We start from the raw sequence: 72089 nt of genomic DNA on the forward strand, positions 1-72089 counted from the left end.
AGATTCCTATAATTTTTATTTTGTAGAAGCTAAACATAGAAGCTCAGAGTAACTGTCATATATAGTCAGTAGGTTTAACAATCGCCTTAATTATACAGCAAATGATAGCTATCTTATGGTTTTAGTCACATGCAAGACAGTAGTAATCAGGTCAGACTCTATTAGACAAAGTTGAAATCACTGAAAACTAGGGCTACTGAGCATAAAGAAAAACATTTCAAATCTTTTATTTCCTAAATATTAAGGAAAAGCTATATCATGGCAGAAACAGGTTCATTAATGAAGTTAATGAGCGCATTAACTCACCCAAAGTGATCATCTTTCTTACAGATTGAGTGGATGATTCTCCATCTCCTCTAGGATGAAATTCAACTCCTCAGCCTGGTTTGTTAGAAGACTACCTTTCTAACCTGATTCTCAGCACAGGTCTTCCATCCAGTGGTTCTGAAGAAACTCTTTCCTACTTCCTTGATGTGGGAAACCCTTACAAGACTCCTGAGAGCTCTGCTAGGGCTATTACTATGGTCTTTGCCCAAAACATGTTCCTACCCTTCTCCTTGGTTCTTATCTCAAACATTATTTAGTTCTGGAGGCTGAGGGTCCAAAATCAAGTGCTAGTCAATTTGCCTTCTGATGAGAGCTATCATCCTGGCTTCTTTCTAAAGTTGGCCTGGGGCCAGAGGATACTTTGAGAGGCTTGGTCTTGAGGTCATGGGTCAAGGTGAGGGTCTGGAGGATGGGAGGTGAAAATGGTTGGAGTGAAGTATGGAGAGCGTTCTCTGAGGTTGGAAGAGCTCTTCCATACGAGGCCTCCAGAGGTGAAACAGGGTCTCTGATGGGTGCATAGGAGCCTTGCATGCCTCAGAGGTGGGACTGGGAAGCTCAGCTTAGGGTTTAAGACCTGAGAGCTTAGGCCTGTGAGTTTTAGGGAAACACGTGGCTTAGACAAGCAGCCTATTGGGGTGACTAGGGTGGGATGAATGAAGGCCTTAGTGCCTTCTCTGATTAATCTGCAGTGTCTGAGGGTCCTGACCTTGGAACTTGTGCACGGACTTTAAGAAGCAACAGCACATATGTAAGAGGGAGTTCATCCTGAGTCTACTAGGTGGGGCCTTAGAGGACACAAAACTCAGTCTAGAGAGAAACAAAGGAATGTGCCCTAGTGTTGTAAGCTTCCTTTCTATTAAAAGGTTTAGCATACTGGGCTATGATGAATGCCTTTATTCCCTCATAGACTTTGAATTGCTTTGGGCAGGAACTGGGTTTTGTGCATTTTCTTTCCTCCAGCCCCAGTGCCTGTGCAACTCTGGGCAGTGATAAACATTTGTCGAATGATATTGAATCTGTAAGCCTCATTTTAGACTAGAAGCTTTTGTGTGGTAGATTTTTCTTTTACCACAAACCGAAAAATTGCATCTTAGTATAATTACCAGGTAATTACTCAAATCAATAATTTCATATAAGAAGAACAAATTCTTAGAAGACTCAGATAAGGCCACGAGATTGGCAGGAAATGAAAGCTTTGAGTGTAATCCCTCATATTTTGGGTGCGTGAAAATGGTAAGATATCAGAATTTCCTTTATTTGCTTTTAATTTCTGGTACAACAAGTGTCAGCTTATTCATGCCTCTTGGGATAATTTCCCCTCCCGTCCTTTATCTTATCGTGTGAGGCAAATTTGGGTAGAATACATATATTTTGCATTAACCAGGAGACTTTGCCCAGCATTTGATCAGATGTTGAAGGGAGGATCCGCTGGTCCAATGACAAGGGTGTTGCTGGCACCCAGGAGCGCCCGTGTTGGGGCAGGGATCCCTGCAGGCGGTTTTGGCTTCCGCAGTAGGAACGCGCCAAGCATTGTCTGCGAGGAAGACCCTACTGAGCTTTGCGCGAAAGGCGTGGCAGCCGGGGGCGGGGGAGGGGCGTGGGAGAGCTGGCAGAGAGGGGGTGGCCTGGACAGCTTTCCCGCGAGCGAGCACCCGGCGCGGCTTCCGAGAAGCCTAAGGGCAGTCTTGGGCAGCTCCCCAGAGCTTCTCGCGGTGATAAAACTTGAGAAAAAACGAGGAGGGGCGTCTCCGCGTCTCCCGAGTCCAATCCTGTCTCAGGAGTGAAAACGCCCTCCGGCACGCAAACCTGAAAAAGTCCCGGGCGACGTAACGAGCAGCTGAAAGAAGTGCACCTCCGCTCCGCCGCACCTCGGCGGGCTCTGGTCTCTTACGTCCCGCCCGGTGCCTGCGTCCTCCTCTCCGGCCCCGCACCCCGATGGCTGCCGCCGGGCCCCAGAGCTCCCTGCGCGGAGCTCTCTGCAGGCAGCTACTGCTGACCCTTGTGGTGAGTGGAGCCCGGGCGGGGTGGGGCGCGACCACCTACCCGGAGCCGGGAGGCGGCAGGGGGTCGAATGGGCCCTGGTCCTGCAGGGGGAGCGGTGGGGGGAAGCCGACCGAAAGGTGACATCCGCGGCTCAGCTCCATCTTGGGGGTGGGGGCGGGCGGGGCACAGACGAGCCAGATTCGGGGTCTGAGGGATGAGGATGGGAAACGAGTCCTCAGTCAGTTCCGGACTGAGGGTTTTGTTTCGGACTTGTTCGATTGTTTGAATTACGGGATGGGCTTCCGCTTCGCTGAGCTCTCTCGTGCGCCGTGGCGAGTGGGCCGGCTTGGGGTTCGCGCTCCTTTCCTGGCTCCTAGGGCTGGTGATGATGGTTGGGGTGGGTTTGGGTCGAGAGCGAAGAAGAGTGTTGGGTTAGGTTTGGAGGAGCCCTGAGTGAGTTACAGGGGCTGACCCCCTACCCCAGGGTCCCCTGGGATGGGGACGCTGGTGAGAGGAGGGGTTGGAGCGGTTCCCCTGGGTGCCGGCGTTGAGTTACCTCTGAAAAATGGCTTCCAGGTTTTGCCTCCGTTGAAGCAACTCACCTGAGCGGTCCACCAGCGCTGGCCACCCGGAGTATACCTGGGGCGCGAGGCGTGCGCGGCTCCATTAGGGATGGGGATTGGGTCGGCGGTGTGATGGGGGAGTTGGGTGGGGCTGAGGGGATAGAATCAGGCTGAGAGGAGTGTTGGGAGAGGCGTGGGATTGGGTGGTTCTTTGTCCGGCTCCAGGAAGGACTGCGCAAGCCCAGAGCCCAGCCTGGGGGTCTTCTATGCCCAGGAAACCTTAGACCCAAGATGAGATCCACCCCGAGAGGAAGGTACGGACAAGTCTCGGAGAACTCGCGATACACAAAACGAAAAATCGGGAATTCTGTGCGATTACGCGGAGCTGCGGGCGAGACCACGGCTGCGCTCAAGACGTGCTCTGGAAAGAAGCTGCGAACTCCCGACTGCCCCGCGCTTGGTCCGGTGGCGAGAGGACCAGCCTGGCTCGGGAGCACGTCGACTCTGGCTACTTGGATTCTTGCTGCTCTCAGCCCCCAAGCAGGGCGTGTGGGTGCCAGCTTTGACTCTTTGAATCATCGAGTTATGAATAATGGTTTAGTAGTTATGACCTAAGATATATTTATGGACAAGAAATTGTACAGATGAGGGCGTCGACCTGTCAGGCAGCTGTTCCAACAAAATGAGCTGATGAAATGACTCTTTACAAGTGGGAACTGCTCTCAAAGTGCGCTCTTTTGTGATATCTTTGAAAGTGTTTCCAGCTAATATGTTTAAAAGCATGAATTTAGTGTTTTGTGTTTTCCCTGCGAAAGGAATCCCGGAATGGGGAGAAGAAAACAGCGGAGGTGCTGTGTTCTCAAGATTTCTCGTGTATTCGCTGGAGGGGAGGGCGTGGAATGCGAGTATCTGTCCGGGTGGCGGGGTGTGGTGGTGGGAGTACTGGGGCGCGGCAAGGCAGGAAAGTGCCTGTACATCTAAACAGGGATAGCATCAGCTTTAGTGTATGACTTCCTTTAGGATTATTTTTTAAAAGAATTTCCTAAAGTTTAGATTAAATGGTCTGTCTGGAGACTTGTATACTAGAGAGTGTATATAGAATAATTTCTTTCACCTGCAATCCCCAGTTTACAGACAACTTCAATTTCTGTCCAGACGGATAAATTAAGACTTCTGTTGACCATCCTATATCTGTATTTCCTTTTGACTCCTAGGACTCTTTGGTATAATATTAAAGGCATAACATTTTAGAAAGGCAGTTTTCATTTTATGGACCCCTTAATGGATTTCTCAAAGACAATTCCTTGTTTGAAGTGAGCTCTTCAACAGAAAACTGAGACTTTTAAGGTGTTAGCTTTCCCACTGAGCTGCCCCATAGGTTGTGGAATCTTCCCTTCTGCACTTTTCTCCTGAATCTGCATCCCTTTCCCACCTTTCTATCCTCAGTATACTCCAAACTGCTACAATTAACTACAATTCCTAATCATCCTTCCATACACATATACAAAGAAAAGGAAGAAAGGAGAGGGGGAAACTAGAAAAGAAACGTGTCAGATCATCCCATTATTGTTGAAAGCACTGAGTATCTCTTAAAATGTTTCTCCTTTTAAAGTAGCAAAATTGTTAGGAATGGTGAAAACTAATTCACATTAGCTCAGTTGCTCAGATGTCTTCTGCCCTGTTATAAATAATGAGATCCTTTTATATGTGTGTTGAATATTGTTTGCCATATCAAATCCACTTTGGGAATTATATTTACTATTATATATTATAAATGGTATGTACTTGGACATGGTTAATCTATCACTTGCTAAAAGGGCTCTTCAAAAGGAATTAAAATAGTATTTTTCTTTATAACATAACATGCTTTTCCCCTTGGAGTATGTGAAATTCTGCCTGCAACCTATGTTGACAAACGGGCATTCTATCTTTTCAGACTTTATAGCATTTGAGAATAATGTGACTCCTTTAACAGACTTTTTTGTTATTATTGTTCTTGATAACATTTGACATATTCAATATTTAAAATAAAAGTGAGTATAATACTTTCTATTACCTTTTGCATTAGTGGGGAAAAAAGCTTAGGACAAATAAAATAAGTAAATGCGAACTAGTTTATTTCAAAACCACCATCTTAAGGAAGTCAGAGCTGTAGTATATATTTATATCAGTTCATTATCACCAACCTTCTTTAATGGAGATTATTGGTGCTCATATTGAGATACAGCTAAATGGTGCAGCACTCTCTGAGTCACTAAATACATGTAAGCTGTGCACATTTTTGGGCCCTGTTGTAATCCTTGTGGCAGTTGCCATCCCATATATGGCATCTCTGGTGACCTGCAGCTAATCATACTTTCCATTTAACTAGAATCCCATCATACAGAGTTTGGTTAGAAAGAAATTTAGTAGAATCATCAAAGCACTGAGAATACAGAAAGGTAAATCCTACAATTCAGGGTGGTAAGAACTTGAAAGTAAGATTTCCGTCTCTAAGATGGCAAGTGTCCACAGGAGAAACGACGAATTGAAAATTCTGTAACCGATATGCTCAGTCAAGATCTCCTTTATGTTTCAGATACTCTATAAATTTCTGTTCTTTGGCTTCTTTTTCCTCTATTGAAAAAGGTGTTATTTTAGAAAGCCTACCTTGCCTATTCACTCTAAAATTGAACAACAGCACAAAAATGAAACACTGACACGTATGCCTGTGTTTTCACTCTCCCTTTGGCATTAGATAGTTCTATCAGGATTTAATGATTTGTATGATAAGCTTTCTATGATACAATTAATACAATTTGGACAGTACTGTAAAGTGAAACAAAGCAATTCATTTTTCCCAGACTAGAGTAGATAATACTTTATATTATCATTTTTTAAAACTTAATTTGTTACATTTTAATTTAAAGTTGCTCGCAACTCTAAGTTTTATGTCAGATATTTAAAGTTGTCCTGGAGGGTTCTTCATTAAAATAAATTCTTTTATAGCTCAAATAGTCAATCCATAATTCATTAATCTTTAAAATTTTTTTTGTATGTTGTATTTTTTTGTTGTTGGGCACTAATTTGTACAAAAGTTACTTTTAAAATACCTTTAAAAGTCATTAGCTCATCATTGCTAATTAATGGTGGTTTTATTTTATTTTATGTTTTTACTTTATTTTCAGTAATATATGCAGTCCCCACAAACATAGTATCAAATTTCTTTATAATTCAGGAAACATGGCATAACTGAAATCTATATATGAATATCATCCTTTCCAATATCCCTTATATTAATGAATTAATTGTACCTGCTTTCCAGTGATGTACTATACAGCGACAAAGATGAATGGGCTGCTGCTATATATTCAGCATGGATCTATTTCACAAACATAATTTGAGGAAAGAAATCAAGTTGCATATAATTGGCATATGACTACATATATTTAAAGCCTAAAGTTGGCAAAACAAACCAATTTTCTTTAGGGATACATACTCATGGGATAAAATTAAGCAGAAATAGGGAAATAAATGATTTACAAAAACATATCATTCATTATTGATATTTGGAGAGGTTGAAGTCAAGAAGAAAATGCAGTTAGGGAGAGTTATATAGGGACTTTGAAAATAATAGTAATGTTTTATTTCTTAACTTTGAAGGTAAGTGCCCTAGTGTTTCTTTTATTATTTCTTAAAATACACGTGTACTTAGAATATATCTTATGAAGAACAGTTAAAAAAGGAAAAAGAAACAAGCAATATAGAGGATTAGCAAAACCAATGCTATCATTTGAAAGTATAGACCAACCTGCTATGACTGAACAAGTGAAAAATAGAGAAGGCACAGATAAGACAATATTAGGAATAAAAAGAGGCACAGTTGTGGAGAGGACAGATGTTTTAAAAAGTAGATAATAATATTAATATATTATTCTAATTCATTTGAAAAGAGACAAAATAGGCAATTTTCTACAAGATACAAATTACCAACGTTGACTCGAGGAGGTATACAAACTGTAAATAGACTTATAAAGACACTGAATTGGAAGCCAAATGTCTCCACATACACACACTGTCATATCCATCAAGCCCAGACCTGAGATGGGTGAATTTTTCCATAATTATATGGAACAGATAATCTCTACCTTATATACATTGTTTCAAAGAACAGAAAAAAGTGGAACTCTCCCTAACTCATTTTATGAGGATGGTATGAAGTTGAAAAGTAGTAGCCTGATCTTACTTGTGAACATATATTTGAAATACTAAAATAAGTGGCAGCAAACAAAACCAATAATATATTTTTAAATATGTAAGGGCCTATTTATGGAATTTCAGTTCCATTCCATTCATCTATATGTTTGTCCTGACACTAGTACCACTCTGCCTTGATTATTGTTTTTTATAGTAAGTTTTGAAATTGGGAAATCTTTCAACTTTGTTCTTTTTCAAGTTTATTTGGGTCTTTGGGTCCCTTGCATTTCCTCAAGGATTGATTTTTAATTTCTGCAAAAAATGTTATTTGGGATTTCAATAGGGAGTGCATTGAATTTGTTAGATGAATTTTGGTAATACGTCTTTTAATCTGTGAAGGTGGGATATCTATTGTGACTAGAATTGTTTGCTTAATTTTGTTTTCAGATTTTTTTATTGCTAGTATATAGGAACACAATCGGTTTTTGTATGTTGATCTTGTATCCTGCAACCTTGCTGAAACCACTTATTATTTTTTTGATAGTTTTTAGTGGATTCCTTAGGATTTTCTATGTACAAGATCATATCATTTGAAAATAGAGACTATTTTATTTCTTCTTTCCCAATCTGGATGCCTTTAATTTTATTTGTGTGTGTGTGTAATTACCCTGGCTAGAACCTCCAGTACAATGTTGAATAGAGGTGGTGAGAGTAGGCATCATTGTCTTGTTCTTTATGTCAGAGGAAAGCATTCAGTCTTTCTCTGTTAAGTAGGATGTTTTTCATAGATGCCCTTTATCACATTGAGCAAAATCTCTTGAATTCCTAGTTTGTTGAAAGTTTTTAATTGTAAGTCGGTGTTGGATTTTGTCAATTGCTTGCATCTATTGAGATGATCATATGGCTTTGTTCTTTATTCTTTTCTAAAAACTATGTTATTGAGGTGAAATGGACACACAAAAAGCTGTGCATATTCAATGTACACCAATTGATGAGCTTGGAGATAAGTATGTACCCATGAGAACATCATCACCATCTATCCCATAAACATATCCATTACCTCCAAGTTTCCTCTCACCTTCTTTATATATTATTATTATTTTCTTTTGGTAAGAACACTTAGCATAAGATTTACTCTCAGCAAAAATTTTAAGTATACAATACAGTATTGCTAGCTGTAGATCTCTAGGACTTAATATATCTTGCATATCTAAAACTTAGTTCTTTATTCTATACTGTATTAATGTGACCATTTTTTCCTAGGTCTTCAGTTTTGCTTGTGAAGCTTGCAAAAAGGTGATATTTCATATACCTTCCAAACTAGAGGCAGACAAAGTGGTTGGCAGAGGTGAGCAATTTCAAAACAGTGTTTTTTTGTTTTTGTTTTTGTTGTTTTTTGCGGTACACGGGCCCCTCACTGTTGTGTCCTCTCCCGTTGCGGAGCACAGGCTCCGGAGGCGCAGGCTCAGCAGCCATGGCTCACGGGCCCAGCCGCTCCGCGGCATGTGGGATCTTCCTGGACCAGGGCACAAACCCGTGTCCCCTGCATCAGCAGGCGGACTCTCAACCACTGCGCCACGAGGGAAGCCCAAAACAGTGTTTTTAAAACAGAAATTTAATTTACTTATGCTGGAAAGAGCATGTTATCCAATCTTTGCCTTTTGGAATTAGCCGGAACCAATAATTAGATACAAGTCAAGTTTAAAATATATGTTCTGTTCTTTAGAACTCTATAGAATTCTGTCATCGATTCTAATGAACATGTGCTAATCCGTGCTTTTGTAGTCACTTATGTTTTAACAGTAAAAATTACATAAAGAATTACATGTAGAATGTAGCCCTTTCATTACTCTAGGATTCTAAGCACTGGAGAGATATAGGTAAGGACCTGAGAGAATCAGAGCGGTATTTTTATCAATGCCATAGCTGCAGTGAGAAATATAACAAGGTGAACTATGCCATTCAAAACTGCGCTTAATCAGCCATTTGCACACTTGAGAAGTTAGGGAACCTCAACCTTTCCCAACAGCTGGGAAGCTCTGTCCAGGTGGACTTTCCCTGTGGTACAGGGAACTTTGGAGGAAAAGCATCATGTTTTTTTCAGAGATATAGCTTGTCCCAGAGACGCCACATTAATTTTCAACAGTGTCCCATTTCTGGGAAGGAAGAAAGGAGAGGATGTAAAGAGAAGTCGGGGATGTTCCTCCAGGGGAATAGACCAGAGGTTATCACTCTGCTAAAAATGTGAACACGAGAGAAATGTGTCATCACTTCTAAAGATGTTCACTTCATTTTGACTTAACGTTTCCATCTGTGACAGATTTGGATTAAAGTGAAAACACTATACATGGGTAACATGAATCTTTTGAGATGATATTACTTAAGTGAGTATTAGGTTATTACTTAAGTGTGTATTAATGTATCAGTTTGGTCTCTGTCAAAGCAGATAGTGGACGAATGGGATGGATTTGATACTTTTGATATAAGTATCAAAACACTTGTATGATACTTATATTTTATGACTTTTCACTTGGGAAAATTTCCAGGGGGAGAGGATTCCACATAGCATTTCACTGGGGAGCCCGGGAAAGCAAGGAACAGGAACACAAAGGGAACTCTGGGCCCCTGGGGCGTTGGTGAGGGTCGGGGTGGGGGGTGGGGGAGATGTGACAGAAAAGCGCTAGTGGAAAGAATTTAAAGATTTTTCTTACTTGACTGTTTGCCAAACTCATACACTCTGTCACTCTTTGTGTGAAACTTCTGGCTTAACACAGGTGTATCTTAAAAGACTCAGACTATATTGTTAAGGAAAACTTTTCTGTTTGTTTATCCAGCTGTGTGGGCGGGCATGTAGCTCAGCTTTGTCATGATTGCAACACACAGACGTCTTTAATAGGAAGATCATTTTCATAAGCCTCTTAGAAGCATATAAAGGTTTAAAAAACCTTATTTAATACAAATATACAATCCAGAATTGTCATTTTTTTAACAGAGAAAGTATTATCACTTAAAAAAATACATGTAAAGAGTCTTAAGATATTTGATAAATGCAGAGTGATTGGTTCATTTCATTTCACTTCAGGATTTTGAAGAAGATTGTATAAATTATTTTAACACTGTTTTTCTTTTTGCTTGTGTTTCTTACGTTACAACTTGGAAATTCCTACTTGCAGTTAATTTGAAAGAGTGCCTCGGATCTGCAGACCACATCCAATCCAGTGATCCTGATTTCAGAGTTCTAGAAGATGGGTCAGTATACACAGCCCATGCTGTTGTGTTGTCTGATGAGAAAAGATCTTTCACCATATGGCTTTCTGACTCAAAGAAACAGACACAGAAAGAGATTCCTGTGCTCCTGGAACATCAGAAGAAGGTATTCAAAGTACATTGATATTTTCAGGCATGTTTTTCTTCTCATTTAAATACTCTCATTAAAGGTTGCAAAGAAGACAAAAGAAAAAATAGGCTTTATTTTCTTTATCTTTTCTCTTCCTTCTGTTTGCTTTCCCTTCCTTCCTCCTCCCTTCCCTCCTTCTCCTTCCCTTTTCAACACTGATTAGACATTGGATCTTACTTTGTTAAATCTAAATGACACCTCCTCTGTGAAGGTTTCTTCCACCTCTAAAGTCTACTTGCTTTTGTGTGCCAGTGTCAGTTTGGTTATCCCTCTGTTGTAGCATTGGGCATTTTTTATTAGCACAAACAATTTACCTGTCGTTGTTGAAGGGCACGAATCAATCCCTTTTGTGTTTATAGCCTCATTTACACCAGACCCATAGTCAATAGGTACATGTTAAATTAATATTAAGTGCAGTAGTTCCCAGTGAATAAGAGGTTGATTTCAAGTGCCACAGTGATTCTGATGTTAAAATAGGATGGAAATCCTGGAGTATGTATGCGTCTGAATGGTATTAGCCACCACTCAGTGATTGTTGACTGTAGTTCTAAATTCCGTGTCATGAGGAATGCCGTTGTGAAAGTACTCACTGGATTACAACTAATCGATGTGAAGTGTATTAATGAAAAAGTCATCTAAATGCTTAAATGACTGCTTAGATGGAAATCACTAAAAACTCCAATAGTACTTTCTACAGTGATGGAAATGTTCTGTAATCTGCACTGTGTGATATGGTCACCCAATATTAATGGCTACTGCTACTTAGCATGTGGCTAGTACAACTGAAGGGTGGAATTTATATTTTATTTAATTCTAATTAGTTTAAATAGTCACACGGGCTTGTGGCTACCATATTGGACAGTGCAGGTAGAGTGTTCAGGCAATGAAGAACATGCATTATCTCACTATAGTTCACCTGAGAGCATGAGGTTTTAGCAGAAAGAACAAGTAAATGCTGTCTATAGATTGTCTGAAAGAGGATGTGTTCTCCATCTCATTTTGGGATGGAACAGGAAGAACTGAGAGTACAGTGATAATTTTCCTAACCTGAAAGTATGGTCAGTGTTGTAAAGGTATGTGAAATTAAATTCTTTGGTTCATGAAACCTTTAAAGTCTGGATACATTCTTTCTTATCCTTCTAACACAAAGAAGACCTTATTATCTGGTCTTTAGTTTCAGCATGGAAATTCCTGACACTGAGCCTCCAGAGAGGTGTTAGATTTATGGTCCATCCACTGTTTTACAATGAAGTAGGCTGTGATGCTTTTGTTTATTGTTAATTTTCTTTCTCTAAATTCAGGTACTGAGGAAGAGACACACTAAAGAGACTGTTCTCAGGCGTTCCAAGAGGAGATGGGCCCCTATCCCCTGCTCAATGCAAGAGAATTCCTTGGGCCCTTTCCCTTTGTTCCTTCAACAGGTAGGTTTTCCATTCCTTCTGATTGGGATTGCTAAATTAGTTCCAAGAGTCTGTTTTGTCCAGGTTTTAATAACTCTTTAAACATTTAAAAATCAACAGATTTGATTGAAGATATTCATGGAGAGTCATAAAAGTACATAAAATGGGAAAATCACTAAAAAGCTAATAATGAGAAAAACTAGAAAATCACTAAAAAACTAATAATAATAATATGAGAAAGACTCTACAGCCACTAAATGATCTTTATTAGTTTATTCATTCACTTAGCAGCCGGCTATAGAGCACCTACCCTGTCCTGTGGAAGGCACTGCTCTAAGTACTGAAGCTAGAAATACATTTAGTCATGGCCTTTGCTGTCATGTATTTTATGAGTCTAGTGAGGAAGACAGAAGTAGGCAAATGATTGCAATACTGCATGACGAGTGCTGAGATGGGGCTGGGTCGGGGTGATTTGAGAATTCATGGGCTGAAATGCTGTAAAAAACAGAAAAAAGACTTAGAGGGGGAGGCATCTGAGCTAAAGCCTGAAGGATGGGAGAGTGTCATGCAGGTAAGTCACTGTGGAAGAAGAGAGGGGGACAGAGGTGCAAGCAAGCATGGCTCCTCGCGGGAGCTCACAGAGCTTAGTCTTCCTGTGTGTGATGGGCGTGGAGCAGGGAGATGGGGCAGAAGAGGCAGGTAGGGTCCACCCAGAACTGGCCAGGTGTGCTCTGCTAGATAGTTTAACTTTTTCCTAAAAACAAGACGTTTTTAAGCAGGGTCAGGTTTACTTTGCATAAAGATCCAAATGGAATATACACAATGGAAATAACGACTGAGTTGAGGCTATGGCATTATGCTTGCCTTTTTCCCTTACATTTCTATTACTGTGGTTGATGTTTAATACCAGTGGTGCCACCTGTGTCCTACTTGTTTATGTTTTTAACTATGCTTCCAGTGTCTTTCACACTTGTAGAAAATTCTATCCAGTTCTGGACCCTGGTTTCTTCTCTTAGATTATTGTACTTTAAGCACTGGTGAAAGCGTATTAAGAAATGACTTCTGTTTACCAAACTTATACTGGTCAGAGGTAATTTTGGTCTTTGCGCTGTTAAACCAGTCACCACTTCTAGTCCTCATTTCCTTGTCGTGTGTCCATTTGATTTAGCCGACCTGTCCCTCCTTCACGTCGCTTCTAGGACAACATTCACCTAGTTTTCCACTTTTCTCACTGGCCACTCCTTCTTAGTATGTTTCGCTGGTTCTTCTTCATTCCCACATCCTCCTAACCCTCTCCACCCTGACCCCTCAGTCTCTAAATTTGGAGAGCTCCAGGGCTCAGACTATGAACCTTGTGTAATGTTTATTTATATTCACTCTCTCGGTGATCTCATCCAGCCTCATAGCTTTAAGTATTTTTTTTTTTTTTTTGCGGTACGCGGGCCTCTCACTGTTGTGGCGTCTCCCGTTGCGGAGCACAGGCTCCGGACGTGCAGGCTCAGCGGCCATGGCTCACGGGCCCAGCTGCTCCGCGGCATGTGGGATCTTCCCGGACCGGGGCACGAACCCGTGTCCCCTGCATCGGCAGGCAGACTCTCAACCACTGTGCCATCAGGGAAGCCCCTAAGTACTTTTTATACATTGGAAACTTAAGACTTCATATCTCCAGCCCAAGTTGCCTAATTAATATTCCCACTTGGAATTTCAGTAGACATTTCAAACTTAACGTATAAAAATCAAATGTTTGCGTTTTCTTATAAAAAATATCCTCCCCTCTCAGTTAATGGCAGCTGCATCCTTTCAGTTCTTGAGGCAGTGGAGTCCATTCGGTAAGGTTTTAGTTGCAGAGAGCACAATTCTCTTTAAGGAATTAACAGAGGGATTTACGATAGTGTATTAAACAGTTTACAGAATTGTTGGGAAGGCTCAAGAAACAAACTTTAGGTTGAATTTTCAGGAACGAATCTCCTATCTACCCCACAGAATCTATAGCCAAGGGACATACTGCTTTCTTCATGATGGGGAAGCCAGTCATTTTAGAACCAGAGTGCCACTGCCATGGTCAGGAAGCTGCACTGGGCAAGGAACCACCACAGGCAGGAAGCTGCTCCTCCAACTGCAGCTCCAAAACAATCTTAACTGCTCCCATCAGTGTTCACAAAAAGATTGATCTATATCCTGTCTCTCAGCATCCACGAAGTCTGTGAAAAACCATTAGAACTTCTGCTGCTGCAGGAAAAAAGAAAAAAAAATTGCACCACAAAGAGTCAGCAAAAACAGTAGAAGCAGCAAAAAGGAGGCATCTGTCTCCCTTATGGCTTCCAAATTTCATGCAAGCACACCTGACTGTCTGTATTTTAATTCAGAACTCTTGTTTCAAGAGACCCTGGAAAAGGGAGAGTTTTTGGTTTGTTTTTATCTGAATCTTTCTAATATCTACACTATGAGAGGACACAGTAGAAGGAGGTGAAATCGATGTTGAGCCCCAATTTACCATATCCATCCATTCTTTATAGTTAAAATTTTAATTCCTGTATTATAATAGGATAAGGATATAGCCACATTTTACCAAGATCTCAAATCATAGTGGCTAAAGCATGACAGAGATTTAGTCCTTTCATGTCAACGTGTGATCTGGTAAAGAGATTCTAATTTGAGAAATCACCAGGGGCCCAGGATTCTTTCCGTTTTAAGCTTGGCCATCCTTCCAGGTTGAAGATGGCTCATCACTGTGTCCCATTGAGGGAACACAACTCCTCCACTTTCTAGAGTACAGTCTGGATCCTGCATGTATTATTATTATTATTATTATTTTGCGGTACACGGGCCTCTCACTGTTGTGGCCTCTCCCGTTGCGGAGCACAGGCTCCGGACGCGCAGGCTCAGCGGCCATGGCTCACGGGCCTAACCGCTCCGCGGCATGTGGGATCTTCCCACACCAGGGCACGAACCCGTGTCCCCTGCATCGGCAGGCGGACTCTCAACCACTGCGCCACCAGGGAAGCCCCTGCATGTATTATTTTTGCACACACCCTATTGACCTGACTTTTTTGTGTGGTCATACCTAATTGCAAGGGAGACTGAGAAAAGTCTTTTCTTCCAGGCAACCTTGTGCTCAACTGTAAATTCTAATACTAAGGAAGATAGGCAGAATAGACATCAGGGGATACTTGCACCCACTGACATAGTGTCATCCCTGACTTCTGCCTTCACACCATGCAGCCAACCAACTGGCACATTCCGTTGGCTGTATCTTCAAATTATATCCAGAATCTAACCACTTCTCACAACCCCTATTGCTACCACGCTGGTCTAACAAACAGTTCTCTCTCCCCTGAATTCTTGCAGTAACTTTCTAAATGGCCTTCCTGCTTCTTCCTTTACCTGCCCACCCAAGTCTAATCTTAACAGAACACCAAGAATTCTCCTTCTAAAATATAAATCAGATACTACTCTTGTCTAAATTCTCCATTGGCTCCCCATCTGACTCCAAGCAGAAGTCAGCATCCTTGGAATCTCTTACATGCCGTGGCCCTATTACTGCATTCGTCCTCCTCTCCGACTTCCTTTTCCCATAGTTCTGTCTATTCCAACTACAGTGGCCAACGACCCTGGTCTGGTTGTTTTGCACTTCCTGTTTCCTCTGCCAGGAAGAGTCTTCCCTATTTATTCTCATTCTTTTAATTTTTGTTAATTCCCCTCCCTAAGGAACATTACAACTGGCATTCCTTTCAACAGTATATGAGAATCCCTGTTTACCTCACCCCTGTCCACAGTGGGTATTATTGCTTTTTTCTACCTTTGCCAAATCACTAGATGGGAAACTGTGCCTTAATATGAGGTTGTCTTTGGCTACTATTTATGTTGAAAATTGTTTTCATTAAATTTGAGCAGTTTAAAAAAATCTTTTGCCAAATTACCATTGTTCATTACCATTTTGCATGTTGATGAAGTGACAAAGGTGATTATTATATTATTAAAGTCATCTCTTTAAAATAAAAAAATATATAAACATATAAGTTGTATTTAAAAATAGCATCTTCATGAAAAATTTTTTACATATGCTTTTTCCTCTTAGGTTCAATCTGACGCGGCACGGAACTATACCGTCTTCTACTCAATAAGTGGGCGTGGAGTTGACCAAGAACCTCTAAACCTGTTTTTCATAGAAAGAGACACTGGAAATCTGTATTGTACCCGGCCTGTGGATCGTGAAGAATATGATGTTTTTGATGTAGGACTTTTATTGATACACATAACTTTAAACGATTAAACTATAATCATAGTTTAAACTAAACTTCTGATAGCGCATCTACTCTTTCCTGTCTTCTGAACTTCTTCTTAGAGGGGATCTGAAAGACAAAGGAAATAGATTGTGTAATATTTTGGAATACTTGGTCTGCTCTTTATCTCAACTTGTATTAGGTAAGCCTCAAATGAAGCCAAGAAATTTAATTGTATTTGGATGTAAATTCCAGCAAATTTGCAGGAGTTGGTTTTGCTTATGAGATTCTCTTTCTCTCTCTGGTCGTGGTACTTTCTCCTCTCTCCAAGACAGGGCCACAGTTGATTGGAAGGGTCCTCTTCCAGTGTCCCTCTTCTGCTCTGTGTTTTTTGTTTTTCCTTTTTTGGTCTTTGTTCCACCTGTCTAATTATCTGATGATATCCGAGAAGTATATAAGGAAGCAAAACTGGGAGACCAAGTCCAAACAAGGCATAATAAGCCAGCATTCTGATGCGGATGAACTTACATCAATGGGGAATCATTCAGACAATTTTCAGTGTAATATGGTCAATGCTATGGGGTCATGTGGTACAGGGGGACCGATTCCCCATAGGAAAGAGGGATTCTCTTCCTAAATGAAGAGGGAAGAGATGCTGGGTAAGTAAACTTGACTGATGTTCACCACATGACATTTCTTTGCTCTTGGCTGGAAAAATTTCAACTCAGTGTTGTAATCACATGCTGAATAGAAATACGTTCTATTTGTCCACCGATAGGGGTCTAGTTAAATAAATTACAGTATGTCTATGTGGTAGATTATTAGACTGCCAATAAATCCCATTTTCAAAGCATGTTTAAGGGCTTTGGGAAATGGTTACAGCATAAAGTCGTTTGTTTGCTTTTTGGAAAAAAAGGATATAAGCTTACAGTAGTATGATCTCAATTTTGGTGTACAACTATATACACAGAAGGGACTGAAGGAATACATCAAATGTGAACAGTACTTATCTCTGGGTAGTAGGTCATGGATTTTTCTTTTCTTCTTTTGTACTTTACAGAATTTTTAAATTTATCATGATAAGGATGTTTCTTTTATAATTGAAATAGTGCACCTTTAACTATGGAAAAATTGTTTATATTAAAAAATCATTTAAAAATGAAAAAAAGAAATAAGTTCTATTTGACATTACATTGCTTTTGATTAATTAGTAACGTGGAAACTGTTAAATGTATTTTGTTAGAAAACCTCTTACAAATATGTGATCTATGAGGTTAAACAATAAAGGGGCTCAGTAGTGACAAAGTTGGGACTCATTGGCTCATTTAGATGATATAGTCAGGATTTTCCCCATTGCAGGGAGGTTAACTGTTCTTCCTAATACAATTTTATGATTATGGGGAGAATAAGGACTGTAATCCACGTCTCCATATTCACATTTAATTCCTTAGTCTCATGACCTGAGTAGTCTCTGATTCTCTGTACTCTGACCTAGGTTTTATTTGAAGTGTAGGCACTTCTACCAAACATTGGATACTTTTAACTGTAGTTAAAGTCTTTCTATGTTTGATGTTTTGATAACTAAAGAAGCATTGAATAGGAATTTTTGAAGTGATTTATTATTGAAAAGATTTGCAGAGAAGGTAGTAGATAAAGCATAGTATTCTTTCATGCTGGAATCTTTTATAATGGACTGTTGACTAGCTTTTCACTGTTTTACAGCTGATTGCCCATGCGTCAACTGCAGATGGGTATACAGCAGACTTACCTCTTCCACTGCCCATCAGAGTGGAGGATGAAAATGACAACTACCCTATTTTCACAGAAGCAATTTATAATTTTGAAGTTCCAGAAAGCAGTAGAATTGGTAAGACAACTTTTAGGAGTAAAATGTGCTATGTGAAATGTTTATATACTTTGTTTGAGAGGTTGAGTTTTTACTCAAAGCCAGATCATCCTGAGATGACACTGGACCAATAGCTACTTACCAGAATACATTTAATCCTATCAAATCTAATCAATGTGTAATTTACAAGGTATTATAGGAGTTTGTAGTGTTGTTGGTATGATACCAATGAATTATAAAGGCAGATAACAGTTATTCAAGCTTTGTACCATATTTGGCTTATATACTTTATTTCATCTTATTATTATGTGGGTTTATCATTATTCCTAGCTCCAACGGAGGACATGCAGGGTAGAATGTACGATAAAACTAAAATCAATGTACATAGTTTTATTAGGTTTTATTTAGGAAGGTATTGAATGATATCCACTGAGGATACAATTTTTTAAGCTCTTATCTATATTGTCTCTTCTCTTTAAACTACTACTTTACTACTTCCAATTTAGAGTGAATACAGGAATAACTTTAGAGAAACTTGCATTGTGTGTTCTCCATCCTAAACACTTGCTCTCACATGTGGAAAACCAAAGTGTTTCACTTCAATAGGCCCTTAAATGTGGCATTCTTTTTTTTTTTTTTTTTTTGTGGTACACGGGCCTCTCACTGTTGTGGCCTCTCCCGTTGCGGAGCACAGGCTCCGGACGCACAGGCTCAGCGGACATGGTTCACGGGCTCAGCCGCTCCGCGGCATGTGGGATCTTCCCAGACCGGGGCACGAACCCATGTCCCCTGCATTGGCAGGTCAACCACTGCGCCACCAGGGAAGCCCAAATGTGGCATTCTTAATGTCTTCTGAGACTTGCAATATGGAGAAAAACCACTCACAATAAAGTTGAAAGGAAGTGAACTCAACCATAGAGGATTAGCTAACCTGCTTATTAAAGTTTCTAGGAGTTACTTAGATCTTCAGTGGATTGTTGTAACTGCTTGTTCCTTTTATATTTTAGTTTGATAATTTGATGTCATAGATGTTAACCTCTTTATTACTCATGTGGTGCAATTAAAAAAATTATTGTTGCTTTGGAGTTTAGGAAACCTAGTTTTTGATTCAGGGTCTGTTATTATTTCACTGTGGGAACTAATGGAAGTTCCTTTGAGTTCTCTGATCTATAAAATGAGTTAATTATGTTTGATGACTTATAATGTTTTTAACCTCACAAGTCTATGACTGTTACATTTTTCTATTTTCAAAGAGGGATGATTGGTTTCGGACTCTTTGTTGAACATTCTGTTCTCTTTGGTAGTAACAGAGAAGGATCTAGGGCAAACACTTTGATGCCCAGATTAACCCAGAATACTTTAAGCATATCACACCAGTAGGTTCAGCCCTGTTAAGGCTGTGGTACTCTGAAGGTGTTCTCTGAGTTTGCCTTAACTCACACACAGAGGGTTTGGGCAAAGGGTGCTCAATGAATAGTGAAATATAGCACTCATGGAAAAGAATTTTCAAGTCAAGATTTTAGGAAGGTTTTATGTAATAAGTAAAGGAGTTCTGTATCCAGAGAATTAAAATAGTGTTTATGTCTTCCTGACTGTCAATGAAATTGCAGGAAGAAAATGTATGTCTTATAAAGATTATAAACAACTTTCTATGAAAAGATAATTTATTTTCTTATAATAATAAGATTATTACTTCATGTCTTCATATTGATCCACTGCAGAAATCTTTTTGTTACTTTTAAGTATGTATTTGGACATTCTCTACAAATTTATATCTATATCTATGTATACATATATATGTATACACATATGTATATACTTAAGCACACATATACACACATATATAAAGTTTAAGGATATAATGACAAAATTATTTAAAACTAATACTTCCTTGCATTAATAGTTTTACTTGGCTTTTATTTCCCTCAAATATAAAATTTCAATGAATATATATATACATATATATATATATGTATATGATTGTATGTGTCTATGTATTGTTCCTCAGGCCAACCTCACATACAGGGCTATAGGCAAAGTGGTTCTATGTATTATAATTTCATGGGCATTGGAACACTATCCTTAGACTATAAAAATACCACCTGTATGTACTCTTTGATACCTGAAGTCCTTTATCAGAGCAATATTCTTACTTTCCATACTGATGAAAAATACTAATAGCTCTAACTGCAGAAACAGTTAACTTAAATTCTCCCTGAATGGTAAATAGTATGAAATAAGATTAAGTGGGGCTGGGGGCAGTGAGGTTTGGATACAAATCTGGTGAAAGAGAAGGAAGCAAATCAAGAACTAGCAAAAAATAGAATAGAAAAGAGACTGAGATGTGAAAGGTCAACTTCATCATCTATCCAGTTATAACCCAAGTCAGCCTTGATTTAGTTATTAATCAAAGCTTTGATTTAAAAAAAATCTGATTGCTTAGGAGACATGGTTTCTCTCTCCAGCTAGGTTAGTTATTGCAGTATGTGGGAATATGTGTTGAAATTATTCTTGGATGCCATTTAAATAAGTTTTTAATAAATTTACTATCAAATAGTTTAAGCTGTGAGCAAAGTAAGAGTATGCCTTGATTCTCAGCATCAAAGTGTTTCATATTATAAATTTGAAGTCATCTTCATCAGTACTGTGTAAAGATGGAATATCTCTGGTAAGAAATACATCGTAAATGAGGTTTCCACCATCACTGTTAGAATTTGAGAAGTGTAGATATGCCTAAACATATTTTGCAATTCTGGAAAGTAAAGAGTCTTTTTTTAAACATGTAGGTACTACAGTGGGAGTGATTTGTGCCACAGACAGAGATGAACCAGACACGATGCATACGCGCCTGATGTATAGCATTTTGGAGCAGACGCCAGGAAAACCTGGGATCTTCTCTGTGCATCCCAGCACAGGTGTAATCACAGTCTCTCATTATTTGGACAGAGAGGTAGCTTTCACAATCTGTAGATTATCATTTTACTTGGGGTTGAACCCACCACCCCCAATTTACTATAATTTGCTATCCTGTGGATTACGAGTTTCTCATTTTATTTTATTTAGGCGTAAGACAATAAGAATTCCTGGCTATGTTACCTGTTTTTATATTATTTCTATTTCCTTATGTAAGAGAAACCATGAGGAATAGAAATAAAGATCAACTGGTGTTCAGAAGGGGTGAGAAAAAAAGATATTGTTATGAATGTTGATATTATTGAATAATACTTTATTCCTTGTGTATGGCTAGTTGGTTCCAGCTCAGTGTTCCAGCTCAATTCTCATGTAGGACAATTAGTGTTGCTTGTTCCATGGGTATAGATTATACCCTGATCCCTATCCAGTTATTATAGATATGTACTTTTAATCAGGAAAGGATTAGTTGAGATAAAGTTGATTATTAAAAATCTGTAACACTATTTGGATGATAGTAATAGCACATTTTTACGTGTATAGCACTTGATGTTCAAATTCTTTATGCATAATTTGATCTCATCTTTATAATTTCCTTGTTTGATTAGATAGAGGTTATATCCAATCTATAGGGGAGAAAGGTGACAGAAGGATTGATTGACTTGCCCAGGTCAGATTACTGCACTGAATCTTCTGATCTTGCTCTTGTCCATTTCATCAGCCCGTATTTAACTCAGAGTCTTGCATTATTGACTGAGGCAGATCAATCAATTTCATATGTACAAAGTAGCTTTATTAGAACACTTCAGTGGTTCCCACTAAAACTAGAGTAACATAAATGGAAGGATCGATACGACTGGGAGACATATTATAAAGAAGAAATCAGCAGGATTTGATGTCAGAGCAAAAGGGAGAGGTGGTGAGAACCTATAAAAAAGAATAAAAAAGAGCACAAAGGTTTTATTTATTATTATTTTTATTTTTGTGGGGTCAGGACATGCTATGTGATAAAATACATAATGGCCATAATAAATGGGAAAGTTTGAAGGGAACAATATGAATGTGTTTTGAATCTGTGGAATATTTAGAGATGATACGGTAATCAAGTGAAAACAAGGATTTTTCCTAATTTTTCAATATTGACAAATGAGGCTTAGAGAAATTAAATAAGTTAAGGTTACACAGCTTGTAAGATACAGATTTGGGGTCAAATCCAGATATGCTTGCTTGATCAAAAAAAATATAATGGGATTTTGTGGGGAACAACCATGAGGTGTGTTGTAGGGGACAATACAGGAAGTAAAGAAATGAACAAGGGAGCTAGAGAAACTGCATTTAGAGGAAGAAAAAGCAGGGTCTCAGAGAGTGCTGGAGCCTGTGGAAGGAGCATTTCGGGGTGGGAATGTTGGTTTCCGCCGTGAAAGAAGGATGAGTAAAATAAAGACCAAGGAAGGGAGAGAGGGAAATAGAAAATGAAGAAGAACAAAAGGAGTAGAGTGGCTAAAGAAGAGTAAAATAGAAGGAAAGGCAACAGAGGTGACTGTGTCACAGACCAGGGACTCCATTTCATCATCAACACACCATTTGCAAACTCCATTCGCAGAAGTCAACAGTGACCACCTAACTGCCTAATCCAAAGGTTAATCATTAAAACTCTCTCTAGTGCTGGCAATTATTAAAACTCTCTCTTCTCTTGGATTTCTGGTTCTCCTCCTGCTTCTCTGATCTTTTGTTTTGAGTGTCTGTCCTTTGCTTTGTCTTCTTACTTCCCTCCTGCTTGAAATGCTGTTGTTCCTTATATCCTCAGCTCTTCTCATCCTTTAACCTCTCCCAGGAAATCAGATTCTTGCCATAATCTCAACCACTATCTACATACTGCTGACTCCCAGATTGGTGTTTCTGGCCTTGAACTCCCCTGAATTATAGGGCCATCTATCCAGCTGTCTTCTGGACCTTTCTCCTTAGATTTCCCATAGGAACGTAAAATTCAGTATCCACCAGACAAAACTCATTTTTTTCGCCTCTCCTTGCCAACCTTGCCAGTGTTCACTTCCTCAGAGAACCGCTGTCTTCCTGTATTGGTTGGTGATACTTCTGTGTGCCTGTTATCCAGGTAGTACACCTGAGCAGCATCTTCCACCCCCTCTTTCTCTCGTTCCTCACCCTTTCCTTTTGTCCTCATTGCAAATGCCCCAGCTTTGTACTATTTCAGGAGCCTTTAACTGGTTTCTTTGAACCTCAGCTCAGCTTACTCCAAATTGTGCTCGACCTTCTTTTAAATATATTCTTTCTCAAACTCAACTCTTTCTATTTTGTGCTCCCACTATGACTCGCATAAAACCTTCCCCATTACCTGCTGCTTAAGCATAAGTCTACATTCTTACTCTGGATCTTGTAATTGAATTTCTGCTTACCTTTTCAGCTTTATTCCCGTCTACCATGTCGTTGGGTATATACAAATAGGGAAATCAAATAAAAGCATGGATACACACCAATAGAAGTGTGAACAACTGAGGTTTCCTTTATAAATCTAAACAAGGTTTTTAAAGCTAATTAAATATTTGCTTTGTTTTCAGGTTGTAGACAAGTACTCAATGATAATGAAAGTGCAAGACATGAATGGTCAATTTTTTGGATTGATGAATACAACAACTTGCATCATAACAGTAAAAGATTCAAATGACAATTTACCCACTTTCAGACAAAATGCTGTAAGTAGATAATATCAAAATTGATCTCTATTGTTATCTTTATTTAATCTGAATTAATAAAATATTTATCATACTTTGAAGTATGCATGTTTATTTTATCAATAAAATGAAATATCTGATGTATAAATATCTTTTATTTATTCATAATAGTATTTATATTCTCTCCCTTTTGTTAAAGACCATAGCATTAGTCTTTTATTTGTAACAAAGTTCTTCATTCATTTAAAAGATAACCCTTAGTAAAACAATGCTTTTGTGATTCATGTTTTAAAATAATCTAGGCAAAAGCTGTAAGAACAAGTACTTTTGGAGTGGAAGAAACATTTTACTTTCTTTGTAAAAGTTTCCTTTATAAAGTAAGTTTTTAATGCGCTTTCTCTGTTTCAGTATGAAGCATCAGTAGAGGAAAATACGTTCAATGTGGAAATCTTACGAATACCTATAGAAGATAAGGATTTAATTAACACTGCCAATTGGAGAGCCAATTTTACTATTTTAAAGGGCAATGAAAATGGACATTTCAAAATCAGTACAGACAAAGAAACTAATGAAGGTGTTCTCTGTGTTGTAAAGGTAAAGTAATAATGAGTAATAGACAATTTGGCAAGTTAAGTTTTAATCAACTAATGGTTTAATCAACTAAGTAGTTTCAGATCATAGACTTTACAAGTTGGAAGAGAACTTAATCTATTTAGTTCACTTGTTCTGCTTTAATGCTGCCTTTCTTCTATAATTTGTTACCAGCTATTAGGCATCTAGCTTATGCTTGAACAGTCTCGATCGTAAGAATCTCTGTATATCCATTGGCAGCTTATTCCATGTCTGGAGAACTCTAATTCTCAGAAGGCCTTACTTTTACTGTGCCTAAATTATTCTCCTTGTAACCCGTGTCTTTGGACCAGGTTTTATCTCTAATGTTATACAAAACAGGTATAATCCTTTGAAAAGGCTGTGATGTCTATTTGAGATTTACCTTCTCTAAGATAAATATTCCCAATTCCTCTAACTATTCTTTACATTATATAATTTAGAGGCTCATATTCTTCTCTCTGTGTCTCTCTCTCTCTTGAATATATGACTGGTTGTATCTGAACTTCTTAAAGGTAATACTGAGGATGAAATATAGTATTACATCAAACAGCACTGAATGAACATATTCTTTGTTTTATATGTTGTATTTTTGGTAGTACTGTTACATTCTAGGGTCCAGGTTATAAGGGCAGAAAAGGCTCTTTTGGGAAGGACTCTTGGTTTTATATTCCTTACCCAGAAAAAGAAAGAAAATTGTCCTGTAGTGTAAAGCAGCACTTACTGTGTGCGCTAATGTTAAATGTCATTCTTATAACAATTGTACAGAAGAGAAAACTTAGTCTCAGAGACATTAAGAAACCTACCCAAAGTGACACAGCTCAGATGTAGTAGAGAGAGGATTTGAATCTATGTTTCTTTGATTCCAGGTTATCTGCTCTTAAGCCCTGTGTTAAATTGCTTTGCATAGCTCTGTGATCTTGGAAAATTAGCCTCTGTATTATCTGTAAAATATAAATAATATTTCTCTCTGCCTTCCTAGTAGCTGTTCAAATATGATAATGAAAATGAGAGCACTTGGTAAACTATAGGATATTAGTATTATATTTTTAGAAGTCACATCATGTTCTTGGGAATAGTGTTATAATTTTCCATAATAGATAACTTTTTTGAAACTGTAGAGTATGAGCTAATTCAGTCTTTAGCTGGGTGTCCTGGGTAATCTTTCCATCTTAGTATTTTCTCTGCATTTCAGCAACAGCAGCAGTGCATCAGAGCTTGAGTGAGGAAGACAGTTCTTGGTCATTCTCAACGTAGAAAGTCCTCACATCCATCTTCACAACAATACATTTTCTAGGGAATTGTTAGCATCTTAGTGCAGATATGGGATATTTTTGGACAATTTTTTTTCAGTTGATGAAACAAGAAGGTATCCTATGGTTGAAGAGAATTCATATTTTTTCATTAATCATTGATTTCATCCTATCAGATTTCTAAATCTTGCAGAGTTTTAAGCTACTACAGCAATATCCAGTTTAAGCCTTAAAAGATTGCATTAAAAATCTCTAGGGCTTTTAGCAAGTAACTCTAGATTGAATAACTGCACCTCTTCTAGGGCAGCAGCTGTTTTCTAAATTTCCATCCATTTCTCATTGCTAGCAGACTCAGCCTGATCATAGCAATACGAGCAATTTGTGAGGTAGTGTTCATTAGCGGCAAATAAACAGATATTAATCCTTTTCTCTCTTGGCGCTCCAGTTTCTGGGATATTAATAAAAGAATCAAAAAGAATTTCACATACATTTTGTAGATTCTAAGATTCAGAACTTTTCTTGACTTCTTATTGGACTTGTGGTATTAGTATCTCAGCTTGATACTGCCTAGAAGTGGAGATGTGGAGAAAGGCTTAAACCCAAAATTTCACTCATCAGTTTTGATTTTGTTCAATGTTCAGCCAGTGATTATTTTGATAAGCAGAAAGAGAATGAAAGAAAAAGTGCGTTAGCTTTTCAGTACAGTGTAAAATACTGTTTTATGGATTTGGCTTGTTTGCTGTATAAAAATCAATTGTAACCAAAGAATTGATTTAGAAGATTTTAGAGGCTGGTGAGTCAATTAAGCAGAAGGATTATAGTGTGGTGGTTAGGAAAATGGACTCATACCAGACTACCTGGCTTGAAACTCCAGCTTGAATGAGTTTCTTTTGGCTTTGAGAAACCCAGTTTATTTCCTCTTCTTCACTTTCCTGCTCTCTAAAATGGGGATGACGATAATAATAGTGCCAATAGCACATTATATTTTTCTTACCCCTCTGCATTCTTCACTGTGAGAGTTTCATTGGATAAACTACAAACAATGCCAAAGTATAATTCTCAAATTGTCAAAAATAAAATTTTCATAAAAATAGTTAGCATCGGTAAAAAGTTTACTTAACTTATCAGTGAGGGACTCAGCAAAAAGCCAAAGCAGCTTCCTAGAAGAAATGAGAAGCTGTATGGATTTTGATAAAAGGAAAAGCTGAAATAAAGATTGCTTAGTTATATGCCTTAGAGGACAATTAAAACATGCATTTGAAATACCATTTCTATCAGAGAAAAAATAAAATCACTGCACCATTTCAGCTTTAAGTCAACATCTAGTTTTATAAGAGCTGTAAAATGTCTGGGCCCTCATCGGTGGTAAATAGTAAGTTGAACCTTCTCCGAGAGTCAGATGACCCTTAGGCCGGTCTTCTAAATAAGGCCAGAAGAACACGGTCATGTTTTTGCATTATCTTCAGGTTCAGAATAATTTTCCTTAGTAAGAATGAGCTATAAAAATATTTTAGGAATTGCTTTCCACAACTCCATAAAACCACCTGCAGAAACTTTCTGACCACTCTTGCTAAAGGCTTAGTGAAGAATCACCTCTCTCTTTAGCAAAGGATAAAAGTCAATATTGGCTAAGTGAGAGCACAGAATTTATGTAGCACTGTTCATATCGACAAAAGATCACTTGCTATTTAAAATAGCTAATGTATTTTACACTGATGTTCATATACTTGTCCTTTTTTTAAAGCCACTGAATTATGAAGAAATCCGTCAAGTGATCCTGGAAATTGGAGTAGGCAATGAAGCTCCATTTACTGGAGATGTGACACTCAGAATGGCAAACATGAACAGAGCCATGGTCACAGTTAATGTGAAGGATCAGGACGAAGGGCCTGAATGCAGACCTGCAGTCCAATGTGTACAGATTAAAGAAAACTCCCCAGTGGGTTCAAAGATCGATGGATATAAGGCATATGACCCTGACACTAAAAGTAGCAGTGGTTTAAGGTACAAAGAAATCTATAACCACATACTAATTATGTATTTGTAATAATGAGACAGTAATATATTTTAATACATTTTATAGTGCTAAAAACTATTTTTACTTTTTATTAACAGGTACAAATTATTGCATGACCCAAAAGGGTGGCTCACCATTAATGAAATTACGGGCTCACTCGAAACTTCCAAAATCTTAGACAGGGAGGCTGTAACTCCCAGAAGTGCCTTGTATAATGTTACAGTCCTGGCAATAGATAAAGGTAAGACACCAGCTTTCATCTGGTATGTTATAAAAGAATTAGAGAATAAACTTCATTTATTCTTGTGCAGAATTATCCTTGTGCTAAGTATACAGAATTCTTAGAAATTACTTTAAAGATTGTTTCTATTTATCTTAATCATCAAACAAGGTGAAACTGCTTGGTGACATGAAACCATGCCTTATTTATCTTTATATCCCTAGCATGGCAGCATCTTAAATGCCTATAGATCTCTATGTCAGAGGACAGAGATGAAACTTAAGTCTAGGAGTAGATGAAATGGTCTCACCAGACTCTTCTAGATCTCTTTACATCATTTTAAATTGAGCTGTTAAATAGCTCAGCTGACTATTAAGTCAAAATAATTCTTTCCTTGAATTCTGTTCCTTAAAGTAACCCAGAGTTTCTCAACCCTGGCTACGTATTAAAATAATTTGGGACATTTGAAAAAATATCAAGGTGTAGACACTACCTCAGACCAACTGAATCAGAATCCCTGGTTGGGGAGCCTGAGCATCGTATATTTTTTAAAATCTCCCTAAGTGGTTTAAATGTGTACCAGGATTAGAGTAACTTTTCTGTAGTCACTTTACTGTTCCTTAACATCTGGACCAAACGAAACCCAAGGAAATAGAGAGTTTGAAATTCAGACATTTGGTTTTACTTTTTGGTAATAATTCTGGTAGAAGTTTTATGGCCAGTTATATCTGATACTATCAACAGCATACTCATTTTAGGTGATCTACAGGTTTCATTTATCCATCTACCTTCTTATTTACCATTTTCTCTAATGATCAGAGTTTATTTAAAAAAAAAAACCCATACATCCTATGTAGAATCTAGTTGATTATTTTTCTTAAGAAACTATAAAAGTCTATGAACTACACTAAACTTTTTTCCTTTCTTCCTAGATAGTAGATCATGTACTGGAACCATTGAAGTTAAAATTGTAGATGAGAATGATAATCCGCCAGAAATACTTCAAAATTATCTAGTAATTTGCAAACCAAAGATGGAACATGTTGACATTTCAGCCGTTGATCCTGACGAGCCCATGCACGGCGCTCCATTTGACTTCAGCTTGGCAAAACCTTCTCCAGAAATCAACAGACTATGGACCCTTGCCAAAGTTAATGGTATTTCATCAAAAATAATGATTTATATGCTCTGAAATAAGTGAGAATGGATTTAGTGCTTTACTCACGTGACGCATAATGTAAAATGGATTCTCATGAACATATTTTAGAAGTAACTTTTGCACACATTGTGTGGGACCTGTGTTTTACATTGTACATAAAATGAAACAAAATCATAATTTTTATGAAGGCAGAATTTACATTTACAACAAAGACAAAAAATCCTTGTTAAAATATTGAGCAACTTATCATTAAAACAAACTGTTCTTGCTGTGTTTTTGAAGTAACTACTGTGCGATGAGGAAAGAACAGAAGGTGGGAGGCTTAAATTTTAGTGTAAGCAGACTCTGGAAATGAGGGGTCTGGGTATGTGGGATAAGCACTCTATAACATTCTGGAAGGAAACATGGTGGGCTGTGGACAGAGGCCTGGCACTGAAGCCTGCAGTGCAGACTGCTACAGTAGTGGTTTCTGAGGTGTACAGTTTTCTATGTTATAGCCATAGTTCCCTGCTGTTTTGTTGCTATGCTGTGCTCTTTCATGCAATTCAGCTTTTGCATATGCTGTTCCTTCTGCCTAGACTACCTCCTTCCCACTTCTTAGCTTGATATTAATTCATAATATTTATGGAGCACCTACTGTCTACCTGTTGTATCTACATGTAATCTACGTGTTGTATTCTTATTTGTTTACCTTTCTGCTCTAATACATGACTTTCTCAGAACATTTGTAACCCATCTGTGTATTTCCAGCACCTAGCCCAGTGCTTGGTAGACACTAACTGCTTAATAAATGTTTGTTTAATCAATAATTGATAAACAAATATGCATGAAATCAGGAAAATACTAGGGCAATAAGTAAATCAGGGTTGTTAGAGTTTAGAAGGTTTCAGTAGGAATGCCGAGAGATTTGGCGGGAGTGGTGATGAAGGGCCTTATGTACTAGCTGAGGAGGCTGACCTTTGTATGGTTGGTGACAGCAGGTACGCATTGAGAGTGTACAAGTAAGGCAATGCTGTACCAGGTTTATGTCTTAAAAACAGTGACATTGATAACGGTTAGGAGGCCAGTTTGAAGAGTGCAGAGTTGAGTAGCAGGGAAAGTCAGAGGCTGCTGCACTAGTACGAGTGAATGGACATGAATATGGCTCTTGGTCTTGAGGTAATGAATAAGCCTATGGTCTTGAGGGACGAGAGAGATTTGAAGGATTTTACTTTAAACACAATATAATCCTGAAAAGTTCCAAATAAACCTTAGTGGTAATTCACATTCCTCTGGGGAGCTTTGTGTCTGAGGTGTAGCCAGAAATCTTTGAAGTTCTCAACAGCTCTAACCATGCATTTAAGAAAGGCTTAGAAATTACAGATCACTTCCAGGAGGTGCATTATGGTATTCTGTCATTTCACTTATTGAAAAACCCAAAAGATTGCAGTTGCCATTGAAAGTGTGTGGAGCTTTTGGTCAGTTGATAATAAAGTCATTGAAATAAGGTAGCAAGTTCATTGGGGAAATATCGCTGTTCGTAAAAACTTGTATTGTTAGGATATAGATATGTCTGTGTTTATGTAAGCCTTATACCTAGCCTGGGTGATGTTAATTAGTTTTCTGGTATTGAGATTACTTCCACAGGGAAGGTGTTAAATACCAAGGGTCAGTTGCCCTTTGAGAAATTACCTTATACATAAAGACAGTGGACAGGTACCAGAAGATAAATGGATAAGAAAATATGAACTTAAGACATCTCTTGTGTGTAACTGTTGGTGTTAATTTTTTATGCGTACCATAAACTGGTACTTTAGAGAAATGCTTGGAGTGTATGTCAAGAGCCAATCATTAGCTTGTAGATAAGGGAGGAAATAAGAGAATACTAAATATTGCTGAAAGGCTGCTGGGTCACTCCAATGCCAAATTATTTCTTTAAGCCTCTCTTCTAAAAAGTTACAGTGGGCAACATACATCTGGTGATATTAGTGCCTGAAAAGGTTGAAGATCGTCATTTTTTTTATCCATTTTCACATGGAAGGTGGTTCCTTGAGAATAGTGTCTTTAAAAATAGGTGTGGTGGAACAGATGTTAGAGGAGGAATCAATGTTCATTAAAAATATCATTCTTTTCTTTCAGATACAGCTGCCCGTCTTTCATATCGGAAAAATGCCAAATTTCAAGAATATTCTATTTCCATTACCGTAAAAGATGTAGAAGGTCAATCTGCAACAAAAACCTTGAGAGTGAACCTCTGTGATTGTACTTACCCAGATCAATGTCGCATGGCTGCAGGAGCGATACTTGGCACATGGGCGATCCTTGCGATACTTCTGGGTATAGCATTGCTTTTCTGTAAGTCCTTTTACTTACCTGACTTTGAAATATAAAATAAATATCTGAGTGCAGGAAAAGGTCTTTGAAAAGAAATCTTGTCCAGCTATCTGTCAGGTGTGAGTCCCCTTCACAAATTCTTTTTGTATTATTTTCTGAGTTCTGAGTGAATATTTTCTGTGAGAAGAAGCAAAATCCTTTTTGAGATCAAAGATTTCATTCTTGGACAGAACTGTTGAAAATGCCTTAGATTTTGCCAAACCTGTCAATGTATAGCTTTTATTTCTTGGTCCTCATACTACCCCTTTTAAGGCTAAATCAAACAATCTAAAACTTCTGCCATATGCAAGTCCACTAAAAGCCACTTTCGTGTCATGTCATTTTCATTTCAGCTACAGACTTATGGGAGGTGTTCAAATCACAGCAATATCTCTTCTTGGGTGTATCCTACCAGGTTGATTAAATTCTATTAACCTCCTCCTAACCAGTTATGTAGTTCCCAATGGTGCCGTATTTTTTCTTCTCTTTTCATTTCCATTCAATCCTTCAGCTTATTTTAGCTGTTGTTCCTTTATTCTGTGATAGGACTAGTGGTTAAGAGTAAGACTCTGGAACCAGACTGTCTGGGTTTGGACCCTAGCTCTATTATTTGTAAGACATGTGACCTGGGGCAAGTTACTTCACTGGGCTTCAGTTTCCTCATCTGTAAAAAGGGATAATTGTAGTAGGTTATTTTATGGGGTAGCACCGGAGGTTCATTGAGTTAATGCATGTGAAGAGCTTAAAACAGTGCATGGTACAGTTCTAATAAGTGTTTATTATTTTTTATCAACTGAAAAAAATATATATATATTGAACATCTACTATATACCAGAACTGTCTAGGTGCTTGGGATTCATCAATGAACAAAGCAGACAAAAGCAAACAAGCCAAAACAAAGTCTTCCCTGTGACAGTAAAGTAATAAATAAATTAAATGCTGTGGAGGAAAAAAATAGAGCCAGATAATTAGGGTCTCTGGTGCTGTAAAGTGTGTGTGGGTGAGTGCGGGGGATGGGTGCTAGTGATAGTAATTCTCAATAGATGGTTGGGCCAGCCTAACTGAGAAGGTTATCATTGATGGTTTTTGGAAAAGGTGAAAGAGTCAGCCAAGAATACTTAAGGAAGAGCTTTCAGTCAGAGGAGAAAGTCAGTTCAAAGGCCCTAAGGTGAGGGAATGCTTGAGAAATCAAGGAAGGCAGGGAGACCAGTGTGGCCTGAGAGTAGAGAGAGGATGAGGGAAGAGGAGTGTAGGAAGTGGAACCAGAAAGGTAACAAGGGGCCACACACAGTTGGCAAGGGTTGGTACACTTTTTCTGTGAAGGGCAAGATAGTATATATTTTAAACTTTGCAGGCCATATGGTTTCATTTGTAACCAATCAAATCTGCCCTTGTAGCGAGAGAGCAGCCATAGAAAACATTTAAACCGCAGGCATGGCTGTGTTCCATTAGAACTTTATTTATGGACACTAAAATTTGAATTTCATATAATTTTCCCGTGTAATAAACTATTATTCTTTTGATTTTTTTCAGTCATTTAAACATATAAAACCCACAGCTCATGAGTCATACAAAACATGGTGGGCTGGATTTGGGGCCGTAGGTTGGCAATCCTTGGTATAGGGGCTTGTAGAACATTGTAAAGAGTTGTTGTTGCTCTTAGCTTTATTATCATATATTTCAACCTCCCACAATTATGATGCAGAATGAAAATTCTGAATAGGCAAAATACAAAGTAAGTTTAATTAAGATACTCGGAGATAAATCTATTCTGGGAAGAAGAGTCTGCTTTGTTATCTTTTCATATTGGCAAACCATTCTTTTGGGAATCAGTAAATCTCTTTAAAGTCTTTGTCTTAAAAAATGTCATTGGGGCTTCCCTGGTGGCACAGTGGTTGAGAGTCCGCCTGCCGATGCAGGGGACACAGGTTCGTGCCCCAGTCCGGGGGGATCCCACGTGCCGTGGAGCGGCTGGGCCCGTGAGCCATGGCCCACGGAGCCTGTGCTCTGCAACAGGAGAGGCTGCAGCGGTGAGAGGCCCGCGTACCGCAAAAAAAAAAGAAAAAAAAAAAAAGTCATTGATTTTTTAAAAATTCATGATTCAAAATACTTAAATGATGGGTGGAATCCAAACTCTTGAAGATATGTGTATCAAAATATACATATAATCGCTTTAAATGTTAAAATCTAAGCTAAATCATGGCCTGTTCATTTAGAAGGGCCAGGGTAATTTGTGGGACACCATGCTCAGTGACTTGTTTTCCTCCTGTGCACCTTAGGTAATAAGAAATAAAAGATGAGTATTTTATTGTGTGCATGTTAAACATTTTTGTTTTTGTTTTTAACTCAGCTATATTGCTAACTGTAGTATGTGGACTTGTTAGTGCCAGAAATAAAAAAAGTTTTCCTGAAGATGTGGCACAGCAAAACTTAATCATCTCAAACACAGAAGCACCTGGAGATGATAAAGTGGTAAGTAATTTTTCCTTTTGAATTTTTGAATTTTATTTTATTAATTTTTTTATACGGCTATTTATCTCTGAGTAGTTCCCACAATTTCTTTAACTCATCCTCATGAAGTTATTTCAGAATTTAGGAGTTAATTTCTATTTTTCATTTGATCAGATTCTGTAGACATAAATATGTTATCTGTCAATATTCAAATATTTTTATAGGGCATTTATTAAACCAGATGTATTGTTTTAGTTATCTTTTTTCTACTCTCTAGTGTTATGGTTTAAAACTTATTATTTGATGTTGTGAATTTATTATAAGAAGAATCTTTTTGACTGCTCTCTACAATGTATATTTTCAGATATTGTTTGTTTATCTAACTCTTTGACCATTTATAATAGGAAGAACTTGCTGAAAGTTCTCAAGATAAACTAAAAATATCAAAAAGATATATGTTTACAAAAAAGTGTGTGTTTGGGGGGGCAGATTGGAACAATACTGCCACTTTCTTTTCTTACATATTTCTTGGGACCTCTGAGGTGCTTGGCACTATGCTTCTTGTTCTGCGGGAAGTATGTAAAAAATTATTACAAGGCATGTTCTTCCCTCGAAAAGATTTCAATTCATTCTTGAGAAATTGAAAAATAAATAGGAATGTGACAGTAAACTATTAGCCCCAATATGATAGGACACTGGTGGAGTTCAAAGATACTGATGATACATAAGTATATTCATGATGTCTGGATATCAACCAGAAAGGCCTGGTGGAAGAGGTACAGATTACTCTGTACCATAAAGAACACGAAGGGTTTGAAAGTGAAGAGATGGAGAAAAACAGCCTAATGAATAAAAAAGGAGATGACAAAGTTTAGGGATTATTCACCAAATAGTAAATAAATTGATTTGAAATGGAAGAAATGATGTTTTGGACTAGAGGCTTGACACTTAGGTTCTGGAGGGAGAAGATATAATAAGAGAGGGATGGGGGATGCAACTTTTTTGTGGCACACTAAGGATTTTGGATTTATTCTCTTGGTAAGGGAGAGCCAATCAAGGCTTTCTGCACGAAAGTGGCATAACGTGAGCAGTGTGATACTGAATCAGTAGGGTGACCAACAAGAACAGGAAGACGTTAGGAATGGGGAGGATAAAGGATTAGGATCTTTTGATAATTTAAGCATGAGATAACTCTACTAGGATAATGGTTATTGGAAAATTAAAATAGGGATGGATAAGAAATATTTTAAATGTATAAATAAAATTGTTTTCTTTTAAGTAATAAAATAAAAAGTGGAGTCAATGTGACAGAAGCTGTAGCCCGGGACAGTGACTTTATATCAGGCCTTTTCTGTATCTCAAGGTGACGATGCCTTTCTTATCGACTATTTCTTTCACTTCCTTCCCACCATCAGGCAAAATCATGACTCCTCTATGCTTGACATGCCTATGTATGGAACCCTGTAATTATCTCTCCATTCAGGAAATAGATTTAGCCCCATGATCGTCCTTGACTCATAGTAAGCTCTTATTTTATATCTGAGAATGGAATGATTGAGCTGTACTTAATTTTTTTTCTTTGCCATTTGATGCTGGAGTCGGTGGCATTGATTGGCCACTTCACCATAACATACACCTATTTACCTGTTCTCTATTAGGAACACTTCTCAAAAGGACTTGAAATTGTTATTTATACCAGTATATAATTTTAGGCATATTTTTACAAAATGCAACAAAATTTCACGGTGAATGTGTAAACTCATTTTAATACAATGAGTAAAGGTGGTAACTTTAGTTTTGAATCTGAGTTTAAGTCAAAGGCATTCAGATGGGGTTAGGAGTTGTGTGAAAAATCAGGACTGGAAAAGTAAATTTGAAAATCACTGACATGGAGAAGGAGTTGTTGATGCCCTATGAGAATAAACTTGGAGGAAGGAACAGAGATTAGAGAATGGGAAACAGTACTGTGGATTCAGCTTTGATTTTAGTTTATGTTCAATTCTCCCTTTATTAGCTTAGAAATATGATCTCAATATGTATTTATAATGACAAAATTATACCCATCAAGGAGATTTGACAAACAGGATTTGTGTGTGTGTGTGTGTGTGTGTGTGATAGAATTTTACTGTAGCAGCGACCTAAGCAAAAAATGTAGGGTAGCAGTGCCACCAAATGGCTACTTTTCAGTTCTCTTTTCTGGTATTTTTTTCAAAGGCAGTAAAATAATATGTTTGACTTTTATAGATATATTTCAGATTCAGTAAATTATCTGAACTTGAAAATCTTTGTTTTGATAGAGACTCTGCATATTAGATAGAAAAAGTAAATTGGTAAGAAGATGACACAATGACACCTGATTATAGTGGAGGTCTTGTCATGAAAGTGATGGTTTAGAATTCAAACTGACATGCAGAGGTTATTGCTGTAACTAAACATCTCACCTGTGGCCTGGAGGGTTGGTGTTCAGTTCCAGCATTAAGTTAATGTTTAATCAAGTCTTTTCCATTTTAAAATATTCCCTTGACTCTTTGTCCTCCCCTAGATCCCTCCATATTTCTTTTTCTTTGAAACTGAATTTTTTGAGAGAAATATTTTTTACTCGATTTCTCTATGACATTACTTCCTGTTCATTCCGCACTCCGTGGAAATTCTTTTGACACAGATCACCACTGGCCACTTTTTTACTTGACTCTCATGGGTGCTTACTTTATTTGAACCAGTTCTTACCCTACTTGGATTTTTTCTACACCATTGATCTCCTTACCGTAATCCTCTCTTGGCTAGAGAGTCATGGCTTTTTGGTTCCGTATTATCTCAGTGGCTATTCCACGTCAATTCTGTCACAGCTCTAATTCCTTTATCCACCCTTTAAAACATGATGTTTCTTGTCGTTCTATTCTTAGCCTTTTTTTCTTTTGGTCTGCAGTTTTCTCTGGGTGATATAATTTATTCCCATGGCTTCAACTCCCCCCTACATGGAAGTGACTCCCAGAATTATACTTCAGCTCAGATCTCTCACCTGAGCTCCAGACCACATATTCATATACTCATTTTAGAAATCCACAGGTTTCTCGTTTACCACGTCCAAAACTGAATTGCTCACCCTCCTCTCACCCGCAAGTGCATCCTTCCTCCCTGTTTCAGTGAATCATACCATCTATCTAGTTGCACAAGCAGGACACATAGGAATAACTCCTGACCCTTCCCTTGGCTGCCTCATCCGTCTAACCACCAGTAAGCACTCTATGGAGTCCATCCTCTTCTTTTAATCATCGCTGCTTCGACTTTGGCTTAGATCCTTATCATTTTTCACCTATAATGTTTCACTGACTGATATCCATGACTCTAAACTTGTCTCCTTCTTATTTGTCTTTCACATTATTGCCTAAAATGATTTTTTTTAAATATGTCCCTTGCCTGTTATTAAAACCATTCTTTTTGTCCCCATAATCTTCAAGATAGTCTAAAAATTTTAGCATGGCATATAGATCTTTATGTCCTCTGGCCTTTTATAACCTCTCTAGCTTCCTCTCTCTCTTTGAACTTTCTGTGGTAGGCATTCTCGACAGGCTGAAGTTGGGAACCCCCAAGGAACCCCATTTGGCTTTGCCTCTAGACCCTCTTACAGATAATGCATTCTTCCTCCTATTTCTCAGTAGGAATCCCTCAGCTCAGAGTTTTCCCAGTTTGCTCCACTTACTTTCTCCGAGTTTGAATTTTCATGCTCTTCCTCTGTGTCCCTATAGCATTCTGTGTTCACCTGTACATCAGCATAATCACATTCTTAAAGTAACTGTCTATTTTTCTGCCTCATTGGAGTAAGAGCTTCTTGAAGCCACTGAGGGACCTTGTCTCTATCTTTGCATCTAATTGGAAAGTGATAAATGTCTGTTGAATGAATGAATGAATAAAAGGTTGAGTAAACGAGCTGTCTCCTTTGCCTTCTTGCGACTTTACTTGGAATCCATTTCCTCCCTATATGAACTGTCTTATTTTATCTTATTTCAGTGTTCTCCCAGTGGCTTTACGACCCATACAGTCAACAACTCTAGCCAAGGCTTTTGTGGCACTATGGGATCAGAAGTTCAAAATGGCAGGCAGGAAACCATTGAAATGGTAAAAGGAGGAAACCAGACCTTGGAATTGTGCCAGGGGGCCGGGCATCATCACACCCTGGATTCCTGCAGAGGAGGCACGGTGGAGATGGACCACTCGGAGTGGTACAATTTCACTCAGCCCCGCCTTGGTGAAGTGAGTTTTCTTGAGTGTTTTGACCCTGAAATTTAAATGTCCAAGTGGAGGACATTAGGAAATTGAGATTAATATATATTTTCAGAAACTTCTTTTTCAGATTCTCCAATGTATCCTTTCTCTCTCACTCTCTGATTATTTTTGCCCCTGCTCTTTGATTTTGTTACAGTATTTGATATAAAAGTTTTTATTTCATGTGTCACATTTCTCTTAATTTCTAAAATCTCATGAAAATTGGAGGATTCTACTATCCCTCACTAAAGTTGCATTTCATTTTTAGGTGTGTGTTTATCTCATGAACTCTTTTAATATAGAAGAATAGGGAAAAAATCTCATTCTCCACAGTCACAAAAATCCCCAAATCAAATCTGCATCTCTCTGTGAAAAGAAAGCGTCTGTACAGAATTCTGGAGTGAATATTAAATAATATGGTTCATATGAACTATTTTTTCATGTAAAAAGCATCATGCATATATAAACTGTTTTCTAATTCAGAGGAAAGCAAGGATGTGAAAGATAGGGGGGTTCAATAAGGGATTTTCATTCCTGGAAGCACATCAAAATTCCCTGGGAAGCTTTTAAAAAATACTAATGCCTGTGCTTCACCTTGAAAGATTCCGATTCTAATTGGTTTAGCTTTTTTTTTTTTTAAGCTCCTCAGGTGATTCAAACGTGCAGCCTGAGTAGAGGACCACTGAATTAAGTATTCTTTCTGGTACGAAGTTTTCACTTCTTCTATCAGAGAGTACCAGTGCTGTTGTAATACAAACACTGGTCCAGAAACCCTAAAGCCTTTGATGGACTGTAGATGGGCAACATTCTGTGACATGGCTGTAGGTTATCATAGGTCCACAGCATATTTATTTTTTTCATCAAATTCAAATGTTAATCCCTTTTCTGTTTCTAGACAGTCAGTAGCCATGTAAGATCAGGCTGAGGAGGAGGGAAGCTTAAGAAACACTCTTAGGGGTGTTCTCCAATGTGCATGTCAGGTAATGGGACGTGAGGCTAAAATGGTCACGAAGAGAGGCACTTGCTAACGTAAGCCAAGGTAATAAGCGCTGGGTTTGAGAGGGGATGTGTACACAGGTGAGAAAGGGGAGAGGTGCACGAGTTTGACAAGTTGGCACACAGGCCAGTGACAAAGAGCGAGGGTAAATGTGGCCGAATGCTTGGCCTCTATTCTGGCCAGGTTTTTGCAGTGTGAGTTATCTTGATCATTTTAAATTTCACTGAAACTTTTTGGTGCATCTTTTTATTTTGTCATGGTTTGGCTCTCTCGGAAGCTTGATTCTGAAGACAATGTGGTAATTACTGACATTATATCTGCAGATAATAGTGATTTTAGTTTATTGAACATGTACTATGTGCTGGACATAATAAGGGTATTTTTCATGCATTATTATTTCATCACTTAATAATGATCCTGTGAGATACTCATTGTCTGTATTCCTATTTTAGAAACGAGGAAACTGAGAGTTAAAGATGTTCAGTATTATAACTTGCTCAAAGTCATGTAGCTAGTTGGTAAAGCCAAGCTATGACTCCAAATCAGGACTGCTTGACTATCCAAGCTCAAATTCCTAACCGCTATGCATATTGCCACCGTTTTGTGGACTAGCCTGACCTCTAGATATAAAATTTAGGGGTAAGAATTTAGTAATAATTTAAATGTACTTAAATATAATGTGTATACATAATTTTGGATTTGTATGGATTACCAGAAATGTAAAATATACTGACTTTGTAGTATGGCTGTGATATAGACCAACCATGTGCATTTTTTGTATGTAGGAATCCATTAGAGGACACACTGGTTAAAAATTAAACATAAAAGGTAAATAAAAAATAAATTTTATGTTTATCTTTCAGTGTGTTTAAAACAATAATACAATCCCTTGTTTTTAAACTTTACAGAAACTGCATCTGTGTAATCAGGATGAAGACCATATGCCATCTGAAGATTATGTTCTTACGTATAACTATGAAGGAAGAGGGTCTCCAGCTGGTTCTGTAGGTTGCTGCAGTGAAAAACAGGAAGAGGATGGCCTTGACTTTTTAAATAATTTGGAAACCAAATTTACTGCCTTAGCAGAAACATGCACAAAGAAATAATGTTACAGTGCTACAATTAGACATATCTTTGTCAGACATTCTGGAGGTTTCGGAAAGGGATATTGTAAGATTTAATTTATATCTAGATATCTAGATATCTATGAATATGAATATGTATGAATTTTTCTAAAATTTTTGAATTATGCTACATACCAATTTCTACTTTAAAACAGTTTGTTACTTATCTTTTCAGGAAGTTTAAAATGTTAAAACAGATTTTGCCTCTTTTACTGCTGAGTAAATAGACAACCAGCAAATCTCATGCTATAGCACTGGAATTAAGGTCTATAAAGGACCTCCTCTTCTTTGCATATATTTTTCCAATAAATACATTGGCTAAATATTAGTCCAACAATAGAAGCTGTATTTGACTGACTATAGTAGAACAGCTCTCTGGGCTAGAAATTCCATCCTTATTCCAGCTTTAGATAAAAGTAGAATATTAATCGTTATGGTAAATTATGTTGGATTTTTTTAGCTCTAAAAAATCAGTAGCACCTGGTCATTTGCTTCTCAAATTTGTTCACATGCTACAGCCTCTGGAAGGCCTTGCAAAATTCCCCAAAAGCAATGACGTTTAAACTTAAAATAATTGACATCTAATCTTATGATAAACCTAATAGCACATTATTATATACTCACTTCAAATGACAGCTTAAAAAATAGACAACAAATAATAGGTACCACTAGTTGAAGAAAAGTTTGAAAGAAAAATAATTAAGACTAAATTAATTTTAAGATTTTGCAGCTATGAAGAATTGGGACCTGCTCCCCATACCCGACCCTGCAAAAAAAAATTCTTTATTTTACTTTGGAGGCAGAATTTGTTGAGCTAGCTCATGAAGTAGCAATGTTCGATAGGAATACAGTTTGAACTGGATATATGTATATATATACACATACATACATATTAATGTTTATTGATTAATGGTCAAATATATAACCATTAATCATTAATGGTTAAATATATAACCACTAGTCATTAATGGTTAAATCATTAATCAATGCAACATTTAAAACAAAGTGAAAAACAACATTTTAAACAAAGTGAAAAACATTTAATTTTAAATGAGGCAGGGGTGTGGTGTGTTCTATAATAAATATCCGGGATTTAAAAAATAGAGAACTTATGTTTGGTTCTTAGGTGCTGCATGATAACTAAGCATGTCAGGAAATAGTTCATGTACATTTATGTAATTTGTTTAAAATTGTATACAGTTAATTAAACTTTTCTGGTTTCAGTGGAAAGGAAAGAAGGGATCACGTGGGACTGTAGATTTGCTTTGCAGTCTCCTTCTGCATCTACAGACTGGGAGCAAACTGGTGACTGGCTATCACAGCTAGGGCTCCTTGACTTCCAGTGACAGGTTTCCAGAGATGAAATGTTTTTCTTGGAGCTAACACTAAAAACTTCTTTTAACCTAATTCTGGTAAAAATAAATCTTCTACAACCATTTTCATTGTCTCTCCTACCAATCGACATTTAAAAAAATTTAGAGCCAAACAACCATGTTCTCTGGGTCAGATTTTAAAGGCTAAAGGGGGCTGGGGTGGGGTAAATCTTACGAAAGTGGGGCGTGACTGTCCTAAGACCTCAAATCTGTCACCTTTACACTGTTCTAATCCAAGCCTGGAAACTATAAAATGTCATTTCCCTAATCACTGCCCTGTTTTAAAGAGGCATAGATGTGATTCAAGGAAATCAGCCCTCCCATCAGGCCCCCTTTCTTTAATCTCTCTCCCAACCTTGTCAATGACACTTAGCTGGCAAATACTCCGGGCTGTCAATCACCCTTCAGTATAAATTACTTTTTCTGGGTTTGCTTTCTTACGAGGATTTTTTAAATAATAGAGGAACTAAGAAGTTTGAATTCATGAAAGAAAAAGATCACGTGGTCAGGTGGGGACCGAGAACTCCAGGAGAGGGCAAGCCCAAGTGGAGTATTTGCACAGTCAGAGAGGAACATGAAAGCCCAGGCCTTCAAGGGCAAAAAGAGAGGCCACAAAAGGGACATGAGTGGTACACACTGAAGCAATATTGTTTGCTTCTTAATTTGTCCTAGGCCAGGCCCTTCCTTTTCCTCTTTTCGCAGGCCAGTGGCAGCTGCCATTTGAGTTTGGTGAAGTGTTACCAACCCTTTCTCTGCCTCAGCTTATTTGGAGTGTGGCATCAAGAAGAGAGCTGACTCCTTGCTGAGTCTGAAAGCGTTTTCAGGACGGGCCTGAACTGGTTGTGCAGGACAAACACGGCATTCATGGGGAATACTGGATTCCTAATGAGGCCCTCTGGTCACTGAGATAGATGTCTTCAATTAAACAGGTGTCTGAATTTTTCTCTTTGATGCTCCATTTTCTGTTTTCTAATTTGCTCCTGAAATCTAGCTTTTTAGACTTAGACATTTTAAAGAGTAATTTTCCTTTTAAGGGCTTCTTATTTTTAATGTAAACGTTTATAACATATAGTATTCTTCTTTCCTTACATGTGTAAGGTGAAAATTATGCTATTTTAGTGTGAAAGAAAATATCTTTTTGAAGCTTTAATTTTTCTTCCAGTGAATGTTCTTGAATTTTTATGTAAATGTACAAATTATTTTTTTCTTATTTTTGTAAGGAAGCAGCTAACTATCTGTCTAAAATGCAGTGAGATTTTGCAACGTTTTTTAACAGAGCTTTAATTTTGCTGTTCAGAGAAGTTACTTTGCTTTTAGAGAAACATGGCAGGTTAAAATAAGCAAAAATTTAATGTGTAACGCAATATTTACAGATCTGGGATATAATAAAACAATGTTAACTTGATTTCTTGTCTTTGCTGTTTTTAGAGATTAAATTATTCCAAGGTGGTCATGCTGCAAAATTGTGCTTAAGACTGGAATGGAAACAGATCCTTAGTAATAGTTTCATTGTATTTATAGGGAAATACTTTAGAGAAGGGGTCATTACCAAATTGTCAACATCATTATACTATTTGGGAGGAGGTCACCATTTGGGGCACAGCTTTACAAATATTAACTGTCTGCTAACTGTGTGTCTATATATCTGTCTAACTATCAGCTGATTTTGACTGGTGAAGAAGTATTGTAAGGTTGTAATTGCAGAATGTTCCAGAATTAATACAGTGATACAGGATTCTTACTTGGAGGAGCAATGTAGTCAAGGAAAAACATTATGAGTTAAAAAAACAATCAAGCAATATTCCATTCTTGGTTCCACATGTCCAGCAGAATTCGTTTGGTTAGATTTTGGGTCATAGTGGCTGAGAAGCATGGAATCTAGAGTCAGATTGTTTGAATCTGAATCCTGGCTCTGCCACTTACTAAGTGTGTAACTTAAGAAAGGCCACTTATCTTCTAAGTCTTAGTTTTCTTATCTTTAAAATCAAAAAAGCAATACCAACTTTACGGAGTTGTGGGGATGATTAAATGAATTCATATATTTAAAGCATGTAGAACATTGCCTGTACATAGTAAAAGATTTATGAATGTTATGTATATAGGAAGTAAAATTATGTAGTTGAATATAATACAAAACAATATCTGATCTCTTTTTGGAGAAAAGGTTACGGATATATAGGAGAAAAGGAGGAGGGGGGGAAGAGACACTTATTCCCCCCCAAAATTTGTGCTCATAATACACAAAACAATTCTATAGCATGTTTTTCTTTCTGATAGGTTGTTTTTATTCCCCAACCCACATCCCATTTAAGCAACTAAGTCCTTCTGTTTTTATTAGATTCTGTGTACGTGTGCCAGAGAATTAACACCTAGAGATTCAAGGTCTAAGCCATCCAGGTAACCCTAATCAGACTAAGAGCTGCCTTAATGACCACTTGTGTGACCAACCACCAGACTGTCTCCCTACTCAGTGCCACTTGCCACTTGGTACCACTCAGACATCTGCTGTGTTTGAGCACAGTGTGAAGACACCTGGGGATGCACAAACATGTGGGCAGTGCCAGAGAAGCACGCTGTTTTTGTCACATGTATCTTCAAAAGCAGAAGTATCTTCAGAAGGCAATTTGAAACAAGATAAAACATTGGCAGAAACACCTGCAACCTATGTCTTCTGTCATTGTTCTATCTCCTGTGGACAGCACAACAATAGTGGGGAAAATACACACTGGGGATATTATAAGCTAGTATTTTACTTAGCGGCAAGCTAATAGATATAATATTCTAGAAGAAACCTGAATATTTGTTACCAAGTTCCCACGTATTTATTAAATTAATTTTATTGTTTTTTTCAAACTACGTAACGTAAATACAAGCTGTGTGATATGTGATTATACATTTTTTAAATTAAAGGAGTTTGATAGCTTCCAAAGTCTTCGTTTAAAATTCCAAAGATTCATAGCGAAGGAAAATATCAACAGAGTGAAAAGACAACGTACGAAATGGGAGAAAGTGTTTGCAGACTACATATCCAATAAGGGGTTAATCTCCAAAATGTTTGAAGAACTCCTACAACTCAATAACCAAAACTAATAACCTGATTAAAAAATAGGCTAAGGATTTAAGTAGCTATATCTCCAAAGAAGACATACATACAAATGGCCAATAGGTACATGAAGAAATGTTCAACATCATTAATCATCAGGGAAATGCAAGTCAAAACCACCATGAAATATCACCTCACACTAGTCAGGATGGCTATTATCAAGAAAACAAAGGACAACAAACTAGGGTGTGGAGAAATTGGGACCCTTTACACTGTTAGTAAGAATAGGAAATGGTGCAGCTGCTATAGAAAATAGTATATTTTTTCCTCCAAAAATTGAAAATAGAACTATGATATGATCTAACAATCCCACTTCTGGGTATTTATCCAAAAGAATTGAAGTCAGGATCTTATAGAGATCTTAACACTCTCACGTTCATTGTATTGCTATTCGCTATAGTCAAGATGTGGAAACAACCCAAGTTTCCACTGACAGATGGATAAAGAAAATGTAGTATACACATTCAATGGAATGTTATTCACCCTTATAAAAGGAGGGAATTATTCAATATGCAACGACATGGATGAACCTTGAGGACATTAAATGACATAAACCAGTCACAGAAAGACAAGTATTGCATAATTTCACTTATATGAAGAATCTAAAATAGTCAAATTCATAGAAGCAAAGAGTAAGAAAGGTAGTTGCAAGGGGCTGGGAGAAGGGAAAATGGGGAAATGCTGTTCAATGGTTATAGAGTTTCAGTTATGCAAAATGAGAACGTTCTGGAGATCTGCTGTGCGACACTGTAACAACAACACTGTATTATACACTTAAAAATTTGTTAAGAGGGTAGATCTCATGTTAAATGTTCTTACCACAATAAAATACAATTTAAAAAATTGCAAAGATTAAAAATATCTGAAACAAGATGGAGACAGTTCTATTATTTTAGCCAAGCTTTGAAATGTTGAAACTCTATTGGTTAGGCATTAAGAATATTCACTTTGAAAAAAATCAGCCTCTTTCTCACTCTTTCATTCTGTCTCTAATTTCTCTGCTTTCTTAGGCCGGTCATCTCAAACTTTAGTCAGGTTGTGTTAACATTGTATCCTGTCCTAATTTTATTACACATCTAACTTTTTCCCCTCTCATGCGATATTTGATGCTTATATTTCCCCGGTAATTTTGAACTTCTTTCCAGGTGAGCAAGCTGTGAAAACTCTACTTTCTCTTTCTCTCTCTCTCCACTGCCTCCTGATTTTGGGCAGGTCAAAATCACCCTGATGTCCAACCCCCTAAAATAGTAAACTACTGTTTACACTTAGAGGTACTCAGTAAATTTAGAAAAGCGGATAAGTGAAATGAAAATCAAATAGAAGATTTCATGAAGAAAATACTCATCACAAGTTAAATTTATAGAATTATAAATTAATCTGAGTTTAGTGATAATCTACTCTATTTCTGAAAGTAATTACTGTATGACACCTTCCAACCAAAGGGCCACTCCTTTCTGAGAGTTCAAACTGTGATTTAAGAAGTGGCCACTAGATGGCAACATATATCGATAAATTAGCCAGTTTTCACAGGTCAACTCAGAGTTACACGGTGCACAATTTTCACACGAAAGATTTATTTTAAATTAACTGAATGATTTACATCTTTTAAGATATATGAGAAATTTTAAAAAAATAGTCTAAAACTGTTGTCTAGGGAATTTTGGAATTTGATGGTATTTTCAATGTTAACAAATATTCTGGGTTGATAACAAAGTGAATTGTAATCGCAGTATTTGTGGTGTCAAAAATGCCAGTTTTGTATGTAAGAGATATTATGGATCTTGAACTGTAATCTTAGTTCTTTGAGTTATATGTTCTAAATCTGAATTTCTTAATGCAAGTTAATAGCAGAGTTTAGAAACCTGGATTTATAAAAGGTAAAATAGTTCTTTTTTGTGAGACTTTTCAGACTTCATATGTTAATGTGTATTCTTTCTTTTCAAAAGGAATCTTATGTATAATTCCTCCAATGGACGTTCTTTTGTGAAACATTTCCTTAGGAAGTAGTACTCCACAATATCCCAATGAAAATGCCATTCTGAGGATTTCTAAGCATGACAAATAATATCATGTGAAGCAATTGTAGGCATGTGAGAAAATAGGAAATACATGTAAAGTAAGGAAATATAGAATATGGGGGTTCTAAATCTAAACTAATGTTTTAAAATATTGCAGTTTTTAAACTTTTAAGAAGTACCTAAAAGTACCTTAAAAGTTCTCATCACAAGAAAAAAAATTTGTAATTCTGTGTGGTGATGGATGTTAACTAGACTCACTGTGGTGTAAAATGTTAAATGTGGCGATCATTTCATGATAGATACAAATTTTGAACCATTCTGTTGTACATCTAAAGCTATTATAATGTTATATGTCAGTTATATTTCAATTCATAAGAAATTAAGGTGTAATCTCTCAAAGAGCAACTTGGTAGCAAGAGAAAATATGGCCAGGCAAGAAAGTCTCAAGTGGTCCAATTGGGTAGGGGTACTCAAAAGCTGACCAGAGCTTCTTTGATAAACAAAGGCATCCAGATGGAGAGTAGAAGAAAGGAGATGAGCAAAGATAATGGTTCCCAAAAGAAAGAGAAGCAGAATTAGTGTAGGAGTGAGGAACATGCCCTCTGAGGCATCCTAAGGCACGGGGGGGGGGGGGGGGGGGGAAGTACCTAAAATTCATCGGCTGATCATCCAGCCTGAAGATAAATTACATCCTGTTCCGCAGAAGATATTGGGAATATTAAAAATCTTGTGTTAATGAGCCCAAATCACTTGATATAATCAGAATGGATTTTTGCACATTTTACTTACTTCTTTATGAGAGAGGGAAATGGGGCCGGAGACAGGAAACCTGGGATTGATTTTTAAAAAGGAAACTCTCAGGTTGTCATGGACAGATCTTTTACATTTTCTTGTAAAAACTCTACTATTTCTCACTACAAATTCATGTTCACATTGGTAACACCCTACAAGATACTGCAGCGTGAAAGACAGATTCTGTTATGGTTTCTACCAGGCCAAATTGAGAAATTACTTGGTAAGGTGTCACTGCAACCACACACAGTGGGACTAAATATCACACACATTTTCTCCATGAATAAATTTGTTACCAGTTCCATGTGTTAGGCATGAAAGGTTTCACGTTGATTAATAACCTCTGGTGGATGATTTTGAATTAAGGAATCAATTTTGATTTATCATCCTATGCTGCCATCCAGTGGTTACTTGAGAAATGAATAAAGTGGAGAAATCTAATGTTGAAATAAATGATTTGAGCTCTCTGCTTCTGTGAAATAAGAGAAATAAGGGACTCAAGCACGCACGTGCCTCCTGTCTGCAGAAATAACGATATTGGGTGGCATTCCTTCATTTATTTTCTCTATCTTTCACCCCTCGGAGATAGGCTGAGTTTAAAATAGTCGCTGCATAATGTGTGAAGGAGACAAATTCTGAGAGGACTTAACCGTTCTGAGAAATAATTGTCTCTTATTCTTAAATATTTCCATGGGGGGAGGAAAGAAGGACATCAATTTTCACCCTAATTTTCGTTTGATCAGGAGAACTCATTTCTTTCTGAACAGTTTGTCTAAACTAGGTTTTGAAAAGTATCCGTCATATCCATATAGTAATGAAAAAGCTAAAACCCACCAGCAGAGAGCTGGGTTGATTTACTTTGGAATGCGAATACTTCAGGTTTTATCTTTTTTTATCTTAATGAAGCATGGTGCTGTTACGCAGGTGATCTGGACATTAAGGGCAAATAATCTACCCTGTAATGGAATGAATGTCTCTTTGAGGCAATTCAATGTAGAAACACTTTCATTTATTCACTGCAGATAATGAATTATCTTCTAAAAGAAGGGTAGCTCTTGATCACTTGTCTATAATTTAAAACAAATTACTTGTTCTTTCAGAGTTGTAGCTTATGAAAAGATAATTTAATGAACATTATATTAAGGATTAATCTTAATAATCATCATCATCATCTTACCACTGTATTGTCAAACCAGTTAGTCATTAGTCGGTATACTCTAATCAAGAATTTTTCTGTTAACGTTTCTATTTTACATAAATAGATGTGATGAAGTTTAGTATGTACATCAAAGTCATAGAAGAACACAGAAGTTGAAAGAAAACGAGAATTCTAAACTATTGATTCAGCTTTATGTTTAATTACTCATTCATATAGCCCTTGATACTGCATTCTAGAAAACATTAATAATTGGAATTTTCTTATGAAATATCTATATATGACACCTCTGTTAAAATAGTAACAAATCATGACTTTGCCTAGTCAAAAGGAAAGCCTTGATGCTAACTTGCTGAAGTTTATTTTATCCCAATTCTGCTTTCTAGTTACCTACTAAATAAGGATATTGAAAATCTAGTTGTATATGATATTACCACTAAATAATCCTTTTATCTTTGTACTGCATGTCGAATTTAGTAAACATCATATTAAAATGTAGCCACCTTATCAATTGTAAGTACATAGTTATAATCATTTCAAATTATACTTAATTTCCTTCTGTAGGAGAAAAAAACTATATGCATAACAAATCAATATAAAATGAAAAAAGTAAACAACAGCTTGCTAAATAAGTAACAAAAAGCAATTCTCCATCAAAGCCTCAGTAATTACTGTGTGGAACAGGCTGCCCTTAATACAACAATTCATTAATTTTTCCAAATGAATTATGCAAGCCAATATTTTCTCTTCATTAATGTTCTGTTGAAGTCATTAAGTTTCATTAATGAATAACAAAGGAGCAACTGGGTCTTTATTCTAACTGATATATATTAATGTGCTTAACTTGAACTAAAATGTGTTTCCAGTCTGTAATCAAATTTGAATCAATCAAGTCAGTTTACCAGTCAAATGTCCTTTTGGAGCTCCAGCTGCTTCATGTGGGTGGCTCTGCACAAAGAACAAACAGAGAGTGACCCAGAAGGCTCCACGGCTCTGCCAAATATCACAACAATTCCTAATTACAATCTGTTTGATTTTCTAAAGGAGGATGCTGGTGCCTCACACAGAACTCCATGATCTGATTCTAATTATGATGAATGTGAATAACAGCTTAAAATTAATCAGTGTAAGATAAATGACTATTAGCTAAAATGCCAGTTCCTTCCCCAAAGAAGTAAGAGAACAGATACGTTTCTGCCAATGTTAGCTCTAAGAATATGAACACAAGCAGGTATTATCATTCCATTTTCATGTGAGATGTGGTCTATAAATATTAAAAGTGTCTAAAGAGCAACAAAGCTCATCTTGTTTACATTTCATGGTTGCCTATATGAAAACAAAGAATACTGGTTATTGGACTACCTAATATAATGACATCATGACCTATGGTCTTACTGCTGGGATTAAGCCTGGCCACACCCTTGGGGAATGTCTGAACAGAAACACTAAGACACTGAAACACTAAAATATTAAGATGCTTGTATTGTCCACCAGTTCCTCAGTCCACAGAGGGGACTCCAACACCAGAGGTGCTTCTCTATTTTCTAGATTCTTCAGAAAGAAAGAAACTTTAAGATTTCTCATCAATACAACTTTCTATTTTCTACTTTTATATCTTTGCAATGAGACCATTTTAATTTACTTATAGAGCTTCACACAAAAGATGGTAGTGTATCGAAGTCACCATTACACTTCTGAGAGTAATGAGTGCTTTGAGGTCCTTTTAGAAAAGCTTCAGTAGTTCAAGTTTTGCTGGATTTATGTTATGACATCTATAATGACAAGCCATCTGGATGAAAAGTAAAAGTTCTGTGAATTAACCAGATGTGTCCAAGTATCTAAATTTTCAGCATCAAAAGACTGAGTGAATTTTTAATCTTATGATAATTAGCTTTCTTGCCTGACTGAAAGATTGGAAGATTATTAACACCACTAATGGACAGCATCAGTCAGATGCCTTTTGGCCAGCATCCCTTGATTGTAAAGAATTAGTAGAGGGCAGTGCTTAAGAGTGGGGCCTTGGGAGCTAGACGGTACCAGATTCAAATCCCACGTTTCCCTCTTGTTAGCAGGCTACCCTTCGAGCAGGTCATAAAACCTTGCTATTCTCATTTACAGTACAAAGATTTTAATCATGTCTACCTTCTAGAGTTGATATGAGGGTTATAGACACTGTCATAACACAAGTTTGTGTGTGTGTGTGTGTGTGTATTCACTTAGTAATTTATTGCTCATTTTGAAGTTTTTCTATAAGTACTTAACTATATCTCTTTTTTATTGAAGTATAGTTGATGTCCAGTATTATATTAGTGAAGTATAGTTGATGTACAGTATTATATGTTACAGGTATACAATATAGTGATTTCACAATTTTAAAGGTTATACTTATAGTTATTATAAAATATTGGCTATATGTCTTGTGTTGTACAATATATCCTTATAGCTTATTTTATACCTAATCCCTTACTACTTTTTTTTTTTTTTTTTTTGCGGTACGCGGGCCTCTCACCGTTGTGGCCTCTCCCATTGCGGAGCACAGGCTCCGGACGCGTAGGCTCAGCGGCCATGGCTCACGGGCCCAGCCGCTCCGCGGCATGTGGGATCCTCCCGGACCAGGGCATGAACCCGTGTCCCCTGCATCGGCAGGCGGACTCTCAACCACTGCGCCACCAGGGAAGCCCTCCCTTACTCCTATATTGCTTCTCCCCTCTTCCTTCTCCCAACTGGTAACCACACACAAGTTTTAAGTAAATATTAGGTATCATTGTTGCATGCATATTTTATTTTTTTCACATATTAATTCTTTAATGTCAGGAACTGGCTTAAAATCCTGTATGCCTAGCATACAGGAAGTACTCAGTAATTATTTAATAAACATATTATAACAAAATTTTCTTATGTTATATAATGCCTCCTTTTAGTGTAGATTAGGTTTTTAAAGCCTCCAAGCTCTACCTCTGATACTGTCCATCAACTGATTAGCGGTGTCTCGTTTGGGTAAGGAGTTCCCAGCAGATACATTTCACAGAAAAAAGTTAGTTGAGAAAGGTAGAAATTTCTTACTACCAAAATTTAAAACCATGTCGAAATAGATCATTTTGCTCTCTATTATTATAATAAAAGCCCTTCTACTACAGATAAGCACAGTGAGATTTAGAAATTGCTGAAACTTGCCCAGCTATTGTCGGGGTGGGGGGAGAAGTGGGATTTGAACCAGGTGTTGTCTAACGTCCAAGGCCCCACTCTAACCACTGCCCTCTACTAATTTCACAATCAAGGGATGCTGGTTAAATGTCATCTGAGTGATGCAGACCATCGGCGGTGTAATAATCTTCTAATCTTACAGTCAAGCAGGAGGCTACCTTAAGATAAAAATTCAGTCAGTCCTTTGATCCTGGAAATTTTGATATTTAGGTATTGCCATATTATTGTGACAAAGGCACATATTGTACATTATGAAGTATATCCTTTTAAAATGTTTAAGAATGATACAGAAGTATGAATTTTATTTTATTCCTTTGTAGATATATTTTATATGCACTTATTGAGTCCCTATTACATAGGAAGCTCTGAAGATGCAGAAGTGAATTAGGTATGGCTCTTGCCCCAACTTGCAGGCCGAAAGAAGGAGGCAGGAATAAATACAATTTCAATATAACTGTAATGCAGTATTGTAGATATGTGTGAAATCTAGCAGTGCTGAAAGGATGGAGTGGTCAATTCTACCATAGGGAGGGAAGAGAAGGGTCAAGACAGGTGTAACTACATATATATATATATATATATATATATATATATATAATGGAATATTAGTCAATCTTAAAAAAAAGAAGGAAATCCCCATTTGTGACAACATGAATGAGCCTTGAGGACATTATACTAAGTGACATAAGTCAGCCACAGAGGAACAAATACTCATGATTCCACATATACGAAGTATCTAAAATAGTAAAATTCATAAAAGCAGAGAATACAAAAGTAGTTGCTAGGAGTTGGGGGCTGGAAAAATTGAGTTTTTCAGTGGGTATAGAGTTTAAGTTACGCTAGTTGTTAAGGTCTCAAAATCTGCTATACAACAGTGTCTAGTGTCTATAATTAACAACACTTCAAAATTGTTAGGAGAGTAGATGTTAAGTATTCTTAACACACACACAGAGAAACCAAAAAAACCCACACGTACACACAAAAACAGGGGCACAAGGAAACTCTGGGAGGTGTTGGACATAACTGTTACCTTCATTGTGGTGATAGTATAATGAGTGTTTGCATATGTCAAAATTCACCAAATTGTACAGATTAAATATGTATAGTCCTTTGTATATCAACTATAACTCAATACAGCTGTAAAAAGAGGAGAAACAATTACGAAACACCATGGTCCATTTGGTGAACTGCAAACAATTCAGTTTGCGATGCAGAAGAGAGCAAGAGGAGGAGATGTTATAGCGAGAAATGACTTTGGCTAAATAAGTTGGGAATGGATGCTGGAGGATTGTGTCTGTCATGCTTCAGTATATGGGCTTAGTGCTGGGGTCAACATTAGCCACTGAAACACAGATTTTAAGAAAGATCACTCTATTATGAATAAGGAGAATTGGAAAGACTGAAGACTGAGAGACCAGTTAGGAGATTATTATAATAGTCTGGTTGAAGGGTGATGATGGTTTAAATGAGTGGCTCTCAGTGCCGGCTACATAATAAAACAACCTGGGGAATTTTTCAAAATTACCGATTCCTGTATTCCACTCTAGATGAATTAAATCAGAATCTCCACGGGTAGAACCTGGCATGGGTATTTTAAAAAAAATCCCCAATGTGTTGTAATATGCAGCTAATTTGGGGAGCTCATGGCCTGGATTATGATAGTAGGAGCGGAGATGGAGAGCTGAATTGGAGAGTTTTTAAGGTGTGAATTGTAGAGCAGTGCTTCTAAAATTTGGCTGTGTATAAGAATAAACAGAGGATCTTGCAAAAACTTCAGATTCTGATTCCCATAGGTCTAGGGAGGGGGCTGAGATCTGCATTTCTAACAAGCTCTCAGAAGATGTCAAAGCTTTTAGTCTTTAGACCATCTTTTGTGGAGCAAAATGATGTACTTTATAGGGTGGAGGGAGAGAGAAAATATGTCATGAATGGTTTCTTGTTTCTTTTTTTAAAAAATAAATTTATTTATTTATTGGCTGCGCTGGGTCTTCGTTGCTGCACGTGGGCTTTCTCTAGTTGCGTCAAACGTGGTCTACTCTTCGTTGCGGTGCGCAGGCTTCTCATTGTGGTGGCTTCTCTTGTTGTGGAGCACGGGCTCTAGGCATGTGGGCTTCAGTAGTTGTGCCTCGCGGGCTCAGTAGTTGTGGCTTGTGGGCCCTAGAGTGCAGGCTCAGTAGTTGTGGCGCACGGGCTTAGTTGCTCTGTAGCATGTGGGATTTTCGCGGACCACGGCTGGAACCTGTGTCCCTGGCACTGGCAGGCAGATTCTTAACCACTGTGCCACCAGGGAAGTCCCTGGCTTCTTAGTTCTGATTAGAATGAGTAAGAAAATCTGGCAATAAAAGTTGGGAGAAAGTTCATGAATTCAGTTTTGAGCATATAACATGTAATGTGCCTGGGAAAACTATGAGAGAACATGCTGGTTCTAGAGCTTGGACTAAATATCTGGGCAGGAGACAAAGATGTTTACGTCATCAGCCTCTTGAGAGTAGCAGAAACCATAGGAGTTGATAAAACTGCCTGGGTAAAGTGTGATTTGTGGATGTGGCCAAAGACGGAGTCCCAAGAGCTATAAGAATGGGACTGTAAGGGACAAGTTAACAGTTGCGGAAAAAATAGTAAGAATTTCCAAGATATGGAAGGCTAGTCCTTGTAAGATAGTGTCACAAAAACCAAGGTAAGAGAGAGGGATTCACGAGAGTGGTTAACGCTGTCAAAACCTGCTTGAGTCCCTGCAAGATAACTGAAAGCAGTCCATGGGATTTACCAATAGTCACTGTTGATCTGGGTGGAGGTGGCTTCAGAGTGCCAGTGAGTGGACAGTGGATTGGAGGCAAAGAAGTAGTGCCATATTTCTTAGAGATGCCGGCTGGACTGTGGAGGGAAGAGGAAGAGGCAACTAGGTAGAGGCAGTCACAGGGTCCAGAGAAGGGACTTTTAAAAATTAACTTGTTTGCACATTAATTTTGACCATCTATCATTTAAAGAGTTGGTTTATTATCTCTCTTTAACATATGAAAAAGATACATTTTTAATTGATTTTGGCCTGATCCAGTATTTTAATTTACACTTTGCTGCTAGTTTAAGTCACTAAATACCACCTTAATGTCTTTCTGTTTCTAATTCTCTCTTTTTTTTTTTTTTTTTGCGGTACGCGGGCCTCTCACTACTGTGGCCTCTCCCGTTGCGGAGCACAGGCTCCGGACGCGCAGGCTCAGCGGCCATGGCTCACGGGCCCAGCCGCTCCGCGGCATGTGGGATCTTCCCGGACCCGGGCACGAACACGTGTCCCCTGCATCGGCAGGCGGACTCTCAACCACTGCGCCACCAGGGAAGCCCTCTAATTCTCTTTTTAATTCTGAATATAAATTGCTCACAAAGGGTCTTTAAGCTCTAACATAGACAACTTTCCCCATTCTCTGGTTCCCAGACTCACCAGCTATTCTCAGGTCCTTCCTCTCGGGCAAGTCCACTTCACAACATCTGTTCTCAGCACCTGTTTTCCATGGTGTCTAAGCTGGTAGTAATTTCCTTACTCAAGGCTTCTCTGACAATTGAGGGTGGGTTTTTATCCTTGAATGTATATTAGAATTACTTTTAGGAATACAGATGCTTGGGCCTCCCCCCAGACCATTTAAATCAGAATCTCTGAGGTAGGACCCAGGTCCCTGCATGTGATTCTTCTGTGCAGCTGGGGTTGAGAAGTATCGCTTTATAGACACTGGGACTTTTAGTTCTTCTGCACAGTGTGAAGAAAACCAAGATACCTGTTTTAACAGGTTAATTCCTGCATATCGGATGAACATATTGATCTTGGGAATATTATTTTTATAATGTCACAAAAACCTACTGAAAGAAGAAAGAATGATCCTAGGCAGAAAGTTTAGGGCTGAGATAATTCCTGGGAAAGAAGTGTGAATTCAGATAGGAGAGGGAAGGATCTAGAAACATTATCTGAAAATCTATGAGGCTGAACAGAAGCTTGGAAAGATATTAGAATCAAACCAGAAGTAGCTGGAAGAGTGACAATGAAATTGTACCTAGGACAGGACCACAAGGGACAGATGATTTCATGAGATTGTGTTTACAATGGAGGGAAAGAACACTAGCAGCTTGGAGTGTCAGGTGGCTTTTAGGAAAACAGTCTCTACTTGAAACATGAAGTTGCATCTGAATTACAGACAAGGATAATCTTGCTTTATCAAGAACTCAAGAAATAGCCTCTCCAGGCTGGAGCTAAAATACGTTAGGAAAAACGTATTTTGTTAGGAAAAACAAAGCAAGAGTTTGGCAAACTCTTATAACCTGGCTCTTGCCTAGTAATTGGCCAACAACAGCTCCTCATTTCAGAGTATAATGATTCTTGTTAATTCTGCATTTGAGATATGGTTTAAATGGGGTTATATTTAAATTCCCATTTCTGGCTGTGCCTGTGACCACTGATTAATTTGAAGAGATGTTTCTGCTATGAGAATAGATGACCCATCAGTCAGTTGCTAAATGATCACTGCAATTTAGACCTTGGCACTGAGAATTTTATTCAGTTAAGTCCAAATGACCATTTAAAAGCACCAAATTTAAACTTTCTTTCATGACTGAACAATTGCCTAGTTCTCAGTAATATAAAAGCCGAAAAAGTATAAGCAACCAGACAACAAGCTAATTTAGGGCAGAACTAATTAAGTGCAGTTTTGCTCACACTGCAATCAATTTTAGTAGTTTTCTGTCTTTTTAAATTATTGAAAATAAAAATTAGAAAATGTTTAAATCCATTTTAAATTCCTTTAATAGCTAAGTTACAATATTTGAAGGATAGATGTTATTAGCTCCTACGATTATTCCACATTTGTCACAGTAATTGTGAACTTGCTACTGTGTTTACTGTTGCGTTAATTTGGTTATAAATGCCAAAATGGTTTTCATGAAATACTTCTTTGCTGGTAAAGCACATTGAGTATGTGGTACTTGTATTGAAACTTCATAACTTGTTACAACATTAATATGTAATCATTATAAAACAAAAAGGTAATACTCATAAAGGGAACAGCTATTAAATCTAAGATATCAGAATTTATTAGATTGCTAATTGTAATTTATATTGACATAAAATAATTTAGCTTAGCAATGAATACTTATTAGGAGGAAAGATTTTACTTCTTAGGCATCTTTTTGACTCTAGAAAAAAATTTTCTAGTTTGTGAAGGAAACAATTTATTTAGTGACCTGTGTTTCTCCTCATCTGATACTCTCATCGACATTAACAAATTGGTTTTCTAGAACTATGCATCCAGCATAAACACTACATGTGGCTGTTGAGGTCTAGAGATGTGGTCAGTCTGAATGGCGGAGGGCTGATTCAGATTTTGACTATTTAGTATGACAAAATATGTATAAAGTATGTTATTGCTATTGTTATATTGGCTACATGTTGAAATAATCATATGTGGATATGTTAGTATGAATAAAGAGGCGGGCAGCAGTCAAAACAATAGAACCCTGAGGCTCATACTAAGGATTTTAGATTTTTTCCTAACTGCCTAAGAAGACATCAACAGGTTTTGAGATGAGAGTAACAAGACTGTTTTTTTGTTTTTGGTTTATTTTTTGCGGTACGCGGGCCTCTCACTGCTATGGACTCTCCCGTTGCGGAGCACAGGCTCCGGACGCGCAGGCTCAGCGGCCATGGCTCACGAGCCCAGCCGCTCCGCGGCATGTGCGATCTTCCTGGACCGGGGCACGAACCCGTGTCCCCTGCGTCGGCAGGCAGACTCTCAACCACTGCGCCACCAGGGAAGCCCAAGACTGGTTTTTGAATAGATAATTTGGCTTCTGTGAGAAGAATGGAATTGGGGTGGGGGAGTGAGATTGATGTAGAAAAACTGGGATTCTTTCACTAATCCAAGCAGTTTAGGTGTGAGTGCTGAGTAGGGAGAGGGACAGACTGATGGCTTTATTTTGAGGGTAGAATAAAATAAATTGATGACAGAAGCAATATTCTGGAATGTGCTTAGACAAAGACATATGGAGGGAAAAGTCCAGTTTGTTTGGCATACAAGTTCCAAATTTGCCCTGTTTATTGACCTAACTTAAAATTCAGCGTATCTGGGTATATACCTCTGTAAAATATCAGAAACCCATTTAGCTGCATTTTAGGATAACAAGGGATCTCACAGAAGAGCCTGTACTCTATGTCTTCTGAAAGCATTAGATCATCAAAAAACTCACTGACCCTACTGACACATTTGCAGTCATAGAGAGAACTGTATTTTACAGTAGTGAAGGTGATTTTGTGTGCTATGCTAGTAATCTTTATGAGCCTAAAGATCACCAAAATTCAACAAGAAGGTAAAACTAATTATCCAAAGATGTGAGGGGTAAGAATCTGTGCCTTCCATGACTTTTATGTGTTCTGCCTAAATGGAGCCTTTAAATTGAGCCTGCAACCCACTCAGTGAGATGCTTTTAAAAAATGAGCACAACTCAGACATTTTTACTTTGAATGCCTCACTCACTATTTAACATTCTATCTTCATATACTGTCTACATTGTTAAATTGCTTGAAACTGCAGAGCAGTCAAGCAGTATACAAATTAAGCCACAAAGTAATCGGATTTCAATCACTAAATATTCACAGCTCAATTAAGTTATTTACTGAGATGTTTGTCTTAGCTGTTGAAATCTTTGCATATTTATAGGCACTTCACACTAATCTTTTAAAAATATCCTGATGTGAAAATAAAAAGCCACATTTGTTTTATAAGGTAGGTAAAAATTATGGCTCCAGGTATTTATTTATTTATTTATTTGCAGTACGCGGGCCTCTCACTGTTGTGGTATCTCCCGTTGCAGAGCACAGGCTCCGGACGCACAGGCTCAGTGGCCATGGCTCACGGGCCCAGCCGCTCTGCGGCATGTGGGATCTTCCCGGACCGGGGCACGAACCCGCGTCCCCTGCATCGGCAGGCGGACTCTCAACCACTGCGCCACCAGGGAAGCCCATGGCTCCAGGTATTTAAAAATGAATAAAAAGTCAATTACGTTCAAGTTTTCCAAGAGTATGATTTGGTATCTATAATAGAAAGCTGACTACAAATTGCTTGATTATGCTTTTGTTTCTGAAAAAGAATATTGAAAAAATATGTGATCCACGTTACAATTTAATCTTCTGTTTTTCCCTCCATTTTCCGATGTTACAGATGGATATTTCTCAGAATCGGCACTTCTATCTTCTGCTTCATATTTAACCATAAAATTGTGAGAATGGCTCTGTATAACTTGGTTCAATTCAACTTTTGAGGTTTCATTTCCTTCACAGCAATGAAGGGATAATAATAGCTACCTAAAACAAGGTGGTTCCAGTGTTCACCTGATAAGAGTAAAAAACTCTCTTTAATGCCTGGTAAAAAATTTGTCTTAATATATTTATAATATGTGATAACAGTGGCTAATAGACGTAGCAAGGCCTTGCTAAAGACTTAGACCCGATTTAAAGTGCTTTACAAATATCTCCTTTAATCTTTAGAGCCTACTTTAATACCCATTTTACAAATTAGAAACATTTTTAGGCTGGAGGATGTTAATTGCCTAGCTTGGTAGTACATGACAAGAGGCAGAGAAGTATATTCTAACTAGATCTGTCTGAATTCAGAGCCTAAGCTCTCAAATATTATACTTTATTGATTCTCTTACACCAAGTGATATAACCCATTGTATTAGTCTCCTATTGCTACAGCAACAAACTACTACAAATTTAGTGGATTAAAACAGCACGAGTTCATTATTTTATAGTCTGAAGTCTGAAATGGGTCCTACAGGATTAAAAACAAAAGCGGAGTACCTACTGGAGACTGGAGGAGAGAGTTCATTCCTTGGCTTTTCCAGCTTCTAGAGGCTGCTTGCATTCCTCTGCTTCTGTGTCCCTTCTCCTTCTCTGATTTGACCCTCTGCCTCCCTCTTATAATCCTTGTGGATTATATTGGACCCACCCGGATAATCTAGTAAATCTCTCCATCCCAAGACCATTAAGGTTATCACACCTGCAAAGTCCTTTTTCCCATGTAAAGTAACATATTCACAGGTTCTGAGGATTAGGATATGGCATCTTTGGTGGAGACCTGCCATATTCATAAAAAGTACTTTTTAGCACATGTCTTGGAAAATGGCTGCAAACTCTATGTATGGCCGTAAAGCATCTTATTAATAGAGTGATACAGTTCAATAAATTTGATCATCCAAACTCACTGTGAATCTGTAGGTTGCAAGCTTTGACCAGTGGGAATGTAAAAAGTTACAAAGAGAAAAACAAATATCGTATATTAACACATATATGTGGAATCAGAAAAAATTGGTATAGACGATCTTATTTACAAAGCAGAAATAGAAACATAGATGTAGAGAACAAACGTGTGGGTACCAAGGGGGAAAGGCAGGGGTGGGATGAATTGGGAGATAGCGATTGACATATATACACTATTGATACTGTGTATAAGATAGATAACTAATGACAACCTACTGTATAGCACAGGGAACTCTACTCAATGCTCTGTGGTGACCTAAATGGGAAGGAAATCCAAAAAAGAGGGGATATATGTATATGTATAGCTGATTCACTTGCTGTACAGTAGAAACTAACACAACATTGTAAAGCAACTATACTCCAATAAAAATTTTTTAAAAAGTTACTACGCAAAACTCCTCCTAGGAGATCAATTCTTTCATCAAGCACCATCTGCCTAGGGCAACTCTTTATCAGTTAATATTCACCAGACTTGGATAATTTGTTTTATAATCATATGTGATAATTACATCACCCCATTTAAAAATTTCTACATAAAATACTCCTGGTGTAAAGACCATTTACTTCAACCTTAAATTATAGTAATTTAGAAAAAAAAATTTAAATAAGAGGGTAAGAGAGAATTTAAACGATATCTACTTTTAAAAAACATTTTTTAAAGTCTTTATTGAATTTGTTACAATATTGCTTCTATTTTTATGTTTTTGGTTTTTTGGCCCCAAGGCATGTGGGATCTTAGCTTCCCGACCAGGGATCAAACCCGCACCCCCTGCACTGGAAGGTGAAGTCTTAACCACTGTACCACCAGGGAAGTTCCTGAAAAACATTTCTTATAATTAGAAAATATTTAGGATATTATGAGACATTTAGGGTATTAGAAGATACTGTGAGATTGAAAAAATCATTAACTTAAGGTTTTTTTGTTTGTTTTACCTAAAAATAATTCTAATATATCCTATATTAGTATTAAAAGTGATACATATTAACTTTTCCATGAGTGGCTCAAAGAGAAAAAATAATCTGTATTATTATTATTAGTCTTACAATTCTTAAAGTCATAGTAGAGATTTCTGTCCTTCATTTCAGCCCTCAGAATATCAATACATATAAGGAACACTTTTTTGTTACATTCTGAGAGAATAATTCCTGTTTACTCTTTTTCTCCCTCCCTCCTGCCTTTTTTCTCTCTCTTTCTTTCTTCCTTTCTTTCTTGCTCTCTTTTACCCTCTCTCTCTCTCTTTCCCTCTCTTTCTTTCTTCCTTTCTCTCTTTCTCTCACTTTCCTTCTTTCTTTCACAGTACTTCTTCCTGTGACAAATATAAGAGAAGATTACACCATAAAAGGGCGTGGTTAGAAACTCTTTATGTCTTCTGTCCCAAGTTTTATATGACATGAAATTTTTCCTCAAAATGACATATGGGACGACTATTTCTTCCGCTCCCCCTGTAGCTGGAGGATGTCCTTGCCATTTCAATTCTGTGACCAGTCACTTCCCAGGTTAAGGGATGAGGGGGCTTCCGCTGCCCACTGCTTTCCCACCCCAATGCAATTTAACACAAAGAAAGAGACAGACATTTTTAGCATAATGCACAAAATAAATGCTTCTAGGTGCATTGTTTTTGAAGTCTTCAGCATCAGAGAAAGTAAGAATGCTGGAGAGAAACCATGGGGCCTCTGGAACAGAGAGTGAGGAGAAGAGGAGGGACCTTGGGGCGGGGCTTGGGAAGGAGAAAGATAATCGGTTTAAGAGCCTCAGAAATAAGGTGACCATATGTGCGTGGGTATATCTCTGGGCTTTCTATCCTGTTCCATTGATCTATATTTCTGTTTTTGTGCCAGTACCATACTGTCTTGATTACTGTAGATTTGTAGTATAGCTATTTGTAATGAGGTGGATAGACCTAGAGTCTGTCATACAGAGTGAAGTAAGTCAGAAAGAGAAAGACAAATACCGTATGCTAACACATATATATGGAATTTAAGAAAAAAAAATGTCATGAAGAACCTAGGGGTAAGACAGGAATAAAGACACAGCCCTACTAGAGAATGGACTTGAGGATATGGGGAGGGGGAAGGGTAAGCTGTGACAAAGTGAGAGAGTGGCATGGACATGTATACACTACCAAACATAAAATAGATAGCTAGTGGGAAGCAGCTGCATAGCACAGGGAGATCAGCTCGGTGCTTTGTGGCCACCTAGAGTGGTGGGATAGGGAGGGAGACGCAAGAGGGAAGAGATATGGGAACATATGTTTATGTATAACTGATTCCCTTTGTTATGAAGCAGAAACTAACACACCATTGTAAAGCAATTATACTCCAATAAAGATGTAAAAAAAAAAAAAGAGCCTCAGAGACCAGTACGGATGGTGTTGGAGAGAGCCTGGGATACGCTAAGGATAAAAATCAGGCAGCTCACCAGCTGAGGGGCAAGTGAGTGAGGTACAGAGATTCCCTGTCTGTGGAGGACTCTGTACGTTGCAACCCAAGGCTCCAGCCTGGAGTTAAGAGCTTTTCTGAATACCTTTCTGCACCTTCCTCATCTGTGCCACTGAAGTACAAAATTGAGGTTTTATTATTATTATTGCTCTTTCTTTTTCTTTATAGGAAATGAATGTGCTGCCCTGACTTTCTGATGTTAAGTACATAGGAAAAAGGAGTTACACAAGCATTAAACGTATGAGAAATTATATTTCAAAGGAACAATGCTTTCTAGGTGATGGGCTTGGAACATGATTTGATCTGTCAGTGAAAACAAGAATGCTATAGTCACATTTTCTTCTCTGAGGCTGACAATACTGATTACTTCCTATAATACAAGACATGTGGGAGCTGAAAAATGGATGCTGTTTTTTTTTGCATCCAAAACTGCTTTCAAAATTGCTGAATCATCTTATTCTGTTATTAGCTTTACTTTCTCTGAGATATTAAAAAGTCTTGTTTTCTTTTCAGGACAAATGAAAGTACTTAATGAGAGCTTAGAGCATTTTAGAATTCAGGGCAATGTGTGTTTTTCAAAAAATTTTCAGTAAAGTGGTAACACAATCTGTTATAATTATTTTCACCTCTTAAGTTTTATGCTTCACCATAATGAGGCACATGCTTCCATTAGAACAGTGACTTTATGGCATTTACTTGCTTATATGTTTGCCTTATCATTAGACTAACAACTCACTGAGAACAAGGATTGAGATTTTAGTTCTGTTACATAAGAGAAACTCAAAAAAACTATCCTTTGATTAATAAATTAAAAATCAGCTATCTTTTGGGATCTGGAACTCTCAGATAGGCAAGTTCACAAATAGACTCTGTTATGGGTTGAATTGTGTCCCCCTCCGCCACCCCCAAAAAGGCATGAGGTCCTGGGTCCCAGTACCTCAGAATGTGACCTTTTTTAAAGAAATAATGTCATTGCAGATGTAATTGGTTAAGTTAAGATGAGGTTATATTGGAGGAGGGTGAACTCCTACACCAAGATGACTGGTGTCTTTACAGAAAGACAGCTGTGTGAAGAGAAAGACACATAGGGAGAAGCCATGGAATGACAGAGGACCCAAGTGATGCATCTAAAAGCCAAAGATTGCCGGTGAGCCACTAACTAGAAGGCAGGGAGAGGCCTGGAAGCATCCCTGACAGGCTTCAGAGGGAGAGTCAGCATCTTGATTTTGGATTCTAGCTCCCAGACCTGTGAGGCAGTAAAGTTCTGTTGTTTTAAGCCATCCAGTTGGTTGTATTTTATTACAACAGCCCTAGGAAACTAATACAGAACTTCCTCATGAAGTATTTCTTAATTATAAATCTAAAGGTCTTAAGGAATGTTCCTTTATATTATAATAAACTAGTTTATTTTAGAGATGGGATGTTGTGAACTTATCTAAGCCACTTTGGTGGTTTCCATTTATTATATTTCCTTCTTGTGATATCAAGTGCTTTTAATTATTGAGGGTGGGTGATGGCTGTAGGCTTCCCACACAACCTCACTACATGGTTGTATTTTAAAATAAAGCAAGTTGCAAACCAAATTCTGCATACTTTGAAGCAGATACTAGAGAGCAGGCGCAAAACAGTCATTCATGTTGTGCTTGTTAAGACCCATGAGTTCCCACCTCTGTCTTTTTAGGCCCTCCAATAAGCATCTTCTCTAAAAGGTTCACTTGAAGCAGATGCAACAATAATCTAAAACAGCTCCCTCCAACCTTTTCTATATCATGACACTCTGATACAACTGTGGGGAAAGGATGAGGTTAATCAAAGCCAGAGATGCTCGGCCTACGGGCTTTGGCTACCTAGGGCTGTACCCAGGAGCCCTGAGGCTCAGACTCCTCTGTACATTTCTGAGGAGGAGACCTAACAGAGCCCTAAGTTATAAACATCATGGGCTACTGGGCATGATAGATTCTTAGACCACGCTCCTGCCAGGGCTGAGGGACCTATGATGTGTTTTTAGTCAACCCACATATAGTGGACAAAACACTTTCTACCAATTAAATATCACTTCTTAATCCTTTACGCCAATTCATACCTTAAAAGTGCTTATGATAAATAAAGACAATTAAAGCTTTTGTCGAAGCTGCCTCTAGAATGAGAACTGATAAGAGTTTTTAAAATGCTAACCAATGTCTATGGAGGGTGTAATCCTGACGAAAGTATTGCACATTTTATCTAATTGCCCCTAGGGTGAACTATTATGCCAGCTATCACATCATTTATGCTCAAGTATTTTAAAATAAATTTTATAGTAGATGGATTCATTTATTCAATAAACATTTATTGAACATTCACTATGTGCCAGACACCATGCTAGAACCTGGAAATACCAAGGCATATAAAATATATTTCTTGTCCTCAGGTTATTCAAAGTCTAGTGCTAATAAATAGGGACATTAAATACACAATTACTTGTGTTTCTGTGTGAGATGAGTGGATAATGAAAACCTGGATATGGTGCATGTAATAATTCAGATGTGCATCTTCATAGTATCTCTACGCAGATTCCCTGCATCACACATTGGTAAACTTCCTCAAATTGTACAAATCCCTTTGCAGTAAATAACCTGACTTCATGTTTTTGATGTTTGACTGCTGACAGCTTTTAAGATTCACCCCTCCCTTTTCTTCTCTACATCTGAGCAAGCTAAGAAAGCCTGGATTCTCCCCCTTTTGGGCCTGGTGGAAAATTCAGACCACATGAGCTCCTGCCTGCATATGGGATCCCTCACTGTCCCCACCTCCTAACCACAATAAAAACCACAAGTCAGTTTACTTTCCTTCTTCTCTCAGGCCATTTCAGACTAGCTGGGGAGATCTGCCTGTTCCTCCTGAAAGGCTCATTATGCCACCAAGAAACCTTTTTTTTTGTACCTTCTTTGTGTGTGTGTGTGGCATCATCAATATTTGCTGAAAGAGAAAATGTTTTCTAAGGAGTGGTCATGGTGTTAATATTGTAAGGATTCAGGTCAGATAAATCACAATCAGACTTTACATGAAGGAAAGTTTAACTGTTTCAGTAGAGGTATTGAGAGTAGCTGCTGGCGGGCAGGTGGGTTGGGTGAATGGTTTTTTCTTGAGCCATAGAAGTTTGTCTCCTCATTTAAAAAAGTTTCAAATAACTTTGTTAATCATAATGGAAATTTGATTTTTCGTCATGTTTGTTTTGCTTATGGGCCTACACTTTTGATTTTTCACATTAAAATTCAAAGTAAATGATGGGAAAGTTAACGGAAGGGTAAGTACATAGTACTACTCAAAAGGGGAAAATACTGAGCCAATTTTCCGCATCCTTATTAGTATGGCCAAGATGGGTGTTTTAAGTGTAAAAATTTAATCCAAATTCTGCATAAGTGCAATTATTTTCTTACACAAAGGGGTTCCTACTTTGAAGAAATAACTTCTAATTATATTCAGTTTAATTTGAATGTAAATGTGCTCCTGGCATTAGGACCCTGCTGAATCTAACAACTGCTGTCTCAAAAGGCGAATCATTTGAAGTTGCTGCAGCTTGAAACAGCCCGTTTTCATAGCTCCTGTTTCTGAAATGGCCATTGTTTAAGCTCTCATATTTGAAATTCTAGTTTTTCTAAAAATTAAAAACAAAGATTTTGAAAGAAAAGCAACTTACCATCACCAACAGAATGGGGAAAAAAGGTAGTTCATTGAAAGACTTTAGTTTTAAAAGTAGAAAAAAATTTTGGTCTTCTGCTAAATGCTAATGAGGCATACATAGGCTCTGAGTTGGTAAGATAAATAAGGTTTAACTTTCTCCCTAGTTACTAAGGAGGCCATTATATCTGATAACACATCCTAGTCTTACATAAGAAAAGCACAATTTGCCTGTTAACATGACACTGACTCTACAGCTTGTGGATCATCAATCTTGCCATTGTTGGGTTAAGAGCTGTTAATTCCTTCAGAAGACTGTAGCTTTGTTTTTACCATTTGTCCTAGGTTCTGTATAGCTTTGTTTTTACCATTTGTCCTAGGGTTCTGTCTGACCATTTCTTTTCTTTTTTAGTATAGTTTTTAGCACTTCTTATCATTGGTGGATTTGTTTTTTGGTTTGGTTGCACTCTCCTTTCTTTCTTCCTTTCTTTTTTTTCTTTCTTTTTATTACTTTTAAATTTTTAATAATTTCTTTATTTTAATAACTTTATTTTATTCTTTTCTTTCTTTCTTTGTTTTTTTCTCACTTTTCTTCTGAGCCATGTGGCTGACAGGGTCTTGGTGCTCTGACCAGGTCCTCAGGCCTGAGCCTCTGAGGTAGGAGAGCTGAGTTCAGAACATTGGTCCACCAGAGATCTCCCAGCTCCAAGTAGTATCAAACAGCAAAAACCCTCCCAGAGGTCTCCATCTCAAAGCTAAGACTCAGCTCCACTCAATGACCAGCAAGTTACAGTGATGGACACCCTATGCCAAACAACTAGCAAAATAGGAACACAACAGCACCCATTAGCAGAGAGGCTGCCTAAAATCATAATAAGGTCACAGACACCCCAAAACACACCACTGGACACGGTCCTGCCCACGAGAAAGACAAGATCCAGCCTCATCCACCAGACCACAGGCACCAGTCCCCTTCACAAGGAAGCCTACAAAGCCCGCTGAACCAATCTTAGCCACTGTGGGCAGATACCAAAAACAACAGGAACTATGAACCTGCAGCCTGCAAAAGGGAGACCCCAAACACAGTAAGTGAAGCAAAATGAAAAGACAGAGAAGCACACAGCAGATGAAGGAACAAGGTAAAAACCCACCAGATCAAAGAAATGAAGAGGAAATAGGCAGTCTACCTGAAAAAGAATTCAGAGAAATGATAGTAAAGATGATCCAAAATCTTGGAAATAGAATGGAGAAAATACAAGAAACGTTTAAGGAGGACCTAGAAGAACTAAAGAGCAAACGAACAATGATGAACAACACAATAAGTGGAATTAAATATTCTCTAGAAGGAATCAGTAGCAGAAATAGCAAGGCAGAAGAACAGATAAGTGACCTGGAAGATAAAATACTGGAAATAACTACCACAGAGCAGAATAAAGAAAAAATAATGAAAAGAATAGAGGATAGTCTCAGAGATCTCTGGGACAACATTAAACGCACCAACATTCAAATTATAGGGGTCTCAGAAGAAGAGGAAAAAAAGGGACCAAGAAAATATTTGAAGAGATTATAGATGAAAAACTTCCCAAATATGGGAAATAGTCAATCAAGTCCAGGAAGCTCACAGAGTCCTATACAGGATAAATCCAAGGAGAAACATGCCAAGACACATATTAATCAAACTACCAAAAGCTAAATACAAAGAAAAAATATTAAAAGCAGCAAGGGAAAAGCAACAAATAACATAAAAGGGAATCCCCATATGGTTAACAGCTGACCTTTCAGCAGAAACTCTGCAAGCCAGAAGGGAATGCCAGAACATATTTAAAGGGATGAAAGGGAAAAACCTACAACCAAGATTACTCTCCCCAGCAAGGATCTCATTCAGATTTGATGGAGAAATTAAAATCTTTACAGACAAGCAAAAGCTAAGAGAATTCAGCACCATAAAACCAGCTTTACAACAAATGTTAAAGGAACTTCTTTAGGCAGGAAACACAAGAGAAGGAAAAGACCTACAGTAACAAACCCAGAACAATTAAGAAAATGGTAATAAGAACGATATTTATTAAGAATTGATAACTACCTTAAATGTAAATGGATTAAATGCTCCAACCAAAAGATGCAGACTGGTTGAATGGATACAAAATGCTGTATATATGGATAGATAGATAGACAGATATAGATATAGATATATATGCTGTCTACAAGAGACCCACTTCAGACCTAGGGACACCTACAGACTAAAAGTGAGGGGATGGAAAAAGATATTCCATGCAAATGGAAATCAAAAGAAAGCTGGAGTAGCAATTCTCATATCAGACAAAATACACTTTAAAATAAAGGCTATTACAAGAGACAAAGAAGGACACTACATAATGATCAAGGCATCGATCCAAGAAGAAGACATAAAAATTTTAAATATTTATGCACCTAATATGGGAGCACCTCAATACATAAGGCAAATGCTAACAGCCATAAAAAGAGAATTCAACAGTAACACAATCATAGCAAGGGACTTTAACACCCCACTTTCACCAATGGACAGATCATACAAAATGAAAATAAATAAGGAAACACAAACTTTAAATGATACATTAAACAAGATGGACTTAACTGATAATTATAGGACTTTCCATCCAAAAACAACAGAATACATGTTCTTCTCAAGTGCTCATGGAACATTCTCCAGGATAGATCATATCTTCGGTTGCAAATCAAGCCTTGGTAAATTTAAGAAACTTGAAGTCATACCAATTATCTTTTATGACCACAATGCTATGAGACTAGATATAAATTCCAGGGAAAAATCTGTAAAAAATACAAACACATGGAGGCTAAACAATACACTAATAAATAACCAAGAGATGACTGAAGAAATCAAAGAGGAAATAAAAAAATACCTAGAACCAAATAACAATGAAAACACAATGACCCAAAACCTGTTGGATGAAGCAAAAGCACTTCTAAGAGGGAAGTTTATAGCAATACAATTCTACCTCAAGAAAGAAGAAACATCTCAAATAAACAACCTAACCTTACACCTTACAAAGCAATTAGAGAAAAAAGAACAAAAACCCCCCAAAGTTAGCAGAAGGAAAGAAATCATAAAGATCAGATCAGAAATAAATGAAAAAGAAATGAAGGACACAGTAGCAAAGATCAATAAAACTAAAAGCTGGTTCTTTGAGAAGATAAACAAAATTGATAAACCTTTAGCCAGACTCATCAAGAAAAAAAGGGAGAAGACTCAGATCAATGGAATTAGAAATGAAAAAGGAGAAGTAACAACTGACATTGCAGAAATACAAAGGATTATGAGAGATTACTACAAGCAACTATATGTTAAAAAAATGGACAACCTGGAAGAAATGGACAAATTCTTAGAAAAGCACAACGTTCTGACACTGAACCAAGAAGGAATAGAAAATATAAAGAGACCAATCACAAGCACTGAAATTGAAATTGTGATTAAAAAGTTTCCAACAAACAAAAGCCCAGGACCAGATGGCTTCACAGGAGAATTCTATCAAACATTTAGAGAAGAGCTAACACCTATCCTTCTCAAACTCTTCCAAAATATAGCAGAGGGAGGAACACTCCCAAACTCATTCTACGAGGCCACCATCATCCTGATACCAAAACCAGAAAAAGATGTCAAAAAGAAAGAAAACTACAGACCAAAATCACTGATGAACATAGATGCAAAAATCCTCAACAAAATACTAGCAAACAGAACCCAACAGCACGTTGAAAAGATCATACAACATGATCAAGTGAGGTTTATCCCAGGAATGCAAGGATTCTTCAATATACGCAAATCAATCAATGTGACAAACCATATTAACAAATTGAAGGAGAAAAACCATATGATCATCTCAATAGATGCACAAAAAGCTTTTGAAGAAATTCAACACCCATTTATGATAAAAACCCTCAAGAAAGTATGCATAGAGGGAACTTACCTCAACATAATAAAGGCCATATATGACAAACTCACAGCCAACATCTTTCTCAGTGGTGAAAAACTGAAACTGTTTCCTCTAAGATCAGGAACAAGACAAGGTTGCCCACTCTCACCACTATTACTCAACATAGTTTTGGAAGTTTTAGCCAGAGCAATCAGAGAAGAAAAGAAATAAAAGGAATCCAAATCAGAAAAGAAGTAAAACTGTCACTGTTTGCAGATGACATGATACTATACATAGAGAATCCTAAAGATGCTACCAAAAAAATTCTAGAGCTAATCAATGAATTTGGTTAAGTAGCAGGATACTAAATTAATGCACAGAAATCTCTTGCATTCCTATACACTAATAATGAAACATCTGAAAGAGAAATTAAGGAAACACTGCCATTTACTGCTGCAACAAAAAGAATAAAATACCTTGGAATAAACCTACCTAAGGAGACAAAAGACCTGTATGCAGACAACTATAAGACACTGCTGAAAGAAATTAAACATGATACAAACAGATGGAGAGATATGCAATGTTCTTGGATTTGAAGAAGGAACACTGAAAATGACTATACTACCCAAAGCAATCTACAGATTCAATGCCATCCCTATCAAACTACCAGTGGCAGGTTTTACAGAACTAGAACAAAATATTTCACAGTTTGTATGGAAACACAAAAGACCCCGAGTAGCCAAAGCAATCTTGAGAAAGAAAAATGGGAGCTGGAGGAATCAGGCTCCCTGACTTCAGACTCTACTACAAAGCTACAGTAATCAAGACAGTATGGTACTGGCACAAAAACAGAAATATAGATCAATAGAACAGGATATAAGGCCCAGAGATAAACCCACACACATATGGTCAACTTATTTTTGATAAAGGAGGCAAGAATATACAATGGAGAAAAGACAGCCTCTTCAATAAGTGGTGCTGGGAAAACTAGACAGCTACATGGAAAAGAATGAAATTAGAACACTCCCTAACACTATGCACAATAATAAACTCAAAATGGATTAAAGACCTAAATGTAAGGCCAGACACTATAAAACTCCTAGAGGAAAACATAGGCAGAACAACCTATTACATAAATCACAGCAAGCTCCTTTTTGACCCAGCTCCTAGAGAAATGGAAATAAAAACAAAAATAAACTAATGGGACCTAATGAAACTTCAAAGCTTTTGCACAGCCAAGGAAACCTTAAACAAGACAAAAAGACAACCCTCAGAATGGGAGAAAATATTTGCAAATGAAGCAACTGACAAAGGATTAATCTCCAAAATTTACAAGCAGCTCATGCAGCTCAATATCAAAAAAACAAACAACACAGTCCAAAAATGTGCAGAAGACCTAAATAGACATTTCTCCAAAGAAGATATACAGATTGCCAACAAACACATAAAAGAGTACTCAACATCACAACTCATTAGAGAAATGCAAATCAAAACTACAATTAGGTATCACCTCACACCAGTCAGAATGGCCATGGTCAAAAAATCTACAAACAATAAATACTGGAGAGGATGTGGAGAAAAGGGAACCCTCTTGTACTGTTGGTGGGAATGTAAATTGATACAGCCAGTATGCAGAACAGGTGGAGGTTCCTTAAAAATCTAACAATAGAACTGCTATACGACCCAGCAATCCCACTACTGGGCATATACTGAGAAAACCGTAATTCAAAAAAGAGTCATGTATCACAATGTTCATTGCAGCTCTATTTACAATAACCAGGACATGGAAGCAACCCAACTGTCCATCAACAGATGAATGGATAAAGAAGATGTGGCACATACATACAATGGAATATTACTCAGCCATAAAAAGAAACGAAACTGAGTTATTTGTAGTGAGGTGGATGAACCTAGAGTCTTTCATACAGAGTGAAGTAAGTCAGAAAGAGAAAAACAAATGCTGTATGCTAACACATATATATGGAATCTAAAAAAAAAAAGTTATGAAGAACCTAGGGGCAAGACGGGAATAAAGACACAGACCTTACTAGAGAATGGACTTGAGGAAAGGGGAAGGGGGAAGGGTAAGCTGGGACGAAGTGAGAGAGTGGCATGGACTTATATACACTACCAAATGTAAAGTCGACAGCTAGTGGGAAGAAGCCACATAACACAGGGAG

At 37.6% G+C, this 72089-nt stretch overlaps 1 protein-coding gene across 2 annotated transcripts; it reads left to right on the top strand.

Annotated features, from left to right (window-relative positions):
* Positions 1-1932: 1932 nt before the first annotated feature.
* Positions 1933-40815, top strand: LOC115863557 (desmocollin-3). 2 transcript variants are annotated; one of them, XM_030876460.2, is made up of 16 exons: positions 1933-2331; positions 8313-8397; positions 10223-10422; positions 11748-11867; positions 15925-16080; positions 17792-17936; positions 20702-20865; positions 23402-23536; positions 23924-24109; positions 27122-27381; positions 27493-27635; positions 28547-28771; positions 30892-31107; positions 33476-33597; positions 37585-37827; positions 39745-40815. In XM_030876460.2, exons 1-16 carry the CDS (start codon positions 2263-2265, stop codon positions 39940-39942), a joined length of 2667 nt encoding a protein of 888 aa, XP_030732320.1. In that variant the 5' UTR covers positions 1933-2262; the 3' UTR covers positions 39943-40815. The 2 variants fall into 2 exon arrangements, with proteins under 2 accessions (XP_030732320.1, XP_060166336.1); XM_060310353.1 differs by lacking the exon at positions 39745-40815 and adding an exon at positions 39622-39648.
* The last annotated feature ends 31274 nt before the right edge of the window (positions 40816-72089 follow it).

This window comes from Globicephala melas, chromosome 13 (genome assembly GCF_963455315.2).
Source record: "Globicephala melas chromosome 13, mGloMel1.2, whole genome shotgun sequence".
In the NCBI taxonomy this organism is placed as follows: Eukaryota; Metazoa; Chordata; class Mammalia; order Artiodactyla; family Delphinidae; genus Globicephala; species Globicephala melas.

What these genes read in the sequence shown, in the direction of transcription:
- LOC115863557 (XM_030876460.2), top strand. Translation starts at nt 2,263, where the DNA reads ATGGCTGCCGCCGGGCCCCAGAGCTCCCTGCGCGGAGCTCTCTGCAGG. An exon ending in TCCCTTTGTTCCTTCAACAG is followed by an intron (nt 11,868 to 15,924) that starts GTAGGTTTTCCA and finishes TTTTCCTCTTAG; the next exon opens with GTTCAATCTGACGCGGCACG. An exon ending in CTCATTATTTGGACAGAGAG is followed by an intron (nt 20,866 to 23,401) that starts GTAGCTTTCACA and finishes CTTTGTTTTCAG; the next exon opens with GTTGTAGACAAGTACTCAAT.